Raw genomic sequence first — 72,089 nt, 5'->3', positions numbered from 1 at the left:
CCCACTTAGCCATGTGTTCGACCATTCTGTCCAGGAAGGGGAGTTAGTTGTTGTTCTCTTCTTCCTTGGTGAGTTGTATGCTGGTAAGGAAGTTGTTCACAAGTTGATGGGTTTCTTCTAGCTGTGTGCATTTGGTAATGATGAAGCTATCATCTACATAGTCGATCCGCTGTTTAGGCTGGATAGTAGGCAGTGCTGTGCTTTCTAATCTTTGCATGACAGCTTCTGATGTTAATCCTGACATCGGTGATCCCATGGGTGTTCCATTGATTTGTTGGTATACCTGGCCATTGAAGCTGAAGTGAGTCGTGAGGCACACATCCAGTAGGTTGAGGGTGCTGCCTTTGCTGATGGTATTGGTGTTGTCGGTTGCCTGCATTCCTGGCCCTTCGAGTAGCGACCTCTAGTGTTTCCTTGGATACGGGGATGTGTTGAGATGTGGATGTATTTTGTACAGTGTGGTAGTGGCTGTTTTCTGAGGCATTCGTGCAGAAAGTGGAGTTGTTCGCGGGTAGTGCTCTGTTGGTAGGCATTGGTTTCCCATTGGCGGGCAAGTCTGAGCATGTTGTGTCCGTAGGTGTTCAAACTATTCGAGAAGACTGGTAACTCAGATTGTGGATGAGGTTGTCTCAAACACTCTGAACTCTTACTCTAGATTAATCCTAAATTAATCTAGTCCCATTTGCCAGCATTTGGCTCATAAACCCTTCCTATTCATCTACCCATCCAGATGCCTTTTAAATGTTGTAATTGTACCTACCAGCCTCTGCCATTTCCTCTGGCAGCTCATTCCATACGCGCACAATCCTCTGCAGGAAAAGGTTGACTCTTAAATCTTCCCCCTTTGCCTTTAAACCTAGACCCTCTGGTTTTGGATTCCCCTACCCTGGGAGCTCTTCACTATATCTATGCCCCTCCCCCCAGTGATTTTATAAATCTTTACAAAGTTACCTCTCAGCCTCCTATGTTTCAGCAAAAATAGCCCAACCTATTCAGCCTCTCCTCTCCCGGAGCTCATTCAATTTCAGACGAATCTCCATAAGATGAGCCTTTCACATTCCCGTGGACCATTCTGTTTCCATGATTGTCTCATTAACACCGCTGTTAGGCCTTTTCGTTAGAATCCCTGTGATGATTCAATCATTTCTTCCTGCTGCAGACTACTCAAATACAGTTTTTCTTTGCCCAACCCCATGAAAATAACCTGGATGAGAATTAAACCAAGAGCCATAAATGTAACATAGTCACCAATGAATTTGAGAGAGAATTCAGAAATAACATCCTCACCCAATGAGAGGTCAGAATGTGAAACTTGCAACCACATGATGTGGTTGAGGCAAACTGCATGGAGATATTTAAGGGGATGCCATCAAAGAGAGAAATAAGGTGAAAAGCTGTTGTGGTCCATAAACATAGATACTGACCAGTTGGGTTTAATGGCCTGCTCCTGTGCTATGATACGAATATAACAAGTAGAAACAGGAGTAGGCCATTTGGCCCCTCAAGCCTGACCCGCCATTCAACAGGATCCTGGCTGATCTGCCTCAGGTTTAATGCTAACTCATTACATCTCTCAACTCACAGGTAGTTCAGAAATCTATCTACCTCAAATTAAAACACATTCAGCGATGTAGCCACCACAATTCTCCAGGCTACAGAATTCTAGCCATTCACAATCCTCTAGAAAAAAAATCATTATTTCTCATTTTTCAATGAGCGTCCTCTTATTCTGTAACTATCCATCCTGTGTTTGAGACTCCCCAATTATTAATATCACTATGCATACTTTATATATAATTTTCATTCTAAGTAATTCAATGTAACATTGTAGCTAGGTAATATAATTGCCATTCCATGCAATTCATTTTCTAGTGGCATCAGGACATGTTAATAGAGTAGGAGAAAGTGAGGACTGCAGACGCTGGAGATCAGAGTCAAAAGGTGTGGCACTGGAGAAGCACAGCAGATCAGGCAGCATCCAAGGGCAGGAGATTTAACATTTCGGGTATAAGCCCTTCATTAGGTAAGTGTAGCGGGGCTTGGGATAAGGGGGCTGAAAGATAAATAGGAGGGTGGGGTGAGGTAGCTGGGAAGGTGATAGGTTGATGCAGGTCAGGGGTGATGGTGATAGGTCAGAGTGTAGAGTAGAGCGGATAGGTGGGAAGGAAGATGGACAGGTCATGAGGGCGGAGCTGAGTTGGAAGGTTGGAACTGGGGTGAGGTGGAGGGGGAGGGGAGATGTGGAAACTTGTGAAGTCGATGTTGATGCCGTGTGGTTGGAAGGTCTCAAGATGGAAGATGAGGCGTTCTTTTTCCAGTCGTCAGGTGGCATGTTGGTGCGTGTGTCTCAGAGATGTTTCCTGAAATTTTCTGTGAGTTGGCGTCCTGTCTCCCAATGTAGAAGAGATCACATCAAGAGCATTGGACACAGTAGATGACCCGTGTGGAGGTGCAGGAAAATCTCCACCAGATGTGGAAAGATCTTTTGGGTCCTTGAATAAAGGTGAGAGAGGAGGTGTGGGTATAGGTTTTACATCACCTGTGGCAGCGAGGGAAGGTGCTGGGAGTGGAGGGTGGGTTTGTGGGGAGTGTGGACCTAATGAGGGAGTCGCAGAGGGAATGGTCTCTGCTGAATACTGATAGGGGTGGGAGAGAAGTATACATCTGCTGGTAGGGTCTGATTGTAGGTGGTGGAAGTGACAGAAGATAATGCGCTGTCCTACCTGTCCATCTTCCTTCCCACCTATCCACTCCACCCTGCCCTGTGACGTATCACCATCATTCCCCACCTGCATCTACCTATCATCTTCCCAGCTACTTTATCCCCACCCCCACCCTCCTATTTACCTTTCAGCCCCCTTCCCTCAACCCCTCTCGCACACATTCCTGCTGAAGGGCTTATGTCCGAAAAATCGATTCTCCCGCTCCTCGGATTCTACCTGACCCAACGTTAGTATGGTAATTAAGAAAGCATCTAGAAAACTTGCTTTCATCAGTCGTGGCAGAGATTATAAGAGTCAGGAGGTTATATCGGAGCTGTACAAAATTCTGGTGCACTGTGTGCAGTTCTCGACACTGCATTGCAGGGAGGACGTGAATGCACTGTTGGGAGTGAAAGGGGTTTCACCGGGATGTTGCCTGGGTTGGAGAATTTCAGCAATGAAGAGAAGCTGTACAGGCTTGGGTTGTTTTCTTTGGAGCAGGGAAAGGGTGACCTGACAGAGGTGCATAAGATTATGGGGGAACGGACAGGGTGCATAGGAAGCAGCTGTTCCCTTATCAATATTAAGGGTATAATTTTAAGGTGAAAGACAGGAAGTTTAAAGGGAATCAGAGGAAAATTGTTTTCACCCAGATGGTGGTGAGAGTCTGGAATACACTCCCTGGGAAGGTGTTTGAGGTGGGAAACCTCACAACCTATGAGCATTAACGCTCTGGCTGAGGGGCTAATGTGCAAAATGACAAGGCAAGACTGGAATGATGTGAGCATCTAGGTAGGCGCTAAGTGAGTGAGTGCTAGGAAAGGAAGTAAGTAACCCTGAGATGCCCAATTCATGAGATTCATGCTTGTCCCTTGATTCAAATGATCCCGGAAAGCTACTGGTTTGCTGCAAATTGGAAATGTGCCACGATGGTGCAGAAAGGCTGACATGTGGCAGATGCCAGTGTCCATGGGCAGGAGGTGCATGTGGCCACTGCCCTGGGAGCATTCCCTTAGCCATGGGTCGCAGGTGTCCAAGATGGCAGTCGAGAGGAGCAAGCAGCAAACTGGTGTCTCCAGGTAGCTGCACAGACCTCCATGGCAGGAATGCTCAGCATTCAGTTTCTGTCAGGTTTCCTGCAGTATGGAAGGAAACTACATATTAATGAGATAAGCTTTGCGATTGACGAGAGTGATAACAGGCAATAAACACCTTTAATGTCTTGTCATCCCTAGCGAGAATCCCATCTTGATATCCAGAAAATGCAAATAGTCAAGAAAGGCCTCACTGAACGTCTCACACAATTCTTCCAGATTTCTTGATACCCAGGGCACTATAACAATTTGCCCTCTGTGGTGCGCCAATCATCTTAAACTCAGCAAACCAAGAGGCAATTGCACAGCTTCAGGAATCTATATTTACTGAATAAATATAAAATGCAGACATATTATTTGATTTTATATGTGCAGGAATTGTAAAAGGCACATGCATGTAAATCTATCAATACTCTTAAGAGAGGAGTGCAGCTAAAATATAAGTTCAGAAAATAGAATATATCAATTTGGGACCTATTTTCCTGCACAATCTCGATGAGACAAATGCTGTAGTCATAAGTCCTCAACAGGAATTCCTTGCAGTTAAAAAATACTGGAGTCACATATAGTTTTGCACAATTGTCGGGCTGCTGAAATATTGCCTCTTGGTGTTTTTATTTTGCTGTCTTTGATGAAAGACATGTTTTGACAAAGCCTGGCATGTAACTGCCTGTCAACATTAACTGGTGCATTATTCATTGCAACATCTCTACTAATCATTGTCTCCTTGCCAAGTAATCAGTGCTGTCTTCTCATACTGTATAGATATTGGATTCTCCCCAAAACTGATGTTCTTGCAAATTGTCCTGAACCATGCAAGATGAAAGGGTTCAACAAACTATATCTTTTAGCAGCAATACTAAAGTCGTGTACGAATAAATATATTTCTAATTTTGTAAACATATTCTTTCAACATAGGACATCAAAGTGTATATCGAAATAATTACTTATTAGTACCCATCAGAACTGCCAGTTCTGCTGTAGCTAAATCCAATGCCATGTAAAGAAGAGGCAGACAATATGTGGGAAAAAAGCTGAGACTTGAACAGCTTCAAAAGACGATCCAAAGATTTTATTTCTTCAATTCAGTGGAAAATCTGGCAGGAGGTAGGAGACAAGATAGATAAGGACAATATGTTTTACAGGCAGCAAAAAAAAGTATTATGTGGAACAGAAAATGAAGGCAAGACTAAAATAATGGGAGAACGCTGAGGGGTTACTTGAATCATCTGGTATTGATCAGCAGAACAAGAGCTAACATTGAAATGTGTCAGACATGACAAACACAAAACAGACACTAATGCTCTGTAACGATGCTCATATAAAAAGGCAAAATGTAGTCAGCATTACTTCTGGAACTGAATAAGATTATACATGGCCAAGGAAGATGTGGTGTGCTTTCCCAAGTCACTTTGAGCTGCTTTGCAGCAAAACACTTCGTTCAACCTGTGTCAGCTTGTGTATTAAGAATTCAGTTTAATTGCTCACAGCTATTCAAAAATGTGGTAATTCACAGTGACTTAATTTTCACCTTTGATGGTAATAAGCCTGAAGAGTTGGGACACCCTCATTTTATTGCATATTTCATCGGAAGCAAACACATCTTACATCAAAGCAAGATATATTAATCGCCTTGGCATTTTAAAAAAATTATTTTTTCATGGGATGCGAGCATCACCTTTACTGAGATGAGCTTTCAACATCAGATTTCATAGTTAACGTTAAATTCCATCAGAGCATTAGCTTGGGTGGCTGGATTACAAGCCCAGAGACACTTTATGATACAACCATCTCTCTGGCACTGGGAGATAACAACAGCAACATGCAATTGTGTAGCGCCTTTCCAATAGTAGAAAATCTAAAGTGCTTCAAGGGGCATTATTAAACCGGATTTGACGCAGGTGAAATAACTCCATAGAGGCCACCACCCTCTGTTTACACATCTAGAGTCCTTGACACTGATCCAACTCATTCAGAGCCAGCTTTCAGAGTGCCCAGTATGTCTGATATTCCTGTTCTTATCTGTCAGCCAGGGCTCCTTGATTGAACAGAATTAACAGCCCTAATCTAGGAACTCATATTGTATGAGGTCCACCTGGTTGACCTCATTATAATCACTACATTCGTCCCCCTCTGAGTTTGAGAATATGGGAGGGATTTGTTTTTTGTAGCACCTCCAGGGGTGTTTTAGCAATGGGTCAGGTTCCGCCAACTCTGACTCTGATATGGGCGGCGTGTAATGCACATTCGCTCACCTCTTGCACCTCGGAAGAAATTAATTTTCTTAATCAGGTGGCAAAGATGTCGAGGCAGCAACACCCACTGTGTCCATCTCAAATTCTGAGGTATCTTCAACGCTTGACGGAAAGGCAGAACCCATGGGCTCCAGAACAGTCAGAAAAGCTGCCGAGGAGCCGGGCATGTTTTGCTCCCACATTGTTTGTGAATTTGCAGCTTTCACACAGTCCATGTTCAGGACTGTCGCACCGACCTGAAATTTATATGTCATTGGACGTGATCTCGAGTTGACCATGCCTTTCACCCATGCAGGGCCATTCCCGTGGTTTCTACACCACCTTTGTCCCCTCAACTAAATTGTGTCTTTCACTTAACTGAATCATGTGTCCAACATTGGTGATTCTGCTGCCTTTTCACCTTTGCCTCCCACTCCCCACCATCCCAGGAAGTTCAGATTTAACCTGGTATGGAATCTTGTCCCTATTAGCAACTTTGCTGGAGCTATCATTGTAGTTACATGAGCGATGGTCCTCTAACCAAACAGGAAGTATCGCAGTTTGGTATCTAGTGAAGCTATAGGCTGTTTCTTTAAGCCTGCCTTCAATGTTTGGACTGATCTTTCTGCCAGGTTGTTCAATGGAGCTGTCCTGAAATGTCCAATACCATTCAATTTTAGGAAATACTCTAACTGGTAAATGATGGCCCATTATCTTTGACAACCACCTTCAGGAGTCTGTGTATTGCAAAAGATGCGCGCAATCTTTCTGCCGTCATCTCCATGTCTTCCACTTGAACTCAACACATGTCCAGCCACTTTGAATTGTGTCCACAATAACTAAGCACATTGAGCCCATGAAATGACCTGAATAGTCGACATGTAACTGAGTTCAAGAATTATCCGGCCATTCTCATGTTTGTGGGGGAGCTGCCCAATGTGACTATGTCTGCATCCAGTCTTGGCCACCAGACACAACTTCTTGCCAACAGCTTTATTTAAGTAACCCCTGATAAGCCTGGTGGAATTCAGCCAATATCTGGCAGTGAGCTTTGCTCAAGGCAATCACCCTTGCTCCCCGTAATAACGTACTATCCTTTATTGTGATCTGGCCTCTCTGAGTCCAAAAAGGTATCTATTCTCGTTGTGACAGCCCTTTGTTTCCCCCATCAAATCCAGCTGTTTCAATTTTGCCAGGACTGAACCTTACTGAGTTCAAAGACTGATATTTTCAGCTGTGACTGGAAGTCAGACCAGAGCACATAAAACTAGTGGCAGTGCCATTAGTGGAGTACCTGCCAGCAGGAGGCAGCTGAATGTACTGCATTTGTTACTTGGCCTCCTAGATGGTCTTCGAACTTGTAATTATGCACAATTAGTATTAGAGCCCACTGCTGAGTTCGACCTGATGCTATGGGCAGCACTGCCTTGTACTCTTTAAGCAGACCTAGCAGGAGTTTGTTTTCCATTATTATTATAAACTTAGATCCATATAGGACTTGGTGGAACTTCCTGACTCCAAACATGACTGCCAAACCTTCCTTCTCTATCAAAGTATTTTTTCGCTATGCATTAGCCAAAGTCTTGGATGCATACGCTATTGGGTGTTCCTCTCCATTGGGACACCTATGAGCTAATACTATCCCAATGTCATACAGGCAGGCATCACATATCAATACCAGATCTCGCTTGGGATCATAGTGTGCCAAGACCTTAGAGGATGATAACCAACAGCCACTCTCAGACAACTCACTAGGACAAAGGACCCGATACCCAGCATGAGCAAAACCAATGTAGTGTACAAAATCCCAAGCAAGGACTGCACAAAGCACTACATAGGACAAACAGGAAGACAGCTAACGATCCATATCTATGAACACCAACTAGCCACGAAACGACATGACCAGTTATCCTTAGTAGACACACACAGAGATGACAAGCAACATGAGTTTGACTGGGACAACACGACTATTATAGGACAAGCCAAACAGAGAACAGACAGGGAATTCCTAGAGGCATGGCATTCATCCTCAGATTCTATCAACAAACACATTGACCTGGACCTAATATACCGGCCACTGCAGCAGACAGCTGGATCTGACAACTAGAAGTGGCAGAGACAAACCACTATAAATGCCGGAGGAAACAACACAGAAGTGCTTCACAGGAGGCTCCCAAGCACTGAGGATGTCACCTAGACAGGGGACGAAATGTCTGCAACACAAATTCCCAGCTCGGCGAACAGAACCACAACAAGGATGATAACTGTTTCCTCACTTCCCTGAAAGCTATGGCCTGGCTGTGTGACCATTTCCAAGGCTGGCCCTTTTTTTAAGAGTTGTTGCAAAGATGGTAGGATGGAGGCCAGGTTATGTATGAACTTTCTGTAATAACTCACCAGCCCAAGGAGACATGGGAGCCAGGGCATCTTTGATCTCCCTCACTTTATCTTCTAACAGGTAATAACCTGGTCTTGTCAACACTGTTGCTCAAGTAGGTCACTAAAGTTGCACCCTCAGTCTGTAAAAGATCCGCTGTACACGTTCTCAGTCTAGCCAAGGCTTTGCACAAACTTAAGTGTTGGAGTCCAGAGTGAATCTTGTTCATGACTTGTTTTGTGATTGGTGAAATAGCCTCGCTGGTATCGACCTCCATTAGAGCAGGGTGACCGTTGAACGAGCCATTTGTTTTGATTGGTTCTGATTTGGATGTTGCTAAGCAATTTACCTGTTCCAAACAAGCTGTAGGTGGACTTTTTGAGATGTACACTCTCTGGATACTGTCCAATGAATCCTCTTACTCATTTCAGGTTCTAGTGTGACTCTTTTCTAAAAATATACAAAGTACCCATATAGAGGAAAACATAGCTGGTCTAATTAGTAAGTTTGTGGATGATAAAAAGATTGGTGGAGTTATGGATAGTGAGGAGGATTGTCAGAGGATATTGATCAGTTGGAGGCATAGAACATAGAACATTGCAGCGCAGTATAAACCCTTCGGTCCTTGATGTTGTGCCGACCTGTGGAACCAATCTGAAGCCCATCTATCCTACACCATTCCATTTTCATCCATATGTTTATCCAATGACCATTTAGATCCCCTTAAGGTTGGTGAGTCTACTACTGTTGCAGGCAGTGCATTCTATACCCTTACTACTCTCTGAATAAAGAAACTACTTTATCTATCTATCTATTGCCCCTCAATTTAAAGCTGTGTTCCCTCATGCTAGCCATCACCATCCTCAGAAAAAGGCTCTCACTGACCACCCTATTTCATCCTCTGATTAGATTAGATTAGATTACTTACAGTGTGGAAACAGGCCCTTCGGCCCAACAAGTCCATACCGACCCTCCGAAGAGCACCCCACCCAGACCAATTTCCCTACATGTACCCCTTCACCTAACATTACAGGCAATTTAGCATGGCTAATTCACCTAACCCACACATTTTTGGACTCTGGGAGGAAACCGGAGCACCCGGAGGAAACCCACGCAGACACGGGGAGAATGTGCAAACTTCATGCAGACAGTTGCCTGAGGCGGGAATTGAACCTGGGTCTCTGGTGCTGTGAGGTAGCAGTGCTAACTACTGTGCCACCGTGCTGCCCACTCATTTTATATATCTCAATTAAGTCACCTCTCAACCTTCTTCTCTTTATTGAAAACAGCCTCAAGTCGCTCAGCCTTTCCTCGTAAGACCTTCCCTCCATACCAGGCAACATCCTAGTAAATCTCCTCTGAACCCTTTCCAAAGCTTCCACATCCTTCCAATAATGCAGTGACCAGAACTGTATGCAATACTCTGGCCACACCAGAGTTTTCTATAGCTGCAGGATGACTTTGTGGCTCTAAAACTCAATCCCTCTACCAATAAAAGCTAACACACCGTATACCTTCTTCACAACCCTATCAATCTGGGTGGCAGTTTTCAGGGATCTACATACCTAGACACCGAGATCTCTGTGTTCATTGCACTACCAAGAATCTTATCATTAGCCCAGTATTTCTGTTGCTCCTTCCAAAATGAATCATCTCACACTTTTTTGCATTAAACTCCATTTTCCACCTCTCAGCACAACCCAGCTGCTTATCTATGTCCCTCTATAACCTGCAACATCCTTCAGCACTATCCACAACTCCATCGACTTTAGTGTCATCCACAAATTTATTAACCCATCCTTCTACGGCCTCATCTAGGTCACTTATAAAAATGACAAACAGGAGTGGCCTCAAAACAGATCCTTGCGGTACACCACAAGTAACTGAACTCCAGGATGAACATTTCCCATCAACCACCACCCTCTGTCTTCTTTCAGCTATCCATTTTCTGATCCAAACCATTAAATCACCTTCAATCCCATGCTTCTGTATTTTTTGCAATAGCCTATCATGGGGCACCTTATCAAATGCCTTACTGAAATCTATATACCCTTATCAACCACTTTACCCTCATCCACCTGTTTGGTCACCTTCTCAAAGAACTCAATTAGGCTTGTGAGGCACAACCTACCCTTCACAAAACCATATTGACTATCACTATAATCAACGTATTCCTCACTAGATGATTATAAATCCCATTTCTTATACCTTTCTTATAACTTTACCCACAAGCAAAGTAAAGCTCACTGGTCTATAATTACCAGGGTTGTCTCTACTCCCCTTCTTGAACAAGGAGACAACATTTGCTATTGTCCAGTCTTCTGGCACTATTCCTGTAGACAATGATGACATAAAGATCAAAGCCAAAGGCTCTGCAATCTCCTCCCTTGCTTTTCAGAAATCCTAGGAAACATTTCATCAGGCCCAGGGGCCTTATCTACTCTCACACGTTCCAGAATTGCTAACACCTCCACCTTGCAAACGTCAATCCCATCTAGTCAAGTAGCCTGTATCTCAATATTTTCCTCAACAACATTGTCTTTTTCCGATGTGAGCAGTTTTGAATAATATTAATTTAGCACCTCTCCTATCTCCTCAGATTTCACACACAACATCCAAGTACTAGCCTTGATTGGCCCTAATCTTTCTCTAGTCATTCTTTCATTCCTGATATAGCTATAGAAAGCTATAGAAAGGGTTTTCCTCAATCCTATCTGTCAACGACTTCTCATGTCCCTTCCTGGCTCTTCTTAGCTCTTTCTTTTGATCTCAAGTGCCCTAGCTGAGCCTTCACATGTCATTGTAATATAAGCCTTCTTTTTCCTCTTGACAAGAGCTTCACCTCCTTTAGTAAGCTACAGCTCCCTTGTTCGACCACTTCCTCCCTGCCTGACAGTTACATACTTACCAAGGACACGCAGTAGCTGTTCCTTGAATAATCTCCACATTTCAATTTTGCCCATCCCCTGAAGTTTCCTTCCCCATCCTGTGTATCCTAAATCTTGCCTAATCGCATCATAATTGCCTTTCCCCCCGCAATAACTCTTGCCCAGCATTATATACCTATCCCTTTCCATTGCTAAAGTAACCATAACCGAATTGTAGTCACTATCACCAAAATGCTCACCGACCTCCTGTTGGAATTTAGAAAATGAGAGGTAATTTTATTGAAAAATGCAATATTCTCAGAACACTTGACAGAGCAAATCTGGAAAAATCATTTGCCTGCATGGGACAGTTGAGGACAAAAGAGCATAATCTCAGAATAAGAAGTCACAGAAGTTTAAAATAGGTGGAATTTCTTTTTTGAGAGAGTTGTGAATCTGTAGACTTCATTGACAGAGAGGGCTGTTGGGGTTGTGTCGTTAAGTATATTCAAGGTTGGGATAGGCAGATTTTTAATCAATAAGGGAATCAAAGGTCATGGGGAAAAAGCAGCAAAGTAGATTTGAGGGTTATTATTATCAGACATGATTTCACTGAATGGCAGAGGAGACTCTATGGGCTGAATGGTTCTATGTCAGTGCTATTGTCCGTTTTATTCCATGACCTTTGACTTTCCTCACAAGCTTGTTGTGTGACACTGTGTCAACTGCCAAATTTGGAAGTCCACGTAAACCACTACTCGGTCAGTCTTCCTCTCATCAACCCTTTTACCTCTTCAAAAACTGCAATGAGTTAGTTATGCATAACTTTCACATAACAAATTCATGCTGAGTCTTCCAAATCAAGCCGTACTTTTCCATGTGACCAGTTGGAGAAAGAGAGGGCTTATGCCCAAAATGTTGACTCTCCTGCTCCTTGGATGCTAGGCGAAAGTGAGGGCTGCAGATGCTGGAGATCAGACCTTTTCCAGCATCACTCTGTTCCTCGGATGCTGCCTGACCTGCTATGCTTTTCCAGCCCCACATTTTTTGACATGTGACGTGTGATTCTACCCAAATAATTGTTTCCAGAAAATTCCACACAATCAAAGTAAATTGTTTCACTGATTTTCAAAGTTTGGGAGAAGATTTGTAGCTCGGGTGCTCGTTGTTATGGTTCTGTTCGCCGAGCTGAGAATTTGTGTTGCAGACGTTTCATTCCCTGTCTAGGTGACATCCTCAGTGCTTGGGAGCCTCCTGTGAAGCACTTCTGTGATGTTTCCTCTGGCATTTATAGTGATTTGTTACACTGATCTTTATAGCCTTTTTTTCCAAGAAGAGCATATTTTAACAAATCCTGAATCCTCTGGGGCAACCCTGAATCCAAGGACATAGGGAAAATGATTGCCAATACCTGTTCAATTTCCATTCTCACTTCCTTCAATCTCTGAATGTTTCGCATTTAATCCAGGTATCTTATGAACTTTTAGCGCCAGTAGCTTATCTAATACCAGCTCCTTTTCAGTTTTAATTTGTGGCTCACCTACCACCCCACCAACCTTCATTTACATCGTATCATCCGTCATCATTTCTGCCACCTCCAAACGGACCCCACCACCAGAGATATATTTCCCTCCCCTCCCCTATCAGCATTCCGAAAAGACCACTCCCTCCGTGACTCCCTCATCAGGTCCACACTCCCCACCAACCCAACCTCCACTCCCGGCACCTCCCCCTGCAACCGCAAGAAATACAAAACTTGCGCCCACACCTCCCCCCTTACTTCCCTCCAAGGCCCCAAGGGATCCTTCCATATCCACCACAAATTCACCTGCACCTCCATACACATCATTTACTGCATCAGCTGCACCCGATGTGGCCTCCTCTGTATTGGGGAGACAGGCCGCCTATTTGCGGAACGTTTCAGAGAACACCTCTGGGACACCCGAACCAATCAACCCAACCACCCCGTGGCTCAACACTTCAACTCCCCCTCCCACTCCACCAAGGACACACAGGTCCTTGGACTCCTCCAACACCAAACCATAGCAACACGACGGCTGGAGGAAGAGCGCCTCATTTTCCGCCTAGGAACCCTCCAACCACAACGGATGAACTCAGATTTCTCCAGTTTCCTCATTTCCCCTCCACCCACCTTGTGTCAGTCAAATCCTTCGAACTCAGCACCGCCTTCCTAACCTGCAATCTTCTTCCTGACCTCTCCGCCCCCACCCCCACTCCGGCCTATCATCCTCACCTTAACCTCCTTCCACCTATCGTATTTCCAACGCCCCTCCCCCAAGTCCCTCCTCTCTACCTTTTATCTTAGCCTGCTGGACACACTTTCTTCATTCCTGAAGAAAGGCTCATGCCTGAAACGTCAATTCTCCTGCTCTTTGGATGCTGCCTGACCTGCTGTGCTTTTCTAGCAACACATTTTCAGCTCTGTGTGGCTATAGCCAACATCTTACTTTCAGAGAGAACAATGGAAAGTTGTCATTTTAAACCTAAGTTATACCTCAAAGTGTAAGTCCTCTTCCTCACTATTAACAGCCCTTGTTCCTAATTTATCATCTCTACAATAGAATCATGAAATCCATACAATGTGGAAAGAGGCCATTTGGCCCATCAAGTCTGCACCAACCCTCCAAAGAGCATTCTACCCAGACCCAGATCCAGTCCTCCATCCTATCCCAGTAACCCTGCATTTACAATAGATGACACACCCTAACCAGCACATCCCTGGACAGTATGGATAATTTATCACAACCATTGCACCTAACCTGCACATCTTTGGACTGTGGGAGGAAACTAGAGTATCTGGAGGAAACCCACGCAGACACGGAGAGAATGTGCAAAGTCCATACAGATAGTCGCCCAAGGCTGGAATCGAAACTGGGTCCCTGGTGCTGTGAAGCAACAGCGCTGCTCTTAAACATTGATATCACTGCTATGTTTGCAGAAACATTTGAGATTTCCTTTCTTTCTGAGCTGTCCATCATTTCACATAATTCCTTTTTGTTTCTCATATTTAATTTTTCACCCCCTCTCTTCTGAACATCCTGTATTCAACTTGGTTCTCAATTGGTTTTCTTTTTTGACTCCTGAGATAACTACTTTTCTTCTCAAATTTAAATCCCATTTCATTTGTCATCCACAGAGCTCTGCATTTGTTTGTGCTACATTCCCTTCTTGAGGGAATGTCTCTTGGTAATGCCCAAACTAATTCTTCTAGTTCCCAGATACCTGCTGGGTTAGTTTAAACCCTCCCCAGCAACACTCGCAAAACACCCCACAAATAACTCAATCATCATTTGTACAGATACCCTCTCACTCAGAGTTAATCCCAATGTCCCAGAAATCTAAAGAACAAAGAAGATTTACAGCCGAGGAACAGGCCCTTCGGCTCTCTAAGCCTGAGTATCCAAATCCACTGTCTAAACCTGTCACCCAATTCCAAAGCATCTGTATCCTCCTGCTCCCCACCTACTCATGCATCTGTCCAGATGCATCTTAAATGAATCTACCATGCCTGCCTCTACTACCTCTGCTGGCAACGTGTTCTTGGCACTTACCACCCTCTGTGTAAAGTACTTGCCGTGTATATCCCCCTTAAACTTTTCACCTCTCAACTTGAATGTGTGACCTCTTGTTTTTGAATCCCTCACCCTGGGAAAAAGCTTACCTCTGTCTACCTTGTCTATACCCTTCATGATTTTGTAAACCTCAAACATGTCCCCCCTCAATCTCCTTTTTTCTAATGAAAACAAGCTAGCACCTTACATACCAGGCAACGTCCTCGTAAAGCTTCTCTGCACTGTCTCCAAAGTGTCCACATCCTTTTGGCAATGTGGCGACCAGACCTGTACACAGTATTCTAAATGCGGCCGAAACAATATCTTGTACAATTTTAACATGGGCCTGCCAGCTCTTATACTCAATACCCCGTCCGATAAAGGCAAGCATACCATATGCCTTCTTGACCACTCTACCCACCTATACAGCCACTTTCAGGGTACAATGGACCTGAACTCCGAGACCTCTCTGCTCTTTAACTTTTCCCAGGGCTCTTCTGTTTACAGTTTAGTTCACTCTAGAATTATACTTTCCAAAATGCATCGCCTCACATTTGCCCGGACTGAACTCCATCTGCCACTTCTCCACCCAACTCTCCAGTCTATCTATATTCTCCATATTCTTTGACAGTCCACTATGCTTTCTGCTACTCAATCAATCTTCGTGTCATCTGCAAACTTACTGATTAGGCCAACAATGCCCTCCTTCAAACCATTTATGTAAATCACAAACAACAGTGGCCCCAGCACTGATCCCTGTGGAACACCTTCCTCCATTTCGAGAAACTCCCTTCAACTATTACTCTCTATTTCCTGTTGCTCAACCAGTTCTTTATCCACCTGGCTAGAGCACCCTGCACACCATGTGACTTCACTTTCTCCATTAGTTTACCATGGGGAACCTTATCAAAGCCTTACCACAATCCATGTATATGACATCAACAGCCCTTCCTTCATCTATCAACTTTGTCACTTCCTCAAAGAACTCTATTAAGTTGGTAAGGCATGATCTACACAGTACAAAACCATGTTGCCTGTCACTGATAAGCCCATTCTTTTCCAAATGTAAATAGATTTTATCCCTTAGTACCTTCTCCAGCAAATTTCCCACCACTGACATCAGGCTCACTGGCCTGTAGTTACCTGGAATATCCCTACTTGTACAGGGGAACAACTTGAGCAACACTCCAGTCCTCAGGCACCTCACCTGTATTTAAGGATGCTATAAAGATATCTGTCAGGGCCTCAGCTATTTCCTCTCTCGCCTCCGTCAGCAACCTGGGATAGATCCCATCCAGTCCTGAGGATTTGTCCATCTTAATATCCTTTAGCCTACTCAAACACATCTTCGCTCCTTACGTCAACCTGATCCAAAGTAAACAAACTTCTATCTCTAAACTCAGCATTCATCACCTGATGCAAAGTAATCACTGTGAATTTTCTCAGGTTTGACACACAACCTTCCTTCCTTATCCTTTAGTGGACCAACCCTTTCTCTGATTCTTGCTTCATGAAAGGTCTTAGGATTCTCCTTAATTCTGCTTGCGAAAGTTATTTCATGACCCCTTTTAGCCTGCTTGATTCTTTGTTTAAGATTGGTCCTACTCTTCTTATATTCCTCCAAGGCCTGTTCTGTTCTTAGCTGCCTGGACCTTATGTGTGTTTTCCTTTTCCTCTTGGCTAGTCGCACGGTTTTTCCTAGGCGAAAGTGAGGGCTGCAGATGCTGGAGATCAGAGTCAAGATTAGAGTGGTGTTGGAAAGGCACAGCAGGTCAGGCAGCATCTGAGGAGCAGGAAAATCGACATTTTGGGCAAAAGCCCTTAGCCAATTTCCAGCACCACTCTAATCTTGGCACAATTTATCTTGTCACCCATGGCTCATGTATCTTGCCTTTCCTATCCCTTGTTTTCAAAGGAACATGCCTATCCGCCACTATCTTCAACCTATCTTTGAAAGCCTCCCACATCTCAAATGTGGACTTTCCTTCAAATAGCTGTGTCCAATCCACATTTCCCAGCTTCTGCCTAATTTTGATATAATTGGCCTTGGCCCAGTTTAGGTCCCTTCAGACCACTCTCATCATTGTCTATGAGCATTCTAAAACTTACAGAACTGTGGTCACTATTCCCAAAGAAATCCCTCTTGTTTGTCTGTCTTATCTTCCTATCACTGGAATCCAGAGGTTACTTCTTCAGAGGTCTTGTTTGTTAACTTCTTACTGAACTGGATTGCTCAATAGAAAATAGACATGACTTGATGAGTCTAATGGCCTTGTTCAAAACTGTATTGACCTCTTTTATAATCACCTTCAGGGATGTTATTACACACTTCTGATACAGGTCTGATTTGAACCCAGACCTTCTGGTCTAGAGTTGGGACCATACCACTGGACTACGAGAGCCCTTTGACACTCTCGCTGAAACCTAGACCTCACCTACTTGAAGCAAGGTTGTCAGTGCATTCATACCTGACCTCCTTACCTGACCGCAAAAATGGAAGGTAGGAGATAATTTTATTTTCTTGTTAATGTAAAACACAGGATGTAAGTTTCGAGACAAAATTCTTCATTCATTTCATTTCAGGGAGCCCCCATTGAGGCGCTGGTGTTCTGTCCCGCTTTCTATTTATATGTCTTGGTCTGTTAAGATGAGTGATTTCATTTCCAGTTCTTTTTCTCAGAGATTGGTAAATGGGGTCCAAATCAATGCGTTTATTGATGGAGTTCTGGGGACGCTGCAAAGTTATGCACATCATTAAAAACTGGCAGCCTGGCTTTTTCCTTCATTTTTTACCTGCACCTATGTATGGCTCATTCCCACACGTTTGCCTATGGAGAGTATAAACCCAGGAAGGACCCTCGGGAGGATAAGGATCTGGTGTTTGCTGAGCATTTGCACCAAGTTCTAAATCTTTAATATTTTTGGTATAACTTCACAAGCATTTCACAAGCATTTTCCAGTGATACACGAAAGGGTTACAACTGTGTTCTGTAAGTCTATACTAGTCCTTGCAATTGCAAGGAAAAGTTAGGTTTACCACGATTTTGATCTGGTGTCCATTCTTGTTCTGGGCGGTCCACCCCATTGACTCGTTTTGTCACTTTGTGTTTAAGCATCAATGAAATCAGTAGATTTACACACTTTTGTTCATTCGACATTGAATATCTACCTGCACTGTCTTATTTTTTCATTATTCAAATTCCACCAAAAAGGTTCTGTAACATTCAGCTTGTTGAAACTTGATAATAGTTTGTAACAATTTATTTTGCATGTGCAAAACCAGTTCTTAGGCTTTTAAGCTTAATGAGGTAGTCAGTTCAAAACATTAGTTGTTTTAATATATAAAGGCCAGGGTTGGAAGATTTGAGCTGTAGAGAATAGGTTGGGGCTGTTTTTCGTGGAGCGTTGGAGGCTGAGGGGTGACCTCATAGAGGTTTATAAAATCATGAGGGGCATGGATAGAATAAATAGAGAAAGCCTTTTCCCCTGGGGTGGGGAAATCCAGAACTAAATGTGATAGGTTCAGGCTGAGAGGGGAAAGATATAAAAGAGACCTAAGGGGTGACTTTTTCATGCAGTGGGTGGTGCATGTATGGAATGAGCTCCCAGAGGAAGTGGTGGAGGCTGGTACAATTGCAACATTTAAGAGGCATTTGGATGGGTATATGAATAGGAAGGTTTTGGAGGGATATGGGCCTGGTGCTGGCAGGTGGGACTAGATTGGGTTGGCATGGATGGGTTGGACCGAAGGGTCTGTTTCCGTGCTGTACATCTCTATGACTCCGTGACTATGACTCTAAGAAGTCCCTTCTTAAATTTCAGGAAGAATGATTTATGGAGGCATGGGGAAAGAGAGTTAAATGGAACATGATTGGATTATTTTTTCCAGATCATTAACACAATGCATTTTAAGAAAATTTACTGCCTGCAAAATAACCATAGCGCTTCCGACTTTCCAAGAGTGATTATTCTGCGCTAATTGGTTCTACAGTGTTTTATAATAACCAGATGTGTGAAAGCCACTATGCAAATACATGGCTTTTCTTTTATTCCTAGGAGCCAACACAGCAGACCAAAGCAGAAATTGTTGGGGAAACTTGAAATAATTCCATGAAGACTGGTATCCCATCACCGAGTCACTCTTTATTTACATGTGCATAGTAATGACACTGACCCAGCTCCGAGAATGAGCAGAACCCCTGACAGTCCTGTTTGTATCTGTCAGCCAAGGCTCCCTATTTGGACCAGATTAACAGCCCCAGTCAGGGAACTCATATTCTATGCAGTCCACCTGGCTGACCTCGTTCCAATCATAAGAAAACTCAGTAGGTCTGATAACATCTGTGGAGAGAAAGCAGTGTTAATGTTTCAGGCCTTCTTCAGTCTGTGTTGCATGCAGTTGTGGCCTCCTTACCTGAGGAAGGAAGTTCCGGTTATGGGGGGAGTGCACCAAATGTTTATCATGATTGTTGGGATGGCAGGACCAATGTAGATTAGATTAGATTACTTAGAGTGTGGAAACAGGCCCTTTGGCCCAACAAGTCCATACCGACCCTCCGAAGAGCAACCCACCCAGAACTATTCCCCTACATTTACCCCTTCACCTAACACTATTGGCAATTTACCATGGCCAATTCTCCTAACCTGCACATTTTTGGACTGTGGGAGGAAACCGGAGCACCCAGAGGAAACCCACGCAGACATGGGGAGAATGTGCAAACTCCACACAGACTGAGGCGGGAACTGAACCCAGGTCTCTGGCACTGTGAGGCAGCACTGTACGAAGAGATCCTGAAGCAGTTTGCACAATATTCACTGGATTTTAGAAGAATGAGAGGGAAACCCATAGAAACCTAAATTCTAACAGGATGAGACAGGATAAATGGAGGAGGGATGTTCCCAATGACTGGCAAGCTCAGAATCGGGGTTCACAGTCCAAGGATACAGGGTAAGTTACTTCGGACCAGGATGAAAAGAATTGTCTCTGCCCAGAGAGTAGTGATCTGGTGGAATTCTCTACCATTGAAGTTGAGTGAGGCCAAGATACTGAAAGTTTTCAAGAAGGAGTGAGGTATAATTCTTCGGCTAAAGGGATCAACGGATATGGGGAGAAAGCAGGAACAAGGGATTGAGTTGGATGATCAGCCATGAGCACAATAAATGGTACAAAAGGCTCGAAGGGCCATGTGGCCAGGTCGTTCTCTTATTTCCTATGTTTCTATTTTATTCTATTTGGAATTCTATTTATCACTTTAAACGGTATCATTCAATACAAGTAATGACCATGTAGCAAGCAGCACCACAGAACCCAGAAAGCCTTTGTGAAAATTATCAATGCGTCAACTTAGAAATGCTCCTGGGAAAACTAAAATAAATAAATCACAGACTAAACAGCAGTAAACAGCCGAGCAAGTTGCCCAATCAAGTCTGACAATGCAGGGGAGCCTTACCTGAACTTATGAACTCTGGCACAGTGCCTCAATCAAACAAGTAGCGTATGTTAATGAGCTGGCAAGACCACCTCACTGAAAATGTTCCAAACCACTCATCTCACAATCACACATGCGGAGAATGAGATGGACCGTGGTACTATCAATCTGATCGTACCGCTTTTATTTGATAGCATGCAACGCATCATTTTATGACAGATGATTTTTCTTTCCTTTCCGAGAAGATACACAAATGCAATTAAATATCATTCATCAACACAAGCTGTCACTTATTTTCATTCCTTTTGCACCAAATGAAATGTTCACTGCAGACATTCCTCAGTCGAGCGCTGATACCTTTCCCTTTCTGTTGGCATGGAATTTCACTTCTGACTGTTGTGAAGACACCTCAAAGCATCAGAGAGTCCCAGGAGCAGTACCTTCACAAGATTCTCCAAATCCCATGTCAAGAAAAGTGATTCAACAACCGTGCCCTCCCACATGCCAACTTTTTCTTTATTTCTGGGATGTGGGTGTCATTGGTTGGCCATTTATTGCCTGTCCATAGTTGCTCTTAAGAAGGTGATGGAAAGTTCCCCCTGCTGTGGGTTGACCACAATGCCATGACGGAGGGAATTCCAGGATGTTGATCCAGCAACAGTAAAGGAACGGCGATATATTGCCAAGTCAAGACGGTGAGTGGCTTGGAGGGCAACTTGAAAATGGTGGTGTTCCATCTACCGTCCCTGCCCTTCTAGATGGAAGTGGTCATGAGTTTGGAAGATGCTGCCTGAGGATATTTGGTGAATTTCTGCAGTGTATCTTCGAGATAGTACACACTGTTGCTATTGAGAGTCAGTGGTGGAGGGAGTGGATACTTGTGGAGATAGTGCCAATCGAGTGAGCTGCTTTATTCCTGGATGGTGTCAAGTTTCTTGGCGATTACTGAAGGTGTATGCACCCAGACAAGTGGAGAGTATCTCCTGACTTCTACCTAGTAGATAGTGGAGAGTCAGGAGGTGAGTTACTCACTGCAGTATTCCTAGCCTCTAACCTATTTTTTCTAACTTGTCCAATAGTAAAGGACTAATCACTCAAAACCAGCTCCACTGTCTGGGGCATTTGTTCATATGCCTGACACCAGACTCCAAAACCAACTGCTCTTCTTGGAACACAGTAGTACTAGGACACTGTCAGGAAGACAGCAAAATTACTTTGGCAATGTCTTCAAAGCATCCCTGAAGACTGCAAGCAGCTCCACCGATGTATGAGGGCTCCTGACTTCTGACTGATCAAAGTAAAAAACCATGTCAAGGGATTTCATTGAGTACAGAGCTGAGGTTGTGGTGGAGAGGATGCACAAATCTACGAACGCCATATCTACTTGATGCACCAGGCACCACCTGCCCAACATGTGCAGAGTCTGTAAATTGTGCATTGAAATTACCAGTCACTATGCAATGCACTGAATCAGAGTGGAAATAGGTCATCTTCAATCCTGAGGGTGATGCCTAAGAAGAAAATATGGAAATGGAATCTTAATTGAAAGCACTGGGATGCATATGCAAAGGGATTTGAAACTGAGGTGGATGTAGTTTAGTCAAATATTTATTCCTAAAGAAGAGCTTATGCCCAAAATGTCGATTCTCCTGCTCCTCGGATGCTGCCTAGCCTGCTGCACCTTTCCAGCACCATACTTTTCAACTCTGGTCTCCAGCATCTGCACTCCTCACTTTCTCCTAACATTTAAAAAGCATTGCAAAGCCAGTATGAAGGTAAAAGTACTCAGAAGAATGTAAAAAAACAAATTAGGATTCCAGTTAGGCTGTGTTGGTCAAATCACTTGATCCATCAATTGATGTGATGAACTTTGAGAACCCCAAAAATAACAAATTATAGTTTACTGGCTTATCATTGTGTTTTGGAATATTGGGAACTCAAGGGTTAAATATTCCCTTTTAGAGCAACTCACTAGATGCTTGATTGTGTTCAATAGGTTGAGACCAAAAATCACAGTGGGTATCTGGTTACCTCCAAGCTGCCAAAATCATCCGTGTGAATTTTGCTCCCATCCCTGGGCAAAGATATTGTTTCCCTGAATACGACAGTCAGCCCTGGTGATAACTCTTGTTAATTGCCTCCTGTTCCTATTAACATACTTCCTTACCTATTAACAAGGGTATGTGAAGACCAACAACGAGGACAATTCTAAATCCTATTATCCACCTCATCTCCTATTAACATAATAGCGTCATAGAGTCATAGAAATGTACAGCATGGAAACAGACCCTTCAGTCCAACCTGTCCATGCCAACCAGATATCCCAACCCAATCCAGTCCCACCTGCCAGCACCCGACACATATCCCTCCAAACCCTTGCTATTCATATACCCATCCAAATGTCTCTTAAATGTTGCAATTGTACCAGCCACCACAATTTCCTCTGGTAGCTCATTCCATACTTGTACCACCCTCTGTGTGAAAAAGTTGCCCTGTAGGTCTCTTTTATAGCTTTCCCCTCTCACCCTAAACCTTTGCCCTCTAGTTCTGGACTCCCTGACCCCAGGTAAAAGACTTTGTCTATTTACCCTATCCATGCCCCTCATAATTTTGTAAACCTCTATAATGTCACCCCTCAGCCTCTGACCCTCCAGGGAAAACAGCCCCAGCCTGTTCAGCCTCTCCCTATAGCTCAAATCCTCCAACCCCAGCAACATCCTTGTAAATCTTTTCTGAACCCTTTCAAATTTCACAACATCTTTCCACTAGAGACCGGAATTGCATGCAATATTCCAACAGTGGCCTAACCAATGTCCTGTACAGCTGCAACATGACCTCCCAATTCCTATACTCAATACTCTGACCAATAACGGAAAGCATACCAAACGCCTTCTTCACTATCCTATCCACCTGCAACTCCATTTTCAAGGAGCTATGAACCTGCACTCCAAGGTCTCTTTGTTCAGCAACAGTCCCTAGGACCTTACCATTAAGTGTATAAGTCCTGCTAAGATTTGCTTTCTTAAAATGCAGCACATCGCATTTATCTGAATTAAACTCCATCTGCCACTTCTCAGCCCATTGGCCCATCTGGTCAAGATCCTGTTGTAATCTGAGGTAACGCTCTTCGCTGTCCACTACACCTTTAATTTTGGTGTTATCTGCAAACTTACTAACTGTACCGCTTATGCTTGCATCCATTTCATTTATATAAATGTCAAAAAGTAGAGGACCCAGCACCGATCCTTGTGGCACTCAACTGGTCACAGGCCTCCTCGTTAGCAATCATTAGTCATTGTAAGATTGAGAAATACCTGTTTAACAACATAAGAACAATCAGCCATGTGATGTTAAGAACTTTGTATTAGTCACACCCGAATAAGGTGTAAAATATACTGCTTTCATGTGATGTTCAGAGATTCATCAAGGGTGACATGATAAGTAGACTATGAAACTCCTTTTGGTGTCACCCAGAGTCTCTTGCCGACTGTACAGTAATAAAGTGTCTACCTTTGAAATGAAACTTGTGTCGTCTAGTGTTAAAAGTCAACAGATGGGTTAAGGTTCTGCAGCTACTAATGCAGGGATGTTGCCCATGCTGGAGGAAGTAGGTATTATGTGTCTGAGGGGAACAAGGAGACTGATGCAATCCCAACAGTGTCCACTGCTCCAGAGAGCTGCTGAGCACATCATTGGTCAGCAGGTTCTCAGAAGGAGAGCCTCCCCTCTCCATGATGGGAGTAAAATGCTTGCCTCAGGCCAATTAACATGCCCAAAAACCTTTAAATGGCCTGAAGACAGGGTGGTGAAGTGGATTAGCTGAATGCTGACAGTGTGTACATAGATTAACCTCAAAATTATTTGCCCGAGGGCAAAGGTCAAATCCCCATGTAAAACCAGCTGAACAACTGAAAGAGATTCGAGAAGGTTTGGGCAGAACTTCACTATCTGCAATATAATTTCATCTCCAGTGACTAGCACAAAATGGTTTGAGGTAGGGGCATGTCACATCAAATCAGAACATCTCTGATCAATGGATTGAGACCTCCTTGGTGTGGCTAATGAAGTATTTTATTTCAGCAATGCTTTTGTTAATGTGAGCATCAATCATCACCTTTTATTATAGTAACACATGTTCTTAAAAATTCAACATAGGTTTACGGGGAATAAAGAAAACAAAAACTGGTAGTTCAGCCCAATTAAGTTGTGCTAGCGTTTGTATTTGAGACAAAACTCTTCACATTTCATTTCAGTAATTCAGTTCCATAGAAGATGCAAGAACTAACTCCGGCTGCTTCAATGAGCAGATAAAGTTTTGGTATCTTAGGCTCATCGCCCTTTGGAAACTGGGTGCACTTGCAGCCATTTTTGAACCCAGAAGGAATTGACTACAAGCCACTCATAACCTTCCCTCCATCAGATACCACTTTGTGTACTCCTGCACAGAAAGCTTTGACAATATCTCACATACAAATGAATATTTTGTACAAAATGAAAACACTTTCTTGGGCAGTTGCTTCAGACAGAAATTGCCAGCTATTGGAATGATTTTTCACTAGGTAAACAAAAATCTACATGACCTGGATGTATTTCCATATCTGTAGATGAGGTTGAGTGCAAAGGTAGAGACAAACATTTGAGACTGATTTATCTTATGGTAAACTGACAGGATTTGTTTTAAGCCAAGGTCTGTCGCAAACTTACACGAAGAATGCTGGGCAAAAGTTGAAATTGCCCCATTTATGTATAGCTTATGCAAAATAAAATAGGATAGAGAGCTAGTTAAGTGAGTTAATATATTTTAAAAAATGCAATTCTACCATTGAATGTTATAAGTGAAACATACAAGTATTCACAATTTCACTGCCCTCAGTGCAGAGACATGAGACTTGAGTACGTATTAGACAAGGGTGTCATCAATTTTCATCCATCTTCATAAAGGAAAATCATACCAAGTGCAAACCTCCTCAATTCCTTATAAATGATTCACAAAGAGAAAGGTAAAAGTGAATATTCATATCTGCCTTGCAGGATGCATAGAATTTCTCCTGAATCAGTTAAGAGAGACAAAGTTGTCAGGTTTGATACTGCACACTTTGTGAATACCAATTTGTGCACAAAGGGCAAAATTTTCTCGTTTCAGATCTATGCATGACAAGGGGCATGTAAATAGATGTCCCTAACCCCCAAAGCTCATCAGATCTTTAAGCAGAGAGGTGGGCTTTGCAGGTGGTCTACTGTGGGCGTTCTGCTGGGATCACATTACAGGACAATGATGTCTGCCTGTCCTGAAGTTGATGTTGATCAGAGATGGCCACTGTGGGCTAAAGCTCAGATGAGAGGGCTTACCCGTAGGCAGCACAGCAGCCCAGAAGTTCTGGTGCAGACAGCACAGAAGGTCAGTGTGTTTTGAAGGGGAATTATGATGGGAGACAGGGTTCACAGGGTGAAGGGGCCAGTGGGGAGATCTATCAACCCAATCAGCACCAGCTGGAGCAGATCCAGAGCCACCTTCATGAATAGGTTGGGAAAGCTGACACCTGCTACAGGTGGAGTCAAATGTGGGAATGGCATGAAAAGACACTGAGATGGTAGTGGAATAAAAGGTGCCTCTTTCCTTTACTCCACTCATGAACCTTCCCACCAAGTACTTCATTGATGTGTGGCTCCAAAATGGTGCACATCTTCCTGAAACCAAGCCATTCAATTGTCTCTCCTTTCCCTCACTTTCCAACACTGACTGTCTTGCACAAGGGAAAAATGCTGCCCATTAAATCTCACAAGCAGCTGAGAAACTAATGAGCAAGCCATTGTCCTTCGACAATCTTGATTCTGGGAAGATGATAGCTGGAGGACTCACAATTCTTGTATAAATCATGCGATAGGATCTTTCAAATTCACTTCAGAAACTAAAAAGGTAGATGAAACGACCAGAATTTCTGTTGGCTCTTTCATGGTCATGGGTAGTTCTTCTACAGTCCAAATTCTTTTTTTGATGAGGACTATTGTGGCCGGTAAAGATCATGCATGTCAACAATATACTCTTGTCACATGATACTTTACTGACAGTGCAAAAGTTGCTGACATTGTAGCCAATTTACATTTAGCAAGCTCCAACAAACAGTGATGAGCCAATGGCCTGATCGTCATTGTTTTTTGTAGGAGTAATGTTGACCAGGAGTCGAGGAGAAATTTCTTCCTCTTCCTCAACATAGTACCAAGAGCTGTTTTTTAACCATCTACCTGAGAGGGACATCTGGACTTGATCCAAAAGGTAGTACCTGTGGTAGGACAGCATTCCCTTTGATTGTGCTCAAATCGCTAGATTGGGAGTTGGACCCATCATTTTATGAATTCAAGGTGAGAATGCTACCTCTGAGCCAAAAGAAGCAGCCAATCAACACAGTGATCCTTCGACATTGCACCAAAATGTCAACCTAATTCTGGTGCTCAAATTGCCAGTATGGCTTGAATCCAGAAACTAATAACTCCAGAGCCTCAGCATTGTGAATGACCCTTAGCTGCCTCCTGGGGAACTAGAGATCTCCAGCGGCACCCACATTCCGTGACTAAATAATTAAAAAATTTTGAAGAAGTGGAATTTTTCTGGTGCGTTGGAGAAGCGAAGAAATTTATTTTCCCATAGGTGGATTATTACTTCTCAGAGTCAATCGGATGAGTTGGCATTTGTGACTTGAATAGTTGGATACCTGTGTTGCACTTGTTAGCATGTGATGGAAAATCACTAACACCCACCCTGCGAGAATTATGTTCAGGGCTGCCACTTGTATATTAAAATTAGGAACAGTATGTGTTCACAAAACACATATCCAAGGGACACATAGCTATTGGTTAGCACTGCTGGCTCACAGTGCCAGGATGTGGGTTCAATTCCACATTCTGGCGACTGTCTGTCTGGAGTTTGCGCATTCTCCCCATCTCTGCATGGGTTTCCTCTGGGTATTCCGGTTTCCTCCCATAGTCCAGAGATGTGCAGGTTAGGTGAATTGGCCATTCTAAATTCCCATAATGTTCAGCAATGTATAGATTAGGTGCATGAGGCAAATATAGAATAGGGGAATAGGTCAGGATGGGTTACTGTCCAGAGGGTCGATGTGGACCAGTTGGGTCGAAGGGCCTGTTTCCAACACTGTGGGGATATAAAAAGATGTATAGTAAGTATGTGGTGAGTTCATCACAGAGTATGTGTCTTAGGAGTGAAGTCCCTCAATGTTAACCAGTTGGTGAGAAATCTCAACCATATGCATTTTCATGTAATCCCGACAGTGCAGGAAGAGCCCATTTGGTCCATTGAGTCTGCATTGACTTTCCGAAGATAATCCCAAGCAGACCCAGCCCATACTAGAGTCCTTAATTCCATATTTAACATGGCTCTCCCACCTAGCCTACACATCTTTGGACTACGGGAGAAAACTGGAGCACCTGCCAGAAACCCATGCAGACACGGGGAGAACATGCGAACTTCCACACATATAGTCTTCCAAGACTGGAATCAAATCCGAGTCCGTGGTGCCGTGAGGCAGCAGCGTTAATCATTAAACCACCAAGCCACCAATCTTAGTCTTGAATACACGGCTTCAACTTTCTTCTCCAGGAAAGAACTCCAAAGATTCATTACCCTCAGTGAAGAAATTCCACCTTTTCTCTCTTTTAAATGGATGATTCCTTACATCTGGTCCTAGACTCTGTCACAAGATGAAATAAATAGTCAAGCCCCACTCAGAATCTTAAGCTTCAATCTGAAGTCTCCCCTTGCTCTTTGAAATTCCAGTGAGTACAAGCCCAAAGTTTAGGATGTGGTGATACTTGAACCCATGTCTCGAGGCTAGTTGGCCAAATATCTGGGTTATTAGTCCAATGACATTACAATTACATTGTCATCACCCCAGAATGTTGGCTCACCTGCAGCATTAGGACTAAGGCCTGACTGGGCCTAAACAGCTCCTGGGCCTAGACAGCCCCATTGATTGGTGCCAGCAAACCTGACAGGACAGGCAAACAAGGCTGAACTGATAAGCAGAGAAACATCTCTTCACTCAAAGGGCAGTGAAATTGTACAATTCCCTACCACAGAATGCTCTGGAGGCCAAGTCCATGACTTAATTTTCACGAAAGAGATTGATCACTTGTGATGATGCTGCTCCTTGTCTTTTATCAGGAGGTCGTAAAGTCACAGGCTCCAAAATGTCTGGGTTGATCTACTTGGGGAAGCCTTGAAAGGGGAAATGGTCAGTTCTTCCAACTCAGCTTTCCTCTGGTTTGATTTGGTCAAGTTGGGTTTTAATGGTCTGGCTGTTGAGAGTAAGAGGTCAGTCAATTTTGAGTCTGCTGGTCAAAGAAATAGCTACATAGAAGATAGTGTTCCATGCTGATCTCTCTACCATCTCTCTATCTCCAGTAAGACCCTGTGTTTGATTTGACCTTTTTTGCTGAGTGCTGTTTGTGGAGATTGTTGCAGGAATTTTAAGCAGTATAATTAAATTGGGATAATCTGTTAGGTTTTTGGATAGATTAAATTATTTGATATTCTGTTCTCTTTTGTTTGCATATCATTTTGTAATTTTGCAAATAAATTCGGCTTTGCTTAAAAATAACTGTTTGGGCCAACTGCATCACTCCTAAAATATCTACCTTAAACCTGCTTAAAACAAATAGTAAAGTTAGGGTCCAGGTTACTGACTTGAAATGTTTTGCTGAGGTCTGGCCTGGTCCATAGCACATTTTAGACATTAAAGGCATCAAGGGCACTGGGCAGCAAGTGGGAACTTGGCATTGAGATGGATGATCAGCCATGATCATATTGAATTGTAGACAGGCTCGATGGGCTGAATGGTCTACGTTTGATTGCAGTTTCTATGTTTCTAACCAAAAAAGTCTGTGGTTGTGGATGTGGCCTTATCACGTGAAAGCTATCAGATGTGTATGTGATATAAGGTACAGTGGCTCAGTCACTGGCACTGCTACCACACAGCACCAGAGACCTGGGTGTGATTCCAGCCTCGGTTATCTGTCCCTATGAACTTTATACATTCTCCCCTCCATTGTCCCCCAAACATGTGCAGGTTAGGTGGATTAGCTATGCTAAATTTTCCGTGGTGTGCAGGATAGATGGATTAGCCATGGGAAGTTCAGGGTTACAGGGAACGGTTAGAGGGGTAGGTCTGGGTGGGATGTTCTTCAGAGGGTTGGTCCAGACTCAGTGGGTTGAATGGCCTGCATCCACACTGCAGAGATTCTATGATGAGGCAAGAGAGTCTGAATTTTTCAGCTCTTTTAATGTTTCTAGTGAAAATCCTGGTGAATGCATTTGAATTGTATTGTTTGATGGGTGCATTGTTCACCAAGCCCCAATACTCCATGTGATGGACCATAAATTGAACGTTTATTTCATCACTTTGCTTCCATTTATGAGTGTTATCCTGAACAAAAAACAATACACTCAAAGTTAACTTATTTATTATAAACAAAATTACTCCTACAATAAATGGTAAAATTTAACACACTTGATATCTTTAATCCTAAAAGTGCACAATGACGAGACAGACAAATCAATCCAAACCTGCAGAAATTATGTGGAGTTGTTTTTAAAGCAAATGGGAAAAATGACACCAATGGGACCAAGGGTTCGAATTCAAAAAGTTCAGAAAGGAAGACTTCTCATGGTTAATGTCCTGTCAGCAAGACTGCAATGCCAATAACTATAGAATAAGTGAGGTTTTCAAGTCAGGCTTCAGTTCAAATGTTGAAAAGTGTGATGTTGGAAAATCACAGCAAGTCAGGCAGCATCTGAGGAGCAGGAGAACTGATGTTTCGGGCATAAGCCCTTCATCAGGAATGTTGTGGTGGGGGAAGGGGGATGAGTGATAATTAGGAGGGGGAGTGAAGCTGAGGCTAGCTAGGAATTGGCAGATGCAGGTGGGAGGTGATGGTGATAGGTCGCAGCGGAAGGTGTTGCGGATAGGCGGGAAGGAAGATGGGCAGGTGGGACTGTTCAAGAGACAATGCTGAACTGGAGGGTGGGATCTGGGATGAGGTGGGGGGAGGGTAGGTAAGTTAAAACTGCTAAAATCAACATTGATGCTGTGTGGTTGGAGGGTCCCAAACGGGAATTTGAGGCATTCTTCCTCCAGACGTTGGGTGATGAGGGTTTGGCGGTGGAGGAACCTCAGGACTTGCGTGTCCTGGGCGGAGTGGGAGGGAGAGTTAAAGTGGTCGGCCACAGGGTGGTGTTGCTGTTTGGTGCATGTGTCCCAGAGATGTTCTCTGAAACATTCAATGAGTTGGTGTCTATGAGTCCTGCCTCCCCAATGTAGAGGAGACCACATCGGGTGCAACGGACACAGCAGATGAGGTGTTTGGATGTGCAGGAAAACTTCTGTCAGATTTTGAAGGCTACTTTGGGTCCTTGATTGGAGGTGAGGGGTGGGGGGGGGGAGGTGGGGGGGATGTGTAGACATAGGTTTTACACCTCTTGCACAGGCAAGGGATGATGCCGGAAGTGGATGGTGAGTTGGTGGTGGGGGTGTGAATTTCAGTTCAAATGGTAAATCAGTTAGATTTAGATCTTTAAACAAAAGTATGAGTTCAGTTTTCAAAATTTAAGAGAGAATTAATAATACTGATTTATTGAGGTTTCTCAGGACTGGCAGCATCTGTGAAGAGAAATCAACGTTAACTTTTCAGGTCCGGTGACCCTTCCTCAGAATGCAATCCAAAATGTTAACTTTGATTTTTTTTCATAGATACTGCCAGACTCGCTGAGATTTTCCAGCAACTTTTTTTTTCTCTGTTTTACAGCGTCCATAGGTTCAATTTTTAGATGATCTATGTTACTTGCCCTGCTATAGTTATTTTCTTATTTGAAAGAGAGAGAGATCTTACTTTTTGGAGGTTTATTTCTTCATCTGTCAAACCTAGGGGTGTACAGAGACAAAAACATTTTATTCAGAGGCTGTTGCTAGGCAACCTTCAATAAGTAGGCCCTGAAAGATATAAAAAGAATCTTGCAGAGTTACATTAAAAGGCATGTACTTGTGAGATGTGAGTTATTAGCTGCGAATAAACACAAAAGGACACTAATCTGCATATTGGCAGTTCCCAAGGATAGGCATCACCACAGATTCTAGATTTCAGAGATTTTAAACAATGCAGGATTGACTGAAATCCATGGGAGACATATGGGATTACCCTAGCATTTGCTCTGGTGCCGGACTGTCCGTGTGACAACAAAGAAGTGATTGCGTTCACAGCCTCACAAAGGGCTGTTTATTCATTCACATCAGTATTGTGAAAGAAGTCAGTAAACACCAGGGACAGTGGACAGGGGCAGATAAATGGGGAAACCATGAGAAGATCTTGACACAAGCCAGACAAAAATTGTCATGGTGAAAACAAATTGTAGATTGTAATAAAATTAGGTTTGATAATACACACATGCTCTCACACCATCTGTATTTTACAAATAAATAGGCAAAACCATGAGTGATTATAGTTAGTTGTATTGTTGGTTAGTTGTATGCATGATGTAAACCCAATCAATAGGATTGATTGGAGTTAGATGATTGTACAACTTTTAATTGGTATATGCCGATTTCTTGTAGCTGAATCCAAGAGTGACTGACATTGTAATCTTTTGATCCAGGTCTCCTGTGTGTCCTCCTGACTTCCCTTCTTATAACTTGCAATAAAGGCCATTTCAAAATACTCCAAAGATTTCCCACTGGTCACTTTCTGTGGATCAGAGTCAGAGGATAGCTGAGCGACTATCAGACTCCACAAATTCCTACAACAGGTTCCTTCCTTTGCAAATCAAGATGTTTTTTTCAAGCAATTAAAGCCATAAAATCAATTTTGTATCTATCAGAAAACACTTAGGTGCATCTTCCCATGAAGTAATTTTGCTTCTTGTGAACAGTAGGTAGTATAAGACACTCATTGAGCCATTCGCTTGCTTTCCAAAAACAAAATCTCTTGGTATAAACTCTTTATAATCCAGAAAGTTCAAACAGTTCCATATTCCAGTGGCCCATCTCCTTGAATAAAGATGTGAATTGCTAACAGTATACCATTATGGTGCCAGTATTACAAAAGTGTCAGCTGTAGTGAAATGACAGATATTAATTGCACACAAGGGATCCAATGGGGATAATCGCTCATGCTCACAGGAGCGTGAAGCTTTGAGTAGGCTGTGATCCATTACCCTAGTGAGGCACTGTTATGGACCAGGCCAGACCCCCTCAAAACATTTCAAGAACATAGTCCGGACTCTAACTTTGCGAGTTGTTTTAAGCAGGTGTACAGTGGATAATCCAGGAGTGATGCAGTTGGTTAAACCACTTAGTTTGAACCAAACAGAATTTATTTGCCAGATTCCCAAATGAAATGCAAACAAAAGAGAACAGAATACAGAATAACGTAATCTGTCCAAAAACCCAACAGATTATCCAAATGCTTGCAATAGTCCCCATAAACACCCCTTTGCAAAAAAAAAGGAAAAATCCAACACAGGTTCTTACAGGAGAGGTGTCAGAGAGAGAAGAAGGATCAGCAAGGACCTGCTTCTTTGGGTCCAGAGCTTCCTAATTGACTGCATGCTAAAACCAATCCAAACAAGAGGAAAGCTGAGTTGGGAGAACTGGCCACTCCCCTTGCATTACACAAGGGTTTCTTTTTAGTCTTGAAAACCTTTTTCCTGAGGCAGTATCTGATAGCTATAATTAAACAATCCCTAAAACCCTTCAAACCTGGACCTCCTGAAGTCTTTGTTTACCACCCCTGTGAAAGAAAACCAAGGACAACATAACCTCGTTAAAAGTGCATCGTCATCACAGGCACAGCATGTCATTCATCTTCTCACACCTCTGGAGTTGAATGAGATTGAGATGGGGAATTAGCTGACCGGGCTGTATTTGCCATTCAGGATGGTCTCTTGTTGCCATCCATAGGAAAAGGATCTTCCCTTGTCTCCTGGAACACCGTTCAGGAGAATCTCTAGGGAGCTATTGCTAAAGTGTGGCGCCCTGTCTCTGACATCTTAAGGTGTGAGTTGGGGGTCACTCAGCAGAGGAGAGCTATGTTCCTGGGTTGTAGATACTGAAATTCTATCCAATTGTTTTTCGAATACAGCCTCTGAGGTTTAAGGTTCCAGCAGGAACAAAGTATCCAGCCCATGTACCCAGAAGGTTAAGCATTTTACCTGCACGTGAGTGTGTAATGAGATGAGAAGAACATAGTCACATAGGAGAATCCCCCCTAAAAGAAATCCTTCCCACCTTTTACAGTCACCTCCACTCTCAGTCTCACCCAATTTCACCCAGGGTAGTTACTAACTGAGCCAAACTGCGATCTAAGTCTGTGAATTTACTACATGCACTAAGCAGAAAAATTGCTCTCACAATCTCAGTTATAAAGACGAAAAGGGGAGGAAAAAATGGAGGTGGCAGAGAAGAAGGAGGGTGAGGAGTGAGATTGGAGAAGATTTCCTTTCTGTACCATTTGTGGCAAAATTATCAACACTTGAAAAAGATGAAAGGGTGAACAGCAATGTGTATAATGTGCAATGAAACCAGACATCAAGCAGAATGTGAGTGGCAAGGTCAGGGAGGAAGCAGGAGGAAAACATTTAAACTATTTTTAATTTAAACACTTTTAAGGTGCAGGTTAGTCAGATAGCATTCCAATTACAGTAATAGAGCTGCTCTTGACATCCACTTGGCTTTATTACTATAATACGGGGTTCTGCAATGTGTGAGTGCGTGAGCTGAAATCGTTACTATGCTCAGGGAATTCTCTGCGAGAGCTGCATCTCATCAGGTCAAAGTCTAACATAAGAAGACACCAAGGAAAGGTTAAGAGAGCCCAGTAATTGTGCCTGTAGGTCCACTTTAAATACATGAGATTTGGTGTCAATTCAGATAAATCCCATAAGGCCATGCTAAAATTGTAGATCTGAAAATGACTTGCCGTTCTGTGGCAGCAGACTTCCTTATGACTTGCTTAATAGCAGCCCAACCCTTTAATAAATATCCTGTTATTTTACTTGCTTTGACTTTAACACAAACGTGGGTGTTTGTGAAGGCTTCTTCCTTTGCTGTGTGTTGTTGATCATTATTCTGTTTTTATTCTTCTTCTGTTAGACAGATTTAAGTATTGGTTGAGTAAGAAGATACCACGCTCTTCAGTTCTAGTTCAATTGGAAATGTGATGCTCTCCGCATCGTGCCTGCCTTATCCTTTAAAGACCATTTCATTTTATCCTAGCCTCCAATTACCCAATCAAAAACTCTGAAACCTGACTTGACATTCCATTCCCCTTGCAACCAGCAAGCTGTTTTGTTTGTCAACTGCATTATGTAAATGCTTGCTGTTGTGTGTTGATGACAGTTTTTTGGATATTATTTGGATAACAGTGTTTCAAAATAAAAATAAGACTTGCAAATATATCTTGACTTGAGGATCTGCAAAGGCATTATAAAGTAGTGAAATTTGCTTGAAAAATGAAAGCTGTGAGAAACATGATTGCCAATATGTGTACAGCAAGCTCCCACAGACAGAAATTTCTCTTTCAGTGATGACCTTTGAGAGATAAATATTCATATAGTCATAAACTCCCCACAGTTTGGAAATAGGCCATTTGACCTAACAAAGTCCACACCAACCCTCCGAAGAGCATCTCACCCAGACCCTCCTCCTTACCCTAACTCTGTAACCCTGCATTTCCAATGACTAATCCATCTGGCCTGCACACCTTTGGACTGGGGGAGGAAACTGGAGCACCCGACGGAAACCCACGGAGACTCAGGGAGAATGTGCAAACTCCTCACAGACAGTTGCCCGTGCTGTGAGGCAACTGTACAAACCACTGAGTGACTGTGACCTGTCCCATTTTAGTAGGTTAACTCCTCCCACTCACTTTTTCCATTGAGCTGAGGACAGGTGTTGGATGCCTCATCTGTAAAACAGCAGGTCTGACAGTGCAGCATGCACACAGCCCTCGACCGAAATGTCAGCCCAGCTTATGTGCTCAAGTCTCATTCTTTGTGTAATTTCCTTGGGACAGAGCTCCTTAGTGCCTGGGCATAATTATCACAAATGGGCTGGGAAGCCTAGCTTCAAATTTGGGCACATCTTATAAATTTCCACCCAATCTATTGAATGTTTAAATAGTTAGAGCATAGAGCTGATACTACTGAGATCACAAGTTTACTGATACAGGGACTAGGAGCCGAAGTAAGCCATTTAGCCCTTCAAACTTGCTTTGACACTTAATAAGATGATGGCTAATTTATCTGAGTTTTAAATTCCACATGTCCATCTACCACTAATGACTATCGATTACCCTGGCTAACAGGATTACACCTAAAAATATATTAGTTGACTCCACCTCCATTATCTTCTTAGGTGTTCCACAATTGCACTGCATTCAAAGAGAAAAATATCTTCTCTTCATGTCAGTCCTAAAGGGCAACCTTTACGTCATTATTCCTTGGTTCTGGACTCACCCACAAAAGGAAACTTCCATTCCACATCCATCTTGTCAAGACCACTCACTCCTCGTTATCCTAACATCAGTGAAAATAAGCCCAACCTGTCCAACCTTCTCTCATAAGATAACTTGCTCATTCTAGTCATCAGTCGATTATACTTCCTCTGAACCACCTCAAATCCAATTACATATTGACCTAAATTAAAGAGCCAAAACTCCATGCAGTATTAAAGATGCAACCTCACCAAATGTAACCGAAGCTTTTATATTCAAACCCTCTCATAAAAGAGAATAGCTTTCCATTAGGCTCATTAAATACTTCCTGTAGCTCTCGGCTAACTTTTAGTAAGTCATGTACTACAACACCCAGATTCTTCTGCACCGTGAAATTCTGCAGTCATTCCTGCCAAAATGAACAAATTCACACTTCACCATTTCATCTGCCACAATTTGGCCCAGTTACTTCACCTAGCTATATTGGTTATATCTACAGAAGTTTTATTCCTTTCGGACACGTTTTACATTTGTATTTAATAAATTCAATCACCAAGTGATGGAGAAGTCATGCATAATTTGTGCTGATATACTTTGGCCCCAAGAGGAAAATCCACCCTCCTTTTTTCTATATGATCTGACTTCTGGTAAATTGGACCAAACTCTTTGTGTCTTTAAACATTTGGTTACTTTTATATAAGCTCCACATCGTCTAAGTTAAGAAAGGTTTGAGACAAAGCTTATTGTGCAATCATCATCTGTTGCTATGCTTGTGCCATCTGTTACACAGTCACTTGTTCCAACATTGGCATCGAGTTGCAGGGTTTAAAATAGCTTCTGTCTCTATTCCTATGCTTCATATTTATTGAATGCATACCTTCAGATCTAGAATTCCTTTTGGATGCTTGTTAGGAACAAAATATTGCTTTGATGTGCAGCAAAACTTAGGGGTTTGCAGCATGCTACATTTTCTTAGCATCTATTGGTGTTTATCTCAATATGTCAGGGTAAATGCCATCAAAAATTAGAGAGTTTGCAATTGAGAATTAATAAATGTGAGCTCGTAAAGAGATTATTGGAAGTGCCACTTTTCAATAAAATGTTAAACTAAGCCCAGGAAGGTGAAGATTGTCCATGTTTAATTATCGCACATCCAGAGCTTTTTGATCGACTTGCATGATTCTAACAAATTTGTTTTAAGAGGTTCTTTTTGTCTATTCTTGATAAATCACATTCACATTGGAACTAACTAACCCCATGGAATGATCACATCTGACAAAGATTGGCTAAGAGGAGAATGTAACTTCTGTGATCGGCAATTTGATCATGCAATGTTAATTTGGTCACTAGCCAATGGTGCACAGCATGCATTTCCCAAGGGTATACACTGAGCTGAATCTTTATCGTTAATTAGGATAATAGGTGTTAGCTGCTGGTTGGGCATAGCAACCAGGCAAGTTTTCATATCAAGCCTTAGGTCATTTCACATTCCACACTTAGACAACTCGACCAGGGACAAGTGCTCAGTGAGAAATTAAACAGAAGTGGGACAGAAAACATTTCACTTCAACTCTGCCTGGAAAGTTCTTGTAATTGTATTTTCATTTTTGTCAAGTAGTGAAGAGCTCATGATGCTCTGGTTATTTTTTCAATGCAGATTTTGAATGAATAGCATTTGGACAGAAAAGTAAATTATGCAAGATAATTGCACCAACCCAGATTGAGACGGAATGTGTGATGCGCAATCATTGTATCAGCTCTTTGAAGGCCCTTTCCTTAAGTCATCGAGTCATACAGGACATAAACAGACCCTTCAGTCCAATCAGCCCACGTCAATCCATGTTCCCAAAATAAACTAGCCCTACTGGCCTGCGCTTGGCCCATATCATTTCCAAACCTTTCCCATTCATGAATTTATCCAAATGTCTTTTAAATGTTATATCTGTACCTGCATCGACCACTTCCTCTGGCAGTTCAATCTACACATGAACCACTCTGTGTGTAAAAAAAATTGCTCTGCCCCCATGTCCGTTTTAAATCTTTCTCCTCTGACCCCAAAAATATGTTCCATAGTTTTAAACTCCCGCACTCCAGGGGAAAAACCCTGAGCATTCACCTTATCTATTTCCCTCGTGATTTTATAAATCTCAATAAGGTTGACCTTTAAGTTCCTAAGCTGCAATGAAAAGAGTCCCAGCCCTTCCAGTCTATTTTTATATCACAAACTCTCCTTTTTCGGCAACATCCTGGCAAATCTTTACAGATCCCTTTCCATTTTAATAGTATCCTTCCTATAACATGAAGACCAGAACTGCATACAGTACTTCAGAGGACATCTCACCAACATCCTGTACAACTTCAACATGATATCCCAATCCCTATACTCAAAGACCTGAGCAATGAAGGAAAGTGTGCTAAATGCCATCTTAACCACACTGTTTACTTGTGATGCAAATTGCAAAGATGGATTTACCTGGACCCTTAGGTCTCTCAGTTCTACAACACTATCCAGGGCCCTACTATTACTTGTATAAGTCCTATTCTTGTTTGTGTTACCAAAATGCAATCTCTTTCACTCTAGTCTCTGGTCATGACTTAAACTATAACAGACTTGAGATCTTTTAAGCAAATTCTCCTCCATACCCTAATTTTCCACGGGTAGAGGCATACAATATATTAGAAAAATACGTATGCTGTTTTGGAATGATAAACTTAGAAGTATTTCCTTCTTCCCTTTTTATATGCTTTCTCCTACATTGTAATGTTCAGCCCTCGGGGCAGAGGTTGTTGGTGTGAGATTTTCCACATATGCATCATAATATAGATCAAATTATATTTGTGACAGCTCTGTAATTGTAACAGTTTTCACCAATCTAGAGAGCAGAATTTGTTTGTGTGAAGGTCACAACCTCATCTTTCCCTTGAATTTCTATAAGGTAAAGCACCGTGTCTGTATGTGAGTGTGTTCTATACGTCTGACTTTCTGAGCATGGAGGGTTAAATCATTCTCTTGTTGTTTTTCCTCCATGAAGTTACATATCAAATCTAGGCACAATTCTGCTTTAACGCAAACATGATTTCACTAGTAAAGTCACCCTCGGAGCCTACTTATGAGCATGCATGTTACTTTTAAGTCATTGATTTTTGTTCAGATTCAAACACCTGTCTGTGTTGCAAAGTGAAATAATCTTCAATGAAAATGTCACACTGATGAACTAATAAGGACCCATAATCCAGACGACCAAAAATAAAAGGAAATGAGTTTATAAAAATGAGATTCATCACAAAATATTTGCAAAGTAATGTGTGCTGCTATTAAAGTCAATGAAAGAATAATTATCATTACTGCAATAAGACCAAAATAGATTGGAAATGACAATTTAATGGATGCTTTGAAGAAAATCATTATGGCATACAGACCATTTTTTAAACAGAATCTATTACAATACTTACTCTTGGCATTTGTAAAACTCAACCTTAACACAACAGTGTACTTCTAGCGCAACTTAATTAAAAGGGGTTTAGATCACAAATTTGAAATAACACCAGACACCTGAAGCTTTAATAATAAACATATGGATAGCTTAATGCCTGTGCACAGCGTGTCGTGCTTATAAATTGATCATCTCTTCAGATATTCTGGAATTGTAATTCCCCGAGGCACAAGAAAACCACCTAGGGGAAATTTGCACGCAGCATATGGCTCAATGCAGATGTAGGAGCTTGTCATGTGTGGGGTATCTTCTAATAGATGAGAGAGATAAACTTAAAATATCTTCAAACACACATTCCTGTTTTAAATTTAGTAATCAGCACATTAAAAAATTGGCATGGCTGTGGGGTACCTCCTTTAGTGAAAATCGTTGAAAGAAAAGATGGATTTCAAGCTATGGATACAATAGGCTTGCACTTTCAGCTTGCTTAATATGTGTGGAAATAGAAAGAAATGAATAAACATGTCTATTTCACGGCACAGTTTCGTTGACAATTTCACAGGCACACGGAATATCACTGTTGGAGTCAAGTTGCTTATGAAGCATTACCTTCCTCTGTTTAGCCAACTTTGGCTTCATAGATCCAACAAGATAAGCAAGGCAGTTTATTTTAATATCAAATCTAAGCAGGAATTGTCACCCCTTGTAGTTTAGTACTTAAATAGAACTATTAATAAAACCAAGGTGAAATAAATTTCAAACGTAATGATAAACTTACAGTAAACAGGCATTGATAGAAATAGAACATAGGTGCAATTATTGGAGATTTGTTACTTACAGTACTTATTAGGTTCAAAGTTATTTCAAATGCACCTACCTAAAGTAAAAGGACAATTAGTCTGCTCTTTTGATATATGTCCATATCTCTGACTGAGATTCAAAGCAATTCCATTCTGTTAAGCATCTCAATTGTTTCCTGTATGATAAATAACTCAGTTGTTGAGCAACATCCTTCTGAATTATTTGAGAAGCACTGAGCAAAGTAAATTCACAGTGGCTGGAAATTCCCTGGAATAGACGTCCCTCCCCAGGGACATTGTGAGTTGACATAGACTGCAGTGGTTCAAGAAAGCAGCTCACCACCACCTTCTCAAGGGCAATTAGGGGGTGGGCAATAAATGCTGGCCAGTGATGCCCACGTCCCAAGAATGAATAAAGAGCATACATTTTGAAATGATTTTTGTCTCTTTGGAGAACGTCTCTTCTTGAGGCAACAATGTCAGTCGAGTCTGGAAAGTGGAAGTCTCCACCCCCAAAGATGATAGTTTTCATTTTCCTTGTTAAAAATCACACAACACCAGGCTATAGTCCAACAGGTTTAATTGGAAGCACACTAGCTTTCGGAGCGTCGCTCCTTAAAATACCTGTACTTTAAATCTTTGGAAATAAGTGTCAGTCATATTTTTTAAAAGATCTGAAGTAAAAACAGAATGTCCTGGAGAAATTAAAATGAGGAACAGATCATTTAGAACTGAGATGTAGAACAAGTTCTTGACTAATTGAGTAAAACCTTCAAATTCGCTGTTCTGAAGAGCTGTGGAGATTCAATCATTGAATATATTCAAGGTGAAGATTTTATAAATTTCCACACATTGAAGATATTAAGATATATGGGGAATTAGGTACTTGGATGATAATGATCAGTTTGGGCTTGGTTAGTTTGGATTTGTAAATGGAAAACCATGTTTGACGAACCTGTGGGAGTTTTGTTAAAATCTTGCTGACAAAATTGATATCAGAGAGATGATGGACATAGCACATTTAGATTTTCAGGAGGCTTTTGATAAAGTTCCCCACATGAGGCCAGTTCGAAAAATTAAAGACATGGAAAATGAGATCATGTATGGGAATGAATTAATGATTGGCCAGCAGTTAAAAAATAGGATAGGAATAAAAAAGTCATTCTGACACTGGCAGGCTTTGACTAATGGGGGACAACAAAAGTCAGTGTTTTGGCCCCAGCTTTTCATAATATATATTAATAGTTTGGCAGCCCGTACCAAATATAGTATCTCCAATTTAGCAGGTGATAAAAGTGAAGTGGAAATGCTTTTTGTGAGGAAGATGTAAAGCTGTTTAGTAAGAAGCTAATAAAGAGACAAAACTTTATTTTTTCTCGTCTCTGCACGGGTCTTGAGATCTGCCCACGGTGTATATGTGATGAGTTGGCATGATAGATTTAATGGAAATGGGGGTAATGGACAATGGATATAGGTTGGCATGAGATGGTTCGGAATGATATATAGAATATCGTTAGGGAACAGGGATAGCAACTCAAACCAATCAACCTCACTATCACTGGATTCTGAACTCTAACCCAATCTATCATCAGCCCTATTTGCCAGATCAAATTTCAGACAGCTGGACTGACATTTTTAAAAGCCAGACTTGCAGAGCTGAGAAATCATCTGATTCTATGCACCAGAATGTTTGCCTTCATTGGTCAATGCATTGAATATAGAAGTTGGGATGTCATCTAGAGGCTGTACAGCATATTGGTGAGACCACTTTTAGAAAATTGTGTTCAATTCTTGTCTCCCTGCTATAGAAAAGGTGTTGTTAAACTTGAGAAGGTTCAAATATAATGTACAGGGCTGTTGCTAGATTGGAGGGTTTGAGCTATAGGAGAGGCTGGATTAGAGTCGTGCTGGAAAATCACAGTAGATCAGGCACATCCGAGGAGCAGGAAAAATCAACGTTTCAGGCAAAAGCCCTTCATCAGGAATGAGGCTGGGAGCTGCAGGAGCGGAACGATAAATTGGAGGAGGGTGGGGCTGGGTGGAAGGAAGCTGAGAGCACATTAGGTGGATGGAGGTGGGAGTATAGGTGATAGGTCGGAGAGGAGGGTGGAGTGGATAAGTGAGAAGGAGAATTGACAGGTGGGACAGGTCATGAGGACTGTGCTCAGCTGGAAGGTTGGAACTGGGGTAAGGTGGGGGAGGGAAAATGAGGAAGCTGGTGAAGTCAATATTGATGCCCTGGGGTTGAAGGGTTCCAAGGCAGAAGATGAGGTATTCTTCCTCTAGGCGTCAGGTAGTAAGGGGGTGGTGATGAAGGAGGCCCAGGACCTGCATGCCCTTGGCAGAATGGAAGGGGGAGTTGAAATGTTCAGCCAGGGAGTGGTGGAGTTGGTTGATGCAGATGTCCCGGAGATGTTCTCTGAAGCATTCTGCGAGTAGACATTCTGTCTCCCCAATTTAGAGGAGACTGCATCAGGAGCAATGGATACAATAAGTGCAGGTGAAACTTTGATGGATGTGGAAGGCTCCTCTGGAACCTTGGATGGAGGTGAGGGGGGAGGTGTGAGTACAGGTGTTGCAATTCCTGCGGTGGCAGGGGAAGGTGCCAGGAGGGGTGGGTGGGCTGTTAGGGGGCGTGGACCTGACCAGTCTTTATGGGAAGCGGATAGGGGTGGGGAGGGAAATACATCCCTGGTGGTGGGCTCCATTTGTAGGTGGCGGAAATGTCGGCGGATGATGCATTTATGTGGAGGTTGGTGGGGTGGAAGACCAGAGGAGTTCTGTCTTTGTTGCGGTCAGAAGGGTGGAGTTCGAGGGCAGAGGTGTGGGATGTGGTTGAGATGCATTGAAGGGCATCATCAACCATGTGGGAGGGGAAATTACGGTCTTTAAAGAAGGAGGCCATCTGGTGTGCTCTGTGGTGGAACTGGTCCTCCTGGGAACAGATGCGTTGGAAGGGGAGAAATTGGGAACAGGGGATAGCATTTCTGCAGGAGGCAGGGTGGGAGCAGGTATAATCCAGCTCGCTGTGGGAGTCCGTGGATTTGTATAAAATGACCATGCTGAGTCGGTCATCGTTGATGGAGATTGCCCTCCAGCAATCACATTCAGACCCCACACCTCCGCCCTAAAGTCCCACCCCTCCAACCTCAACAAGGACAGACCCCCCCCGGTCCTCACCTTCCATCCCACCAACCTCCATGTACATTGCATCATCTGCTGACATTTCTGCCACTACAAATGGACCCCACCACCAGGGATATATTTCCCTCCCCACCCCTATCCATTTTCTGTAAAGACCATTCCCTTTGCAACTACCTGGTCAGGTCCACGTCCCCTAACAACCCACCCTTCCCTCCCAGCAACTTCCCCTGCTACTGCAGGAATTGCAAACCTTCCCTCCTCACCTTCGCCCAAGGCCCCAAAGAAACCCTCCACATCCATCAAAGCTTCACCTGCATTTCCATGCATGTCATTTACTGTATCTGTTGCTCCCGATGCTCCTCTAGATCGGGGAGACAGGACGCCTACTCGCAGAGCGCTTCAGAGAACATCTCCGGGAGACCAGCACCGATCAACCCCACCGCCCCATGGCCAAACATTTCACTCTGCCGAGGACATTCAGGTCTTGAACATCCTCCATCGCCACTTCCTTACCACCTGACTCCTGGAGGAAGAATACCTCATCTTCTGCCTTGGAATCCTTCAACCCCATGTCATCATTGTGGGCTTCACTGGTTTCCGCATTTCCCCTCCCCCTAACTTACCCCAGTTCCAATCTTCAAGCTCAACACTGTCCTCATGACCTGTCCCACCTGTTAATCCTCTATCCACTCCACACTCCTCTCCTACCTATCACCTTTATCCCCACCTCCATCTAACAATTGCACTCCCAGCTACCTACCCCCCAGCCCCACCACCCTCCCATTTATTTCTCCATCCCCAAGACTCCCAGCTTCATTCAGGCTTTTGTCTGAAACATTGATCTTCCTGCTCCTTGGATGTTGCCTGACCTGCTGTGCTTTTCCAGTACCACTCCAACCATGACTCTAATCTCCAGCAGCTGCAGTACTTACTTTCACCCTACAGGCTGAGGCATTTTTCCCAGGAGCTTGAAAATTGAGGGGTGATCTTATGGAGGTTTATTAAAACATGTGGGGCTGTCTTCTTGAACCACAATGGGAAACAATCAAAGACCACATCATTAACCCAGAGTTAGGGGATTACATGCCTACTGACCAGAAGACTAATGAAGGGCTTTTGCTCGAAACGTCGATTTTGCTGCTCGTTGGATGCTGCCTGAACGCTGTGCTCTTCCAGCACCACTGATCCAGAAGACTAATCAACCAAGTAGGCTTGTAAGAGTATTAACGAAGATCACAAATGCAAGTATCAAATTTAGCATCCAGATAACTGAAGGCACGGAGCTGATGAGAGTAGAGCATATATCCTAGACATTGGCCGGGCTAGGACAGACAATAAAGGTAGGGATGAAGACTGCTGTGCTTTACGCGCATTATCATGTAACTTTCCTGAAAAATTAAGTGAGGGAATCAATGAGAGCAGAGATGATGAAAATCTCTTGCGAAAAAAAAGTGAGGATCTATTTATCCCTGTAATTAATAATCTGTTAGCAAATTCAAAGCAATATACTGTTTCAGTGAGCATTCTTTCACAGCCAATTTTGTCATTGGTTTTAGTTAAAAATTTTCCCTGGCTTCACATTGAGATTTATTTTGCCAATTTCACTTCTACCACTTCCATTGTGTAAGTCTGCAGAATGGAATATGTGCTTTGATAGAAGAGGTACAGGTCTGGAGTTTGAAAGAACTGGCTACCCATTTCACATTTATCTTATTTGAAAATTTCCATTGAAGACAACAGAAACTAAAACAGAATGAGATTTGGTGCAGTGTTGTTTACATCATCACAAGATTTACTCCAGCGCATCCAGTGCCAACTCACAGCTATAATGAATGCCAGAAAGCATAAGATCCAATGAAAATAGAAGAAAAAAGGCAACTTCTGTTCTATAGCTTGAATTGAATTCAGGTAAAGTTTGCATTGGATCACATTTTGTTTTAATTGTATTCTATGTCTTTGTTCTGAGATAGAATACAATGCCAGAGCTTGGAATTGGAAGGCTCCCTTTAGAAAAATAATTATATTCATTGCTCCATTGCTGTACCAATAAATGATTGCCAATCAAGCAAAGAGGAATTCAGGAAGTCTTTGACCAACCAACTTAAAAGAATGTTTGAATTTATATTATAGGAATCTTATTGAAAGTAAATAACTGTAGTGACTGGTAAAATAATTTTAATCATTCTTTTACTTATTCCTTCACAGGATGTGGGCATTGCAGGCTGGGCCAGCATTCATTGCTTATCTCTTGTTGCCCTTGAGAATGTGCCAATGAAGTGGGAAGGAATTCTGGGATTTTGACCCAGGGATACTGAAGGAACAGTGATACAGTTCCAAGTCAGCATAATGAGTGGCTTGGAGGGGAACTTGCTGGTAGTGGCGCTCTCATGTATCTATTATCCTCGCCATTTCAGATTGTACTGACTTTGGATTTACAGGTGCTGTCCAAGAGCCTTGGCAAGTTTCTGCAATGCATATTCTAGATGGGACATATTACTGCTACTGTGGGGGAGGGATTGAGTGTTTGTGGATGTGGTGCCAATCTAGCGAGCTGCTTTGTCCCAGAGGGTGTCAAGTTTCTTGAGTGTTGTTGGAGCCTTCCCGAAGAAGGGCTCATGCCCGAAACGTCGATTCTCCTGCTCCTTGGATGCTGCCTGACCTGTTGCGCTTTTCCAGCAACACATTTTCAGCTCTGGAGCTGTACTCTTCCAGGCAAGTGGGAAGAATTCCATCACACCGCCTGGCCTGTAGATGGATATGCTTTGGGGAGTAAGGAGGTGAGTTACCCACTATAGTATTCCTCAGTCTGATCTCTAATCTTTGATTACAAAATCCTCCATGGTCTCATCCCACCCTATGGATGGAATATTCATGATTCCTCAGAGAGCAAAGCAGTCCATGCCTGAATTGAGAGAGATGTGGGCAATGTCCAGATTTGGGCTGAGAACTGGAATGTAACATTTATTCCATGCACATGCCCGGCAATCACCATCTCCAACAATAGAGAATCTAACTATCGCCTTTTGATATTCAATGATAATAATGTTACTGAGGGATAACATACTGGAGATTACCATTCACAAAATACAAAACTGGGCTAGCTATATAAATACTGTGGCTATATTCTGAGACTCAGAACCCTGCAGCAAGTAAACATGGATTAGAAGTCACAGCTTTAGAATGCTGTAGTAAGCAACTCACCTCCTGACTCCCCAGAACATGTCAATCATCTGTGAGGCGCTAGTCAGGAATATGATGGAAGAGACTCCATTTACCTGGATGGGTGCAGCTCGAACAACATTCAAAACGCTTGACACCACCCTGGAGAAAGCAGTCCACTTGACTGGCACCACACCCACTCCCTCTAGCACCGATGTTCACCAGTAGCAGTACGTACCACCTACAAGATGCATTGCAAGGATTCACCAAGGCCCCTTGAAACGCACTTTCGAACCTCTGATCAATTCCGTCTCGAAGGACAAGAGCAGCAGAAACATGGCAACACCACTGCCTGCAAGTTCCCCTCCAAATCCACTCATCATACTGATTTTGGAAATATATCACTGTTCCTTCAGTGTCACTAGATCAAAATCTTGAAACTCCCTCCCTAACAACATTGTGCATCTACCTACACCTTCCTTAATAGTTTCCTGAGAAGCTTCTTCTATGACAAATCTGGTCTGAAAAACTCAGTCAAGTATTTCGGTGTCAGGTTCTTTTTGGTAACTCTCCTGCAAAGTGCCAGGGAATGTTTTACTATTCAGAAAGTGGATTTTAAATAGAAATCACTTTTGCAGTTATTTCTCTCATGGGATGTGGGTGTCACTGATTAGCCAGCATTTATTGCCCAGCCCTCATTGCTGTTGCTCACATGTATTTCTGGTTAGACCACACTGTGTACTTCATTCAATCCTAACACCACAACTCAGGCAATTGGCCCACTCATTCTCTCTTCCTATAGTATTGTACATTTTAAACCTCTCCTCCAAAACACTGCAGAGACCAGATCAACTTACTTATATTAATGGATTCAATTGTCCCAAAATGAGCCAGGCATTTTTATCAAGTTGTTCCCTATGTTAACAGTCACCATTCCTTATGTTAGTGACCTGTACAAAGCAGGTCAAAAGTAATGATGTCGAAAATATAAATGAAAGCCAGTGTCCATGTACAAAGCACACACACAGTCACTACTAGTGAGCTGGGCACCTGATATCTGACATGGAGGGCTAGAGGAGCAAGAGATGAACTGGAGTTGCCTGGTAACCATCTTGGTGGGGATTGGAGCTCCTGGTCTAGAATGGAAAACTACTAGTAATGAGGTGAGATTATCTAATAATGAGATGTCAATACTTGCTAATGTGTGCCAATAAGCCGCTTGCCACTCACTGGCAGGAATCATATCTCACTATTCAATGTTGGTTGGAAGTATTTTGCTCTCAATTTCAAGAAGTAGCTCATTGGACATTTCACATAATTTTCCTAATTTTCTTCCCGTGACCCTTGTTGCTCAGGGGCTGTAAAGATTCTGCTCTGAGAGTCAAAATCTACTAAAATGAGGGAAAGCATAAAATTTAATAAATTGGATCTTTTTTTGGGTGATAAGAACAAAGACAGTTGCCATCCTTGACTGACATAAAACCCCATCTGTTTCACTAATGTCTTTTGGAGAAGGAAACATGCCATCATCACCCAGTCTAGCTTTCAGGCTGACACAGTGACTGAGTGGTTAACACTGCCACCTCACAACGCCAGAGACCTGGGTTCGATACCAGCCTTGGGTGACAGTCTGTGTGAAGTTTGCACATTCTCCCCATGTCTGCATAGGTTTCCTCCGGGTGCTCCAGTTTCCTTCCAAAGTCCAAAAATGTGCACCTTAAGTGAATTGATCAAGCTAAATTGCTCATCGTGACAAGTGCATTAGTCTGGGGTTAATGTAGAGTAATAGAGAAGGGAAATGGGTCTGGGTGGGTTACTCTTTGGAGGGTCGGTATGGACCTATTGGGCCAAATGGCCTGTTTCTACACTGTATGTAACCTAGTTAACAGTTGTTCTGGTTACATGTCACTCCAGACCTGCAATGCTGTGGTTAGTTCTTATCTGCTCTCTGAAATGGCTGAGCTACCCACTCAGTTCAAGGGCAGATACTCACATCCCATTAAAGAATACATATTTTAAAATTACTGGGAACAAAACAAATAATAGCATTTTCTGTAATATAAAACTCATCACATTTCTATCTCTCCCTTCAGTTCCGATAAATAGCCACATTGAAGTCAAACCTTCAACTCGATTGGTACCTCCACATATTCTGTCAGACCTGCTGAGTTTCTCCAGCACTTTCTGTTTTCATTTCAGATGTCCAACCTCCCCAGTATTTTGTTTTTATATTAGATTGTTCCTCAAATCAGATAGGATTAGAAATATTTAATTTGTTACAATCAGTGGCTGGAACCACAATTCTCAAGATGTTCTCTAATTGCTGTACAATTAGAATTCCATAATTCTGTCCTAACGCCTTGTGGCAAACGTTAATCAAGTCTCTCGAGAAAAATAGCAACAAGTTTAAAGATGGATAATGTTCCTTATCTGCACTTTCCCAGTTAAAGTGCTTGTAAACAGCCAGAAATGAGCGCAAAGTTCTTATGAAGCACACTTGATTTAAAAACACTTAGTTTGAAATGAAATATCAATTATAATAATTTAGAGTTGATGTGAGATTTGAAGCATTTTAAGTGATACGATTTAGTATACCAGATGTCTGACAAATTATGTTCCCTGTTTAAGATTGGCATTTGAATTGATTTTATTAAAATGAGACAAAAGTGAGGACTCTAGATGCTGGAGATGAGAGTTGAGAGTGTGGTGCTGGAAAAGCACAGAGGGTCAGGCAGCATCCGAGGAGCAGGTGAATTGACATTTCGGGCATAAAGCCCTTCATCAGAAATATTAAATTATTAATTATTTTAACAAATTAAAATGATCCCATTTAGGAATTAATGGTAAACCAGAGATGTAACACAATATTTTGTGAAATGGTTAATTTGCAAACAGGTAATTTACTATCAAATGTTGAGGTGGTTTAATTGACCAGCTTAAATTTGCAAATCATAGTCTCATGTATCATGCGTATTTTCAACAAAAGGCAAGTAAAACAAAAACTAGTAGCAGTTATAAGAATAGACAACTATATGACAGAAAATTGCAAGTTTTTGTTAACAAAGGTTAGAAGCGGCTATAGAGAAAAGGGACAAAGCAGTTAAGATCTAATCAACTAACAGAACAGGTTTGAAAAGGTTGAATAGTCTGTTCCTGTTCCTATGTAACAGTCTTCACATTTTACGAAGCAGTGTATCTAAGATGCACAAACTAAAGTACAAGTTCTGATGGCACACAGGACGAAGTACATCCTGGAAATGTGAAAGCAGTAAGATGCTTATTAATTTGTCTTTGTGCCTGAGATGAGGATTGTTCATGCTGTGAAATAGAACTTGTGTGATTTCAGGAAGCCAAAGTCACTGTCAAACATCCCCAAATTAAACATTTCTCTGACTGAACAATCTCAGCTCCAACTGCACAACCGCATGTTGTGCAAGTGCAGAACTTCGTTGTTTCTTGCAGCAAGTACACCATGTCCTTTCTCAATACAATTACCAGTTGTTGTCGATTTAGCAATCATTCCTGTTGAAGGCTCATGTTTATTAGGAACTGGATGCAGTTCATTCTGACTCATTACAAAGGGGAAATTTATAGCTAGTTGTTATGACTCAGGTTTAAGGAGTACACTGTCATTCTTGTTCATCACTCCCCTGGAACACAACATTGAAAAAATACTTTGCCCATTTATCAAAATGGTCAATTATATGCCTTATCGATATCAAGTTTTAAACAACAAGGCCTATCAACCTTATTTCTGGATTAAGACAACTATTAATTTATTATCAACACAAAAGTTATTCAATACTGATGCAATAATTAGTTGACATGCTCTGTCAGAGATATTGAAGTATAATGCTTATCCCTCTAAATATCTCCAAAATGCACAAACACACACTCACTCTGCAAGAAAATAAGGTAAAACATGTTTGTCTGCAGAGGTTGGTTTTCTGACAAAAATACTTTGGCACGTGGGCTATTCTTGAAGCCAATGAGTGCAAAGTGTCCAGGAGTCTGTTGCTTTGATGCCTTGGCACATGTGGTCAATGCATGGATCATACTTAACTGTCAGAAAGCTTGCTCACGCAATTCAAACTTGAGATGGCCTTTCAGTCACTGTGTCAAAAGAACACATCTTATCCTGAAATCAAAAAAGGGTTTTCTTTTCAGAAAAGAGAGAGATCAGCTGGGCAGCTTGTCCTTAGCAGGATCATTCCAATCCAGCTTATTCTTTGCAAGCTTTCTTTCAACTCCATCATTCGAAGCATGTTCTATCAAACTGTAGAGTCATAGCACCATACAGAGTGGAAGCAGACCATTCGGTTCAACTAGTCCATGCTGACAATAATCCTAAACTAAGCTGGTCTCATCTGCCTGTGCTTGGCCCGTATCCCTCCAAGGTAAAAACAAGGACTGCAGATGCTGGAAACCAGATTCTAGGTTAGAGTGGTGCCTGAAAAGCACAACAGGTCAGGCAGCATCCGAGGAGCAGGAAAATCAACACTTCATGTAAAAACCCTTCATCAGGCTTTTGCCCGAAACGTCAATTTTCCTGCTCCTCAAATGCTGCGTGACCTGATGTGCTTTTCCAGCACCACTCTAATCTAGACTCCCATATCCCTCCAAACCTCTCTTATCCATGTCCTTATCTAAATGCCTTTTGGATATTAACTATACCTGCATCCATCACTTTCTCTGGAAATTCAGTCCACACATGAATACTGTGTAAAATAATTGTCCCTCACATTTTTTTTAAGTCTTCCTCCTCTCACCTTAAAAGTGCCCCCTCATCTTGAAATCCCCCACCCTAGGGAAAAGACGCCTCCCATTCACCTTATTTATAACTCTCACGATTTTATGATCATTATAAGGTCATTTCTCCACCTCCTATGCTCCAGTGAAAATGTCCCAGTCTATCCAGCCTCTCCTTATAACTCAAACTGTCTACTCCCAGCACCGTCCTGGTAAATCTCTTCTGAACCGTCTCTAACTTAATTCTATCCTTGTTATGTGAGATAATGACTTGATAATCTTTCTGGTGATATTGCATCAAGGGATAAATTTTGGCGAAGGCATATTCCTCTCCAGGTAGTAACATGCAATTTGTACTCACTGGACAGGGCATATGGCATTTCAGTTTCGCATCTTATCCTAAAGATTATGCTTTTGATGCTGCAATACTTCCTCAGTAATCTGCTGTAGTGTCAGCCTGGACAGTTAAGTATCATGACCAACTGACATTGTAGCTATTATTTAAATCTTAAAAGTACCAAAAGTACATTAAAATCACTGCATTCATTTTGAATTTATGCAGATACCAACACTGTTATTGTTTCAGCAATGAGCCTTGTGGATAACAGAAATTTGGCAACTCTATCAGTCTGCCCAGAGACTGCGGGAGGTGTTTGCTACTCATGTTTAGAATTGCATCTCTCAATGATATATTTCTTGACATTGCTGAGGAAGAATTTTGGATCAATTAGAGGTCATGGCTGTTGTTCAAGAGGTTCAAACCTTGCACATTGTCAACTGGAAGAAAGCTGACCCAGGGATTGCTCCATTTTCTGAATGGAGAATGGCTCAAGGATCAGTCAAATAATAAATAGTAACTCCATGCCCTTTTGTCACCATCGCAGCTCCCTAGCTATCAGCTGCTACAGCAACTCAATTAAAATGAGAACATCAAGGTCTGACACCAAGCTTAAAGTTCCAGGTCTTTGGTATATTCCACATACACTGCAACACAAGGGTGCAGCAAATCATAGAATTATTCAATGCAAAGCTCAATCTATTGTGCACATTCTGGTGTTCAGAAAGAGTTAGTCAATTTATATCATTCTCCAGCTTTCTTGACATTGTTGGACATATATTTCCTCTTTTAAATAAAATGAAGAACTGTGGTAACTGGATATCTGAAAGAAAAACAGAGACTACAGTTCTGAAGAAGAGTCACTGGACTTGAAACATTAACTGTGTTTTCTTCCCGCATATGCTGCCAGAGCTGCTGAGTTTCTCCAGCAATTTCTGTTTAGTTTCCTCTTTTAATGATGTTATGAATTTTGAACGTCATGTGATGATGAGTTTTAAAATGTTATTTGATCGTTCCGAACAGGGGAGAGGTTAGAAATATTGCAATTATTGAAAGTGCACATTTGATATTAGGTTTCATGAGAAAGAGAAATAAATAGAAATCCATGAAACAGAGATGAGATACAGGTTTAAGGGCTGGAGCTGTGTGAATGCTAGGGAAATATTTCAACTTCCCCTCCCACTCCATCGCTGCAAAGGAAACTGAATCTGGTGTAGTGAAGGAAAGGTGAATGTTTACTGGAGAGCTCAGGCTGACTTTGTGACTGTTCATATACACCAGAAGTTGGGTAAAATAAAAATGTTTCATAAGACACGTTTTGATAGTTAGCACAGAAACAACCTTTTTCTTGAGTTTTAATATACCAGTTGCCCGTTCACCAATGTTTGATCTGGATTGATATTAGTTTGTTTGCTTCAGTATAACCTTGAAAAGTAAAATCCTGTCATTCAATTATTTCTGTTGTGCATTTTATCAGTCTCTACCTGGATTGTAATGGTATCTATCGAATTCCCTTTGAAATGTGCTACATGAATTTGCCTTCTACCACCCTTCAGTTAGTGTGTGTTACACAAATACACACAAAAAAAATCTCATATCTGCTCTGAATTTTCTTTGCGAGTTATTTTAAATTTGCATTTTCTCAGGGCTGACAGTTCAGCCAGTGGAAACAATTTCATTCTTTCCACTTTATCAAAATTCTATGGATTGAATTTTGCATTGAAACAAAGTGTCCTCCTCCAGCATTGAGGTAATATCCTATATGATGGTGTCAGATATCATTCATGATATCATTACTCTGGGAAGTAGTAATACAGTGGGTGGACATGTCTTAACATTGGCATCTCACCCACCTCTTTGAAACTGACAACTAAGGGATGGTTAATTTCATTAGTAATCCAATTGACTACAGTAATACTTTTTGGTTAGAATAAATGTGCTCTTGGTGTGGGAAAAGAGGGAGTCAGTTGTGTAGTAATAATATCACTGAAATAATAAACCACTGCCCAAGACTTATGTCTTGGAACGTTTTATCCATATCCCACTGCTCTTGACTTTTGTGTTCATGATTGCAATTAGTTAAGATAGGCAGTCAGTAATTTGTAACAATTTCCCTCATAGTTTTGTTGAGTTTGTTAAGGAACAGCAGTTTAGATTGATACATTAGTTAACTAGATGAAGAGATCATACAACTCTGACAATTGGGGATGGTTCACTGATACCAAAGGACAAACAGGCTACCAGCACGGAATGTGTCTGTCACATTAAAGGTACAGTAGGACTGCATCCTGCTCTCTCGCTGAAATGTTAGGAATCTCTTCTCTGGCTCTTTTCTTCTGGTACATCTGCCAACTGAAAAATTAACCTCTCTGATGAGGACTGCTGCCTGCAAGGACCATCTGAACCCAAACCCCCATGCCCTTTCTCTTTTGCTGATAAACCCAATTTCTAGGGACTGGTAGCTTGTGTCAATCAATTGCCTGAATCCTTTTGGCAAATGACCACGGGGCAGCTCCTAATGAAGTCAGATGACTTTTGTCCCCTTGTCTACATCCATGTGAAAGATAGTTTTGTTCCTCCCAAGGTCAAAACCTTTAATTTTCGACACTCATAATAGAGTACTACGGTACCCAATAAATCTTTTATTTATATTTAGAGTCATAGAGGTGTACAGCAAGGAAGCAGACCCTTTGGTCTAACTTGTCCATGCCGACCAGATATCTTAAATTCTTCTAGTCCCATTTGCCTGCATTTGGCCCATATCCCTCTAAACCCTTCCTATTCTTATATATAACCAAGTGCCTTTTAAATGCTATAATTGTACAAGCCTTCACCACTTCCTCTGGAAGTTCATTCCATACATGCTCTGTGTGAAAAATTTGTCACTTAAGTCCCTTTTAAATCTTTCCTCTCCCACCTTAAACCTACGCCCTCTAGTTTTGAACTCCCCCACGCCAGGGAAAAGACCTTGCCTATTCACCCTATCCATGCCCCTTTGCTCAAACCCTCCAACCCTGGCAACATACTCGTAAATCTTTGCTGAATGACTTCAAGTTTCACAACATCCTTCCTATAGCAGGAAGACCAGAATTGCATGCAGCATTGCAAAAGTGGTCTAACCGTTGTCCTGTACAGCTGCAGCATGACCTCCCAACTCCTACACTCAATACACTGACCAATAAATGAAAGCATACCAAATGCTTTCTTCACTATCCTGCCCACCTGCAACTCCACTTTCAAGGAACAATGAACCTGCACTCCAAGGTCTTGTTGTTCAGCAACACTACCCACGACCTTACCATAAAGTGTATAAGTCCTGCCTTGATTTGCCTTTACAAAGTAGAAGGTTGGATACTATGCAACACTGTTAAATGTGGTTCAATGCTACTCACATCACTAAATATGGAGCACTACAAGAAAACAACCTTAAAAGAGACCCCAATTTCCAACATCACAGCAATTGACGGAAGTTAAATTCAATTACTCAATCTGTAATATAAAACAAATCTCAACAATAATGACCATAAAACCCATTAGATTATAATCTAATTTAATCTAATAATGACCATAAAACTATCATTGGTTGTCATAAAAGTGGTTCGCCAATGTCCTTTACAGAAAAAAATCCGCCTTCCTTACTTAGTCTGGCCAAAATGTACCTCTAAACCACAGCAACGTAGTTGATTCTTAACTTATGCCTGAAATCAGTCAAGTATAATTAGAAATGGGTAGTTAACACCGACCCATCTAATGATTGCCCATCCCATGAAAGAATAGAGGAGAAAAAAATGTCAGATCTGAAATTTGTTTTTTATTCATAGTTGTTTGTCAGCATCAGTGTGCAACTTCAGCAGAAAGGACTACAAGAAGTTTCATGACTTGTGAGGGATGGAAGGTGAAGAATGACTGGCCAGCAGTGGGAATCATAATTCTGCCACAGCCATACATTTCATCATTCTCTACACCTGTACAGCGTTCCATTCTGTCATACCTATACACTATACCACACACTATTTTGCTACACCTGTACCACACAGTTTGCTACACCAATAGATAACACCATTCTGCTACACCTGCACACCACACCATTGACATGCCATTTGACTCGTTATAACAGATTCATTCAATTTATTGTGAAACTGTGATTGGTTGAAACTTTCTTAGTGCAGATGCTAACAGTCTCAGAAGCACAAATTGCTGACCGGGAAATAAAATCTAGTTATACTACAAAAGATATAGTTAATCTAATAATGAGAAAATAAATGTAATGTTTAATCATAGCACATCTTCACTATTTTACAGCTGACCTATTAATTAATTACTATGAAATAATATTAAAAACTGCAAAGTCATTTATTTTAACATTGCAAGGCCTCATGTATGATCTTCGTCTTGAGCTCTCATTGATACGAATCATAAAAGCTGAGGCCCCAACACCAATCCCTGGACAATTTAGCACAGCCAATCCACCTAACTTGCACATCTTTGTACTGGAGGAAGAAACAAGAACACATGAGCACATACAAACTCCACACAGAGAGTCACCTGATGGTGGTAATGAATCTAGGTTCCTGGTGCAGTAAGGCTGCAGTGTTAATCACAGAGCCACCATGCCACCCTACAGCCTTAATGTAAATGCAGCCTTTTCCTTCTACAGTGAAAGCACTCAGTGATGGCTTCATCTTCCTTCCCTGTCCCCTGAGGTAGGCATGCTTCTATTTTAGTGCCACAAAAGCTGCATTGCTCAGTTGTTTTCTCTACATGAAGCCTCCCTGTCATCTCAAATAAAATTCCAGTTCTGTTTGATCACCTCTGCCTGGCTTTACCACTACACAGCCCTGTGATAATGTTAAATCCTCCCTTGAATGTAAAAAATCTGATAAGCTCTCTTCTAAGACTCTGATTACAATACAATCCCAAATTAATTAGTTTTTCGGGGTTGCCTCCTCACAATTCTATGCTTAGCTCTATAACTCATTTATGAATGAATCGATACTCTCTCCTGATCGTGTGAATTTCACCCTTTTGATGATAATCTTTTTCCAAAGGCTAGAATAGTTATCAGAAGCTCTATACTATCTACCTTGAAAAACATAGAAAATAGGAGCAAGCATAGGCCATTCGGCCCTTCCAGCCAGCTATTATGTTGCAGTTTTTTCATTAATGCCCTGTCTCACCAAGACATTGTCTCTAAGACTGCCAGCAGCGTACAGCTGAGTATCAACTGGACTTTATGCAGTTTCTTTATATAATCCCAAAGATGTTCTGTACCTGGTGAGATTTCAATGTCAGTGCTTCTGCTTCTTGGCTTGACTTAGGTCTTCCATATTTTCAAAGTTTACCAAGAAAGGATTTTTTCCCCCTTTTACTATCTGTTACGGCAATTGAAATAATTCAGGATTGGTGACCTTGTTGACGGTATCCTATTACCTTGTAACCCTGAGTTCTGTAGCATACGTATTCTGAAACTGAAGAATCACATGGTGAGTGGTTACAAAGGCTACTAATCCCTGCTGGATGCATGTCATTAGCATCTCTTGATATCCATTGGTTTCAGTAACGTTATTAGATATGTCTACTGAGCTGAAAAGGCTTTTTCTTTCACCTGAGTCATGTCCTGTATCACTTTTTTTTCTCACAGATATTTTATTTGCTGCATTTTGAGTCACTAGGCAATTTTTTTTTCCCTTCTGTAGAATTTTTTTTCACAGATAAGAATGGGAGTATGAGACATCTTGCTCACTCTGAGAGCTGGGTTAGTGTCAAGATCGCTCCAGGCATAAATAAATGGTGACATGATGATGTGATACTGGCCTCCGTGCAATTATTTTAGCTGCTGTTATCAATTATCGCTGCGTTTGTCCTTAGAAGTGATTTTGTCTTTTGTTGAAACTAGATGCTGAGGGGTGACCTTATAAAGGTTTATAAAATCATGAAGGCCATGGATAAGATAAATAGACAAAGTCTTTTTCCTCGGGTGGGGGAGCCCAGAACTAGAGGACATAGGTTTAGGGTGAGAGGGGAAAGATATGAAAGAGACCTAAGGGGCAACTTTTTCACCTGGAGTGTGATACGTGTATGGAATGAGCTGCCAGAGGAAGTGGTGGAGGCTGGTAAAATTGCAACATTTAAAAGACATTTGGATGGGTATATGAATAGGAAGGATTTGGAGGGATATGGGTTGGGTGCTGGCAGGTGGGACTAGATTGGATTGGGATATCTGGTTGGCATGGATGGGTTGGACTGAAAGGTCTGTTTTGGTGCTGTACATCTCCATGACTCTAGAGAGATCCCTGGAGTCTAGGTTGTTAGTAAAATTATATTTTTTATTTAATATCCTGCTAACTATTTGTAAGATTCATTCAAGCATGAGGCTGGATATAGAATCATCTCTCCAGAGTATTTGTTGTGTGATTCCTTATCCCACTGATGATGTGTCCCCATTCTTAACTTATCAACCCTTTGCACCACAACCAAATAATATTGTTATTTCACTGAGACTTTTGAGAGTTAAATGAGTGAAAGTTCAATTCCATCACTAAATTCTGAAAACACATGAAAGTCAACACATTGGTCAATTGGACAATTAACAAATCAAGATAGTTTACTTCCCTTTTCATGAGTGAGAATTGCATCAATCAAGTCACTTGATTGTACATCCCATTTTATTTTTACATGATGTGAGTGTCACTGGCCAGGTCAGCATTTATTTCCCCATCCCTAATTGCCCTTGACCTGAATAGATAACTCAGGCCATTTCGGAGGACAGTTGAGAGACAACTACATGTTATGGATCTAGAGTCACACTTGTCAGTCCATGTGAGATATTCTTCCCCAGAGAAAATTAGTAAACCAAATGTGATTTTATAATAATTGACACTGGCTACATGTTCACTCTTTCGACCAGCTTTCTTTCAACTTCAGATCTTTCTTTTTTTAAAACTGAATTCAAATTTCACAATTGGTCATGGTTGGATTGAAACCCATGTTCCCAGAGCATTAGACTGACATTTTGGATTCTAGCTCCAGTGACATTACATTATCAATGCCTCCCTCTTCTAGTTGTCATTTCCTTCAGACTAAGCTGAACTTCCCTATCCATTTGAGCTCTTTAACCAAAGCTGCTTGTGCACCCACAGCAAGTATTGGATAGAACCAAAGCTAACAATCTGTCATCCTAATTGTACGAACTGTGCTCTTGTCTCAGCCACAAGCATAAAGTTACCGACTCACTTTTTTTTAACCCTCTTCATCATATCCTTGGTTGGCCTACATTGTTTCTAATTCAACAAAACATCAATTTTAATACACTCCCAATGCTTGTTTTCAAGTCTATCCAAGGCAACATCATTCTCTATCTTCATAACATTAAAAATCACAAAATGCCAGGTAATAGTCCAACAGGTTTATTTGGAAGCACTTGCTTTCGGAGCGCCGCTCCTTCATCATGTGGTTGTGGAGCATAAGATCATAGAACACAGAATGTATAGCAAACATTTACAGTGTGATGTAACTAAAATTGTATATTAAGAAAGACCTGGATTGTTTGCTTAGTCTCTCATCTTTTAGAATAGGCATGTTGATCTCAGTTCTTTCATATGTAAATTCTAGAATTTTCTTAAAGTTATATTTTCAAGTGAACTTTAGCAATAGGTGCCATGTTGACTCAGATAATGCATTAAAGGTGCTAGGTGCCCTGTGTGAGGCTGTCTGTACTCCAATTTTCAGACTGATTCTAATCTAAAAAATGGCTTTACAGAATCTTACATTGATTCATGCCGTTTTTGAACAAAATAAAATGTAATTCTGTTCATCCATTGCCATAGCCTCTGCTCGGTCTCACCAATGTACCATGCCTCAGAGCATCCTTGCCTGCAGCGTGTGAGAAAGGCAACATTAGCCGAGTAACATGAGTACCTGCCACGTACATGGTGGGAGGTCCACACATGTAATGGTGGTATACGTGTTGACACTCTGACATGTCTTGCAGTGTCTACCGTGACAAGACTATATGGTATTTACCTGAAAGCTGGGCAGTTTGCTGTGAACAATTCCCTGTTTGAGGTTTGATGGTTGTTTAAAGGCGAGAAGTGCAGGCATAGGGCGGGTCATGGCAAGGTGCTCATCCACTTTGATAATGTATTACAGGCTGAGAAGAACATGGCGTAGTTTTTCGGCTGCTGGGAAATACTGGACAATGAAGGGTACCCTGTTGGTTGCAGCTCGTGCCTGAGGAAATCATTACGGTTTCTTGCTGTGGCATGTTAGAACTGGTGGTCAATGAGTTGAGCATCGTACTCTGTTCCTATGAGCGTACCCTTGAGTACTTCCAGGTGCCCATCATGTTTCTCCTCATCTGAACAGATCCTGTGTATGCGTAGGGCTTGTCGGTAGGGGATGGCTGTTTTAATATGTTTCCAGGGTGGAAGTTGGAGAAGTGTAGCATTGTGAGGTTATCCTTGAGTTTGCAATGGAGTGAGGAGTCACTTGAGTGATGGAGTTGCATGTGTCCAAGAATGAGATAGATACTAGAGAGTAGTCCATAGTGAGTTTGGTGAGATGGTGTAATCCACTCAAATCTCTCCTCATACGATAGTCCCACTATGCCTGGTATCAGCCTCGTGAATGTTCTCTGGACTGCTTATGGAGTGATGCCATCTTCAGTTCACCTACTGCATGCCTTCTATCTTGATACTCCATATAGTGCAAGCTTCCTGAACCAGATCTGCCAGCAGACATTCTTTAGATCAAGGAACGAGGAAGCACAGGAAGTTACTAATATGCAACAAACGCTATCTGTCAAAAGGCAGGCTTTGAAATGCCAGGACAAAAGTTGTCCTCAGTAACCAGGTTCAAGACAGGACAGGCTGGAAAAGCACAACAGTTCAGGCAGCATCCAAAGAGCAGGAAAATCGACCTTTTGTGCTTTTGCCCGAAACGCCGGTTTTCCTGCTCCTCGGATGCTGCTTGACATGCTGTGCTTTTCCAGTACCATTCTAATCTAGGCTCTCAATACACCCACCTATGACAGGTGTCTCAGGACAAAATCTCATGTCCTTGTGAAGAGACACAAAAAATGTTGTACATCACTGAGAATTATTCTGCTGCAGATTAGGACAGTGTTTGAGACTGGAAAACTCACAACCTTGACAGATACATGAATGAGCACTTGAAATGTTATAATATTGAAGGCTTTAAACCAAGTGCTAGAAAGTGGAGTTAATAGAAATTGGTGATAGCTTTTTTTTGGGTCAGTGCAGATTCAATGAGTCGAAGGATCTTTCCTGTGCTGTATGACTCCCTAACTGAGTGGTGGACTAACCATCTTAAACTCAATAGTAGCCATGATGTGGAGGTGCTGGTGTTGCGTTTGGGTCACCATCTCACCTGATGAAGGAACAGCACTCCAAAAGCTCATGCTTTTAAATAAATCTGCTGGACTATAACCTGGTGTCATGTGACTTCTGACCTCATAGACTATAGAACATAGAAAAATACAGCGCAGTACAGGCCCTTCGGCCCTCGATGTTGCGCCGATCCAAGCCCACCTAACCTACACTAGCCCACTTTCCTCCATATGCCTATCCAATGCCCGTTTAAATGCCATAAAGAGGGAGAGTCCACCACTGTTACTGGCAGGGCATTCCATGAACTCACGACTCGCTGAGTAAAGAATCTACCCCGAACATCAGTCCTATACCTACCACCCCTTAATTTAAAGGTATGCCCCCTCGTAATATCTGACTCCATACGTGGAAAAAGATTCTCATGGTCAACCCTATCTAAACCCATAATCATCTTGTACACAATCTTGTACCTCATCTTAAACTCAACAAAGGAGGAGGGGTAGCTTGTCCCCAGTGACTTGAATCCACTGAATAACAAAAAACAATTGAATGTATATTGTATAGAAAACAGAAAATACAAAAAGTATAAATTCCATGTGAAATGATTCTGATATACACTCATGGTATAATTTAATTAACCCATTTTCACCAGATTTACTATACTCTGTTGAGGTTTGCCATGGAAACAGTTCTCAACCATAATTCCAAAGCTACTGCAAGTATGGCCCCAAAGTTTATCATACTTCTCTTGAAAGACTAAAAGCTTTTTGTAGCAAACAGCAGACTGAAAATAAAAAAGAATTCTATATTTTGACAAGACCTGTGAAGATGATTTTTATTGACTTTTCTTGAAAAGCCACTTTTTGCACTGAGGACAAAGGTATTATTTTTCTTTATTTTCATATTTTTTATGATTTTGCAAATTGTAAACTAAAATCAAGTTCACTTGTGGCAAGATTAGTGGAACAGCAAATTTAATTTTCATGTCTGTTATGAGGTCAACGTGAACGCACTTTGAAATCACGAAATCAACACAAATATAAAATTGCAATGATAAAAACAAAAGACAGCAAATATGCATTTTTCCCTTTTGAATATCATTCTGAAAGGTTATTTTATTTATTTGATCACAGCTGTTCCTGTTTCAATCCCACTTAATTTTGTTGTTGCCACTGGAGTAATAACTCTTGAACTTAAAACATACCATGACTAACATTACAAATTCATTATTCCGGTAATATCTCTGGTGATACAAAGGAAATGCTGAAGTTCATCAAGCACACTAACACTAAAAATAAATTGATCATCAAATACTCCCACTGCTTCATTTACTAAATAAATAGCGTCAGCACTCAACCAAGCAAATGGAGCGTATTTCATCACGCTCTTGGATTGAGCTTTGTAGGTGGTTAACAGCCTTTGGAGAGTCATGAGATGAGGTACTCACTGCAGCATTCCCAGTCTCTGATCTGCTTTTGTAGCAGCAGTTGTTATACGGCTAGTCCGGTTACTTTTCTGATCAATGGGTAACCTCTAGGATATGGGGAATTCAGCAATGAAAATACCTGTGAATGTCAAAGCAGCACAGATTTCAGCTTGATGTTACATAAACTATCTGTTTGAATAAAGATTGAAATAAAAAAAACAAACACATGGACTTAATCCCATCTATAACATGTAAAAAATATGCCAAAATGGACACAGACTATTGGAGGCAGCTCAGAGAAGGTTCATCAGCATGATCCCTGGTATGGAGGGATTGTCTTCAGAGCAAAGGTTAAACAGCTTGGGACACTACTCACTGGAGTTTAGAAAGATGAGAGGTAATGTCATTGAAACATATTGGATTCTTTAGGGGTTTGACAGAGTCAATGCTGAGATGATGTTTCCCCTCATGGGACAATGTAGGACTAGAGGCATAGACGAGAATAAAGGGGCACCATTCTCAGACAGGGATGAGGAAAAAATTCCTCTCTCAGAGGGTTGTGAGACTTTGATACTTCTTGCTACAGAGTGCTGTGGGGACAGAGTGAATATTTAAGGCTGGGATAGATCGATTCTTTACAGGTAGGCAAATCAAAGGGTCTAAGGAAAGGGCAGAAAGTAGACACAAAGGGTATCAGAACAGCTGTGATCCTATTAATGATGATGCAGGCTTGTCAGGTTGAAAGGCCTACGCCTGGTCTTATTTCTTATGGTCTTTTCTGAGAGAGGAGAAAAATGCATTCGGTATAGAGAATTTGAGACTTGCCTGAGCACTGGATACATAGAATGATAGAAAGATAGAAAAGACTGCAGCCTTTGAGTCTGCTCTGCCATCTAATGTGACCATAATTGATTATCCAGCTCAGTTACCGTTCCTGCTTTGTCCACACACGCTTGATCCCTTTAACCCTCAGGACATAAATTCCATAGGATCACTGCTGTTTGGATGAAGAAATTTCCTCATTTCAATCCTTTTCTTTTAATTCATTCACACAATGAGTGCATCGCTGACCAAGCCAGCATTTATTAATTATCAACCTCAAAGGACAGTTAAGAGTCAACCACTGCTGCATTGGAGTCAAATGTAGCCCAGACCAGGTAAGGACAACAGAATTTCCTCCGTAAATGAGTATGTGAACCCAATGTGGTTTTCACAACAATCGTTTCATGGTCATCGTTAGATTCTTGATTCCAGATTTAAATTTAGTTCAAATTCTACCATCGGCCTTGGCGGGATTTGAACCCTGGGCCTCACTGCATTATCTGGGTCTCTGGATTAATAATCAAAAAATGTGATGCTGGAAAAGCACAACCAGTCAGGCATCAGCAGTGAAGAGCTTATGCTCAAAACATTGACTGTCCTATTCCCCAGGTGCTGCCTGACCTGCTGAGCTTTTCCAGCGCCACACTTTTTGACTCTGACTCTCCAGCATCTGCAGTCCTCACTTTCTCCTCTCTGGATTAATAGCCCACTAACAATAATAATAGGTCATCACCTCCCCTCAGTGGCTTTAAACAGTGATCTCTGGTTCTGGACGCCCCAGTAATTGGGAAAATCCTTGTAGCATTTATCCTGCCTAGTCATGTTCAATTTTCTTGGATTCTATGAGATCCCCCTCAATCTTCTAAACTCCAGTGAACATAATTCTAACTGATCCAGTATCTTTTCGTATGTCAGTTCTGCCATCAGAAGAGCCATATAAAGAGAGCGAATGTTCTCTGATTAGAGGGTGAAGACGTGTTTGTAAGTGTGCTGGAATGCCGTAGAAGTCACACTGGCTCCTTGACAATCAACCTCCCCCTTTTACCATTCAATAACTTCTCACTGTATTTAATGAGGAAAGTTGAACCCCAGACATTTGTTCTGCTTCTGTAATGATCACCATCTGATAATAGTGATTTTGTTATTTTCTGCATCAATTCTCATTTGGTATCCTTCATTGGGTCAATGTTAAGGGCAAGATCACTAAAGTGCAGTGTCTAAATAAGTCAAAGGTTTGTTGGATTTGCAGCTTAGACTCTGAGTAAAATTCGAGGAGTAACATTCTAAGGGCTGCATCCATTTATCATTGAGACCACAGATTTTTCCTGAGTCAAATTCAATTATTGAAGCATTGTAATTTTTGCAGATTGCCTGTGAACAAATCCCATGAGTCTGTCTTTTTCTCTTAAAAATTATTAATTGATAGCTTTGTTCTTGCACCCAAGTCCAGTCTGCTGTCCATTCTCAAGAATATGTAAAAGAATAGGACAAACAGGAAGACAGCTAACAATCCGCATCCATGAACATCAGCTAGCCACAAAACGACACGACCAGCTATCTCTAGTAGGCATACACTCAGACAACCAGCAACATGAATTTGACTGGGAAAACACCACTATCATAGGACAAGCCAGACAGAGAACAGCCAGAGAATCCCTAGAAGCATGGCATTCATCCCCAAACTCCATCAACAGAAACATTGACCTGGACACCATATACAAACCACTACAGCTGAAACTGACACCCGGAAACGGCAAGAACATCCATCAATAGACACATCGACCTGGACCCCACATACAAATCACTGCAGCTGAAACTGACACCCGGAAGCGGCAAGAACAAACCAATATAAATACCGGAAGAAACATCAAAGCAGCGCTTCACACGAGGCTCCAACAGCACTGATGATGTTCCCTAGCCAGGGAACGAAACGTTTGCAGCAAAAACTTCCAGCTCGGCGAGCAGAACCACAACAATATGTAAACTCTGGTGAGGTAAATGACCAGCACTAACTCAATTTCTACTGGTTTTTGCACATTAACATAGTGGGTAATTCATTTCCCGACTCCCCAAAGCCATCTCCAAGGTGCAAGTCAGCAATGTGATAGAATACTCTCCACTTGTCTGGATGGTGCATCTCCAACAACACTCAGGAAGCTTGACACCACCCAAAACCAAGAAGCCTGCGTGATTGGCACCATATCCACAAAAAAATTCACTCACCCCATCATTAATGCTCAGTATCAGTGTTTCTATCATCTACAAGATGCCCTGCAGATGTTCACCAAGGTTCCTTAAATAATTTCTTCCAAACCCAAATACACTATCAACTAGAAGGACAAGAACAGCAGATACATGGGAACACCATTGACTGCAAATTCCTCTGCAAGTCATGTACCATCCTGACTTGGAAATATGTCAATATTCCTTCATCATCACTGGGTTGAACCCTGGAACTCCATCCCTAAGATATTATGAGTCTACCTACGTAGATTTTCGCTCAACTCCACTTTACCACCTACCAGCCCCCCAAATAACCTTTGATCCCCTTGTTAGTCAAGAACTTATTTGCCCAATTTATTTTCCACATCTTAACAGGTATCATCATGTTTAAGCAAGGGGAATACTGAACTGTTCTCAGCAATATTGTGCATATTTCTACTCTGATAACAGAAATTAACTTTGTATCATTGACACATTATTTTATTCACAGATGAGGATATAACTGTCTGGACCAGAGTGCAGTTAAGAGTCAACCACATTGCTATGGATCTGGAGTCACATCTAGGCCAGACCAAGTAAGGATGGCAGATTTCCTTCCCGAGATGACATTAGTGAACCATTGGCTTTACCTGACATTTAGCAACAGTTTCATGATCATCATTTGTCTCTTAATTCCACCATTTGCCATAATGGGATTTGAACCCAGCTCTCAAATCATAACCTGGATCACTAGATTAACAGATTAGCAATAATTACATTAGACTATCACCTTCCCTTGCTGCAATTGATTCAATTTGATCATTTTCATCGCATTCTCAATTCGACCGTGGTAACATTCTAACGTATTTATGTAACCTCAGGACAATTTCTGCAATGTCTGAACTTCCACAAGCTTCTTCTGTAATTCTACCATCAACAATTGAGCCTTCAATGCTGCCTTGGCATGAATCTGAGGTGGTTCCTTCTTAAACTCCCCTGCCTCTTTAATTTGCTCTCTCTGCTTTTGAGACAATCCTTAAAACCTGGTACTTTGATGACATTTTTGATCAGCTAATCTAAAATCAATTTGTGCAACTCAGTGTCCAATTCTGTCTGGTAATCATCTCAGTAACATACCTGGATAAGTTTTACTGCAAGTCGGGTTCTATATAAATGCATGATCTACTTATCATTGATCTCAGCATGGCATAGAGAAAGGGCTAAATCTGGGAGCTGTTCCCCTAACTTTCTGTGATACATATTCTTGTTAGCAACTTGGTGTCCAGGTACAGAAAAACTTGGTGTAGCACAGATAACTTAACAATTTACTTTGAAATTGATCTCCTTAATCTCAAGGGTGGCGTGGTTACATTTTAAAAAATGCACATAATAAAATATTACGCACATCTACAAGTCTTAAGGAAAATAGCTAGAAGCAACATTTGATCTGTTCACTTGAGACATAAGAACTCAAGCATGGCAGTGGTAGTTTCATATTGCCACTTCTTTCTGGATGAGCATACTTAGAAAATAGCCTAAAGGCATATTCAACAGTTTGTGTTTTTGTAATTTTGCAATCAACAGCAATGTTTTCCTCTTTTAGAAAAAAAAGTTGCATTAAAATTGGTAAGTGTATTGATTCAGACTGCCAAATGTTCAGAATGAAAGGATTACATTTCAAACAGCTAAAACTAGGTTATGTTAAACAAATTATTATGTATTTTATATTTAAGGCTTCTACTTATGTATACATTCTTGTACTAAACCATTCACTTAATCAAACATCCAAATTTGTATAGAGCCTCTAAAGTGCTTCACTGTGGGTGAAAATCTTCTGCAGTGTCATCAGTGCAATGTGAATGACTCCCAGGGTGGGCAAAAAGTTAGGTACATTTCAGCCTGAGGGACTGTAGGAATGCAAGATTTGACTGGGGTGTTGCATGAATATATCCATAGGAGGGAGGTGATGGCCTAATGGTATTATCACTAACTATTAATTTAGAGACCCTTGTAATTTTCTATGGATCTGGGTTAAAATCCTGCCATGGCTGATGGTAGAGCTTGAATTCAATAAAAATCTGGAATTAGGAGTCTAATGATGACTATGTAACAAATGTCAGGGAAAATCCCATCTCGTTCCCTAATGTCCTTTAAGGAAGGAAATTACTGTCCTTATCTGGTCTGGCCTGCATGTGACTCCAGACCCGCAGCAATGTTGTTGACACTTAAGTGACCTTTGGGCAATTAAGGATGGGCAATAAATGCTGGCCTGGCCAGTGACACCTGCAAGAATGAATACAAAAATAAAAGCTGGAGCTCAGAAATGGGAGGGGTGGAATCGGGGGGGGTGGAGCGAAGAAAAGACTGGAATACAGGGGAACCTCAATTATCCGAACGTGATGGGCAGGCACTGTTTCAATCAGATAATCGATTAAATGCCTTTGCTCTGGGGCTCAGAGTTTTTAAAGTCTGCTCCCCGTTCAGGAGACTGCAGCAGCACACAGCACGCGAGGCCCCGCGTCCAACTGCGTCCGATACTGCCCCCCACCCAAACCCTGTGCAACTCCTTACCCTGCCCCCAATACCACCCCCTGCCCCAAAACCTCATGCAACACCATCCCCCACCCCAAAACCTGTCCAATACTGCCCCCCCCCGCCACCTTCTCTCCGCAGCAGCTGGACTGGACACCAACAACAAGACCGCTGCAGTAACCTTTGTGGGGTAAGTCTCCAAATAGCGCACACACAGCCACACACACAACTTTTTACTGCAACGTTTTTACAGGTCCCATCTTTGCCCTGTACAGGACAATGTTGGAGAGATTATGTGGGAAATGTGGGTTTAGGGAACACCCCACTGTAGAACTCCAGGGAAAGTGTGGAGAGAGGGAGAGGGTGGGCAGTCAGTCATTTGGAGACAGTGCATGTTTAATCACTGTCAACAAAAGATGGGATCACTTGGAAACATGCATTTGATGCAATGTTTCCATCAGGACCTCGAGATCTCCTTCAGATAATCCAATTTTTGGATAATTGGTATTCGGATAATCGAGGTCCTTCTGTGTGTGAGTGGAGTAGGATTGGCACTATTGGTAGAAGCTTCTGACGTTACACCTGCATCCTGGGTTGAGATGGCCTCCATTCTCTGACCCAATATCAATGCTGGAGTACTGGCTAGGCCTGCTTTCTTCTCTATCATGTTGCATTGTCTCAGTACTTTGCATGAAACATAGCAGCAGGGGTAAAAATTCTGCAAGCACAAGTGAAATCCAAGGCAGACACCATGCAGGGAATGTCAGGTTCAGAATGTTGGACAACCCCAAATCCTGCGAGAATCCCAATAAAATCCAGGGTGGGTTGGTCACCCTGAATCAGTGTTCATGTTGTAGGAAGTGTGACAGCTCATATGTACACAGCTGGGTTACACAAACACCAGTGTGGCAGTAACTAGGGCAACCTGTTTTAGTGAGATTCATTGAGAATTAATTATTTCCCAGGACACCAAGAAGAATTCCCCCACTCCTCTTCAACGATGAATGCTGGGATCTTTTACATTCATCAATCGTCTTTATGCTCCACTACCGTTCCTTATGAAAGGACAGACAGACAATTTAGCTTATGTATCATGGAATGCAATAGCCTTTAGCTGCACTTCCAGCTTTGTTCCTACAGTGGTACATTAACATACAGCTTGCTGGCACAGAGGCACTAGTGCTTTCACTAAGATGAGAGCTAAAATGCTCTAAAACAGAAACAGGAACAAGGTAGTGTATCTGGCCCTTCATGTCTGATCTACCTTCAATGAGGCCATGGCTGATCCATACCTTAACTCCTGGTATAGCCTTTCATGACCCTAAGGTATTCCTAAATTTGCTCTGTGTACATTTTTTCTTAATATAAGCCATCAATTAACAAAATCACATTTTTTTTCTTAATTGTGTTCCCCCAGCATATGTACCTTTGTTTATGTTAATCAGAAATTAGAACTTAATTTGCACATACTCCTACTTAACATCTGTCAAAAACCAATGGATAAATGAATTCTCTAGTGACAACCATGTCCAAAAATACAGGTTTTTCTGGCCTTCCCTGGGTTGGATATTTAAGTTCCTGATGACAGCTGAAGGATGGGAAATACTCGCATTGAATAAAAGCCCAAAATCTCTAGAGCATGGAAACAGACCCATTGGTCCAAGCCGTCCATGTCGACCAGATATCCCAACCCAATCTAGCCCCATCTGCCAGCATCCGGCCCATATCCGTCCAAACTCTTCCTATTCATATGCTCATCCAAATGCCTCTTAAATGTTGAAATTGTACCAGCCTCTACCACATCCTCTGGCAGCTCATTCCATACACGCACCACCCTTTGCATGAAAAGTTGCCCCTTACGTCTCTTTTATATCTTTCCCCTCTCACCCTAAACCTATGCCCTCTAGTTCTGGACTCCCCGACCCTAGGAAAAACTCTTTGCCTATTTATCCTATACATGTCCCTCATAATTTTGTAAACCTCTATAAGGTCACCCCTCAGTCCCTGATTCTCCAGGAAAAATAGCCCCAGCCTGTTCAGCCTCTCCCTATAGCTCAAATCCTCCAACCCTGGCAACATCCTTGTAAATCTTTTCTGAACCCTTTCAAGTTTCACAACTTCTTTCAATAGGAAGGAGACCAGAACTGCACACAATATTCCAACAGTGGCCTAACCAATGTCGTGTACAGCTGCAACATGACCTCCCAACTCCTGTACTCAATACACTGACCAATAAAGGAAAGCATACCAAACGCCTTCTTCACTATCCTATCTACCTGCGACTCCACTTTCAAGGAGCTATGAACCTGCACTCCAAGGTCTCTTTGTTAAGCAACACTCCCTAGGACCTTACCATTAAGTGCATAAGTCCTGCTAAGATTTGCTTTCCCAAAATGCAGCACCTCACATTTATTTGAATTAAACTTCATCTGCCACTTCTCAGCCTATTGGCCCACCAGGTCAAGATTCTGTTGTAATGTGAGATAACCCTCTTCACCTTCCAATACATCTCCAATTTTGGTGTCATCTGCAAACTTACTAACTGTACCTCTTATGGTCGCATCCAAATCATTTATGTAAATGACAAAAAGTAGAGGATCCAGCTCTGATCCTTGTGGCACTCCACTGGTCACAGGCCTCCAGTCTGAAAAACAACCCTCCACCACCACCCTCTGTCTTCTACCTTTGAGCCAGTTCTGTATCCAAATGGCTAGTTCTCCCTGTATTTCATGAGATCTAATCTTGCTCATCTACTTGAAATTAAATTGTACAGATAACAACAACTGTTGCTGAGAATGCAAATTCAGAGTAGATATTCACAGATTACAAAGTCTTATAATTTAAAATAAGTTGAGGAGGCAATGCCAACAATGCCATTTTCTGACTAAATACATGATAAGGTTAAAAAAAATCATTAACTTTATAAAATGCAAGCGTTCCTTTTTTACACAGTGAGTGATTAGGATCTCCAATGCATTAGCTGAGAGATTAGTGGAGGCAATTCCAATTCCTGAAGAAGGGCTCATGCCTGAAACGTCGATTCTCCTGCTCCTTGGATGCTGCCTGACCTGCTGCGCTTTTCCAGAAACACATTTTCAGCAACTCCAATCATGCCTTTCAGCATAAATTGAATAATTATCGAAGGAGAAGTATATTACAGGGCCGCAGAGAAAAAGCAGGAGAGTAGGGTTAGCAGGGTGGGCTGAAAGACCTCCTATTATTGCTGTAACCATTCCATGATTCTATCAAAGGCTAGTGCCCAATAGTAGGATTGTGAGAAATTTTCATTTATTAAACTGTCAATGCTTGAGAAAAATGGAAAATCTGGGAGAATCTTAAGGATCTGGGTCAAGTACGCGTGAGCCTTGAATTGGTTTAAGATTGCAATTTATTAAGCAGTTCCATTAATTAGATGAAGTCGACAATACCTATTGTAACCTGAAATCTCCTATTGTTGTCATATTTTTGCTTCACCAGCCAAATGTTAAGGACCCTTTACCAAAAAAAAACATTGATTGATAAGTGAACCAACATCCAGCTGAGCTTGTAAATGTGAGGATTTCACCAGATCAGGAGCGTGGGTGATTGTCAGGACCCCAGTCTCAAAGCGAAAGATGGTTGCTTGCATTTGTAAAGTAAAAAATGAGGTCTGCAGTTGTAAAGGCAAAGTCATCATTGTCTGAGCAGGCCCTACGGCTGCTATCTTATGGTGGGGAGGGGGGGGGGGGGCGGGAGAGAGAGAGAGAGAGAGAGAGAGAGAAACAGTATGTGTGTGTGTGTGTGTGTGTGTGTGTGAGAGATGATTGGTAGCGAGTTTAAACTGAGGGTCACCACACTCTCAGGTGAGGGAGAAGATTGAGAAGGAGATTCCTTCATTGTAATCAACAGCTGATGTGAAAACGGAGCCTTCACAATTTGTGTCACTCTGCACTGGGGAACCAGCTGTCCATCTAACTGCACTAACTGCCCCCCTAACCTGATTTACTATATAATTTTGTCCCAATTTCCCAGTCTTAATTTAACTATTATCCTGTCAATGTTTGCATTTTTATTTTATTCCAGGCTTTTTTTTCAAAACCTAATAATGAAGGAATAAGGACTTGTCCCTAAGATGTCACCTCATGTGGTGACATTATACACTTTTCCCTGTACTCCTGCACTTTTGAGTTTGAGGATGTGACAATTGAATTAAAAACAAAACATCAAATCAAAAGTATGCCCTTTATTATGTGTGTTGTCTGTCAGCTCAGATATAGCACAACCGCATGCTGTGAAGCATTTGCCATTTTTAAGTTGCAATTCAGTGTTTCAGTCACCACATCAGAAAAACCCCTCTTACAAACTGAGTATAAAGTTGTCCTTCA

The sequence above is a fragment of the Hemiscyllium ocellatum genome, chromosome 11, assembly GCF_020745735.1.
Source record: "Hemiscyllium ocellatum isolate sHemOce1 chromosome 11, sHemOce1.pat.X.cur, whole genome shotgun sequence".
NCBI classification, from domain to species: Eukaryota; Metazoa; Chordata; class Chondrichthyes; order Orectolobiformes; family Hemiscylliidae; genus Hemiscyllium; species Hemiscyllium ocellatum.
Note: the sequence above shows the minus strand (reverse complement) of the source record.